Source organism: Engystomops pustulosus, chromosome 3 (genome assembly GCF_040894005.1).
Source record: "Engystomops pustulosus chromosome 3, aEngPut4.maternal, whole genome shotgun sequence".
NCBI classification, from domain to species: domain Eukaryota; kingdom Metazoa; phylum Chordata; class Amphibia; order Anura; family Leptodactylidae; genus Engystomops; species Engystomops pustulosus.
This window is the reverse complement of record NC_092413.1, coordinates 184,479,197-184,531,010: the sequence shown is the minus strand read 5'-3', so window position 1 is coordinate 184,531,010 and position 51,814 is coordinate 184,479,197. Positions and strand designations below refer to the sequence as shown.

Here is a 51,814-nt window from a genome sequence, read left to right as displayed (position 1 = left end):
TGCCCATAGAAACTAATCAGAGCTCAGCTTTCATTTTATAAACAGCTGTGGGTGCCATAGGCAACTAGAACAGTTCTGCTCTAAGAGACTTATGATAAATCTCCCTCCAGTATGTCTGTCTGTATAAGGGAAAGCACCACACTGATTCTCTGGACATTTCCGCCTCCGTTCCTACTTAGCTTGAGGTTTTCCATATCCCATCCTGGAAAACGTATTTGCATACTTAGCCTGAAGTGTTTTATCAGAAGTGGGTTACTTTATTTAAACATAGGGCAAAACATAACAAGACTTCTAAGAGACGACTGTGATCAAAGCAGGAGACGAGGGTCTGTCCAACTATGTCAATGGACGGGTCATATTCTGGAACGCCCACTGTAAGAAGCAATCAAATGAGCTCTGTCAGAGAAGAGAAATGGCACAGTCATAAAAGCTACAGACCGCACTATATGTACATCTATCTATCTATCTATATACATCTACATCCTTATCTACAAGCCGCACCATATCTATATCTATCTATCTATCTATCTATCTATCTATCTATCTATATACATCTACATCCTTATCTACAAGCCGCACCATATCTATATCTATCTATCTATATACATCTACATCCTTATCTACAAGCCAGACCATATATATATCTATCTATCTATCTATCTATATACATCTACATCCTTATCTACAAGCCGCACCATATCTTTATCTATCTACATCTACATCCTTATCTACAAGCCGCACCATATCTATATCTATCTATCTATCTATCTATATACATCTACATCCTTATCTACAAGCCACACCATATCTATATCTATCTATCTGCATCTATATCCGTATCTACAAGCCACACCATATCTATATCTATCTATGTATATACATCTATATACTCATCTACAAACCGCACCAAATCTATATCTATCAATATACATCTATATCCTTATCTACAAGCCGCACCATATCTACATCTATCTGCATCTATATATCTATATCAATATCTACAAGCCGCACCTGAGGTCCCTAACACTCTCTGCATAGGTATGTACGTGAAGTTATGTATATACCCATGTTGAGCACAGTGGTGTCTGTCTTATAACGGGCACGGCATGGCATCATTTCTGATGTTTTACACCCTGTGATGGAACAGAAAAGCTGAGCTGTCATATGGAACAACAAGCAAAGCGAAATGCATGTTGGTGTCGGCCATTCTGAGCTGAAGGACAGGTCAGTTTCTACTAAGTTTCTGACAGCCTTAATTGTTTTGAGCATATAGAAATAGAATTGCTAAGTAGGTCCACCCACTGGACTCTTAAGAAGAAAATGAGGTTTAAATGAAAAGGCCTCCTGCTTTATGAATTCAACATAGTTTATTAGTATCAATGTATAAACGAATATGACACCATAGTATTTACCTCGGTAATGAGGCATTCCAGCTCATGCCGACTCAATGTCAAGTTGCTGCCAAAAGTATCGGTCACATTCTGAAGACAAATGAACAATCATTAAAAGGATTACATACTATACAGATATTCATGAACTGAAACATGATAAAACATAGGAGAAGATATATCAGAGAATTCTGGAGTCATTTGCACCTGAAATGCGCCACATTTATTGAAGGTTTTAGACCACTTTTACTGGGAAATATGCAAATAATTTTTCCAGAATAGGATAAGGAAAAAATTGCCTAGAAGGCAGCTCTCTTAATTAGCAAACACTTACTTCCTGACCCTAGTCAAAAGCCTCTAACTCCGCTAAATCAGTTCATTACACTTTACTGATGAGGTACAAAGACAGTGAAACAGTGGTGTCTACAGTTGAAAATCTGTTCTTTCTGGAATAGATATACTGGTTTGGTTTTAAACCCATATCATATCATCCTAAAAGACATTCTTGATGTTAAGGGGGTTGCATCTAATCATGTAAAATGTATTAGCATATTTCTTAGACCACTTTTAAACAGTTTTTGGGCTTGTTCAAAAATGGGGATTGGTCTCGGCACAAAGGTGGCAAGATGTTACAGGAATTAGCCCTTGATCTAGAAAATTCAGTCTTTGTGCCAGAAATTTCAATATTGTGATGCAGCAAACTAGACCAACTAATAAGAGGTGCAAAGTAGGACTCCCCAGTCTTATACTGCACCAGATTAATCCTCCAGCATCAGACACAGGGATTCATCTGGTGCAGCAGCGAAGGGTAAATTCTACTCTGCACTGGTCTAATGACCGACACATTAATACATCTCCCCCATTGACCTGAAGCAGTGTTACTCATCATGTGTAGACTGTACTACTGAGTTATTCAAAGTTTGTTGAAGGGTATAATACCAGTCCCTGGACTTGTCATCTGTTATGCTGTAAGTCACTACTGCTCCCATAGGCTTCCAGTAGTCACACATGGAGGCAGGGACTTACAGCATCATAGTGACTATGATTCTGTGAGTCCATACTCTAGGGCAGTGTTCAGTCCTCGATAATGGATGAAATATGGTCTGTATTTCTCAGACCATATTTGTTTGTTCTTAAGTTGAATTTGTATGTAAGTCGAAACTGTATATTTCATAATTGTAGATCCAGACAAAATTATTTTTTGCCCCTGTGACAATTGGAGTTTCAAAATTTTTTGCTGTAATGGGACTAAGGATTATCATGTTGATCATTACAACCTGAGGCTTCACCAGAAGTCACAGTGGGCAGAGGGGTCCGTCTTTAACTAGGGGTCGTCTGTAAGTCGAGAATTCTTAAGTAGGGGACCACCTGTATTCTGTCTAGCTGTTTGCACACCAGATTGACTTTTTACAATGTTAAAATGTACCAAATTTAAACATAACAAAACTATATTAATGTGTTAAGTCAGCATCAATATGCTGCCACCTTATGGTAACAAGGAATCTAAGATTTATTATAGAGTCCTGACATAATGCCACTTTTTGAGACAACGTTCTGTGCTTTATAAAATGAATGAAGAGTATTTTGAACTTACTTTTTATATATGGTGGAAAAGGTACATATACACTCTGATATCCTGTGTTTAATGTTCTCTCTACATTGTGATAATAGTACTGCCCTTTTGTGGTTTTCACACATCTGCCAATCTGACGTTTAGTGTGCAATCTAAGATTCACTTCAAACGCCTTCTGTGGTTTTTTAGTAGCTGAACATTTTTACCATTTGCAATGACACTTCAATTCATCTGCATCAGCACAGTCTTCACTTAAAACATGTATAAATATCATGTATATGTTGCATGAACGCATTGTACATTGTGGGCATGTAAGTAAAGGCTTTGGAAGAATTTCGGTGTCATGACTGTGGGTGGGTACCACTATAGTCAGGGGGGTAACTGTCCACTAGTGGCTGATAAGAACAACTGATCAATGTGGGTACCAAGTATGGGACCCCCATGGTCATTACATGTGAACCAGGGCTGAAGATACAGTCAAGGCCACACATAGTTACCGTAGGTGCTGCAATGCAGTGCCACTGCCCCTTCATCCTGCTGATGAACAGTGTGTTTTAGGTTCAACACCAACCAAGGATACCCTGTCATAAAGACCCCTGAAAATCCCTTTAAAGGGAACCTACCACCCCGATTCTACCTATAAAGGTAGAAGGGGTGGTAGGTGGATGAATGGGACGTGAGGATAGCCCTTTTTGGGCTAATCCTCACGTCCCGGCTATCTTTTAAAAAAGTTTATTGCGGGCATATGGAAATTTATTTATGCGGCTACTGGGGCGTGGAGTAGCCGGACATGAGGCTACTAGTCGCGGCTACTCCACGCCCCAGTAGCCACATTACTCCGCCTACCATTTAATCTTCAGCGCGCAGCTCCTCATAGCTGCGCGCCCTCTTCCGAGTCCCACGGCTACTGCGCATGCGCAGAACCCAGGCCTTTGGCTGCGCAGCCGCGGCTCCGGGGTCAGAGCTACTGCGCATGCGCAGTAGGCCGCAGATGCCGGGGGACTCGGACGAGGGCGCGCAGCTACGAGGAGCTGCGCGCCGAAGATTAAATGGTAGGCGGAGTAATGTGGCTACTGGGGCGTGGAGTAGCCGCGACTAGTAGCCTCATGTCCGGCTACTCCACGCCCCAGTAGCCGCATAAATAAATTTGCATGTGCCCGCAAAAAGGGCTATCCTCACGTCCCATTCATCCACCTACCACCCCTTCTACCTTTATAGGTAGAATCGGGGTGGTAGGTTCCCTTTAAATAGTAGCTTTCAATGACCCCCTATGGTCTAGCTTATTCTGAACTTTAGAAACCAAGTACATTTGTAAGATGTTTCCCAGATGCATCTCAAGAACCATACATTATTATTTAAACATTATTTTTTAATTTCTTTATGTAGCTCTATGTGGGCTTGTTTTATGTGGAACAAGTTATACAGGTGGTCCCAGACTTAAGGACACCCGAAATGCACCAAAAAAAAACACAATGGGGGTCATTTACTAAGGGCCCGATTCGTGTTTTCCCGACGTGTTACCCAAATATTTCCAGGGGGAAATATAAATCGGGGGGCGTGGCCATACGAAAACCCGACGGTTTCAGAGAAACCGCCACATTAAAAAATGGACGTCGGAGTGGACATCATTGCAACTGCCTTAGTGAATCGCAGGAAGACCCGAATCCACCGCAGAGAACGCGCCACTGGATCGCGAATGGACCGGGTAAGTAAATCTGCCCCAATATAACTCAAATGACACTCTAGAAAGCACTACTGTATAATACTGCATTTGTATAATAACAAAGAGACCACAGAGCAGACTACTATACAGTGCTCAAACCAGACAATAATAGTGATGATGGAAATTGTCCCAAGCAGATAATGGAAATGGAGTCCCCCCTAGAGCAGGCTATAATACTGGAGAACCCCCCTCACAGAGCAGACATTTATAATACTGGAGAGACACTAGAGCAGACATATAATAATGGAGACCCCAGAGCAGACTACTATACAGTGCTCAAACCAGACAATAATAGTGATGATGGAAATTGTCCCAAGCAGATAATGGAAATGGAGACCCCCTCCCCCTGAGCAGGCTATAATGCTGGAGAACCCCCCTCACAGAGCAGACATTTATAATACTGGAGAGACACTAGAGCAGACATATAATAATGGAAACCCCCTCACAGAGCAGACTAATATACAGTGCTCAAACCAGACAATAATAATGATGATGGAAATTGTCCTAAGCAGATAATGGGGAAATGGAGACCCCCCTAGAGCAGGCTATAAAGCTGGAGAACCCCCCTCACAGAGCAGGCATTTATAATACTGGAGAGACACTAGAGCAGACATATAATAATGGAGATCCCAGAGCAGACTAATATACAGTGCTCAAACCAGACAATAATAATGATGATGGAAATTGTCCCAAGCAGATAATGGAAATGGAGACCCCCTAGAGCAGGCTATAAAGCTGTAAAACCCCTTCCCCCACAGCAGGCATTTATAATACTGGAGACCCCAGAGCAAACATATAATAATGAAGACCCACAGAGCAGAATAGAATGCTGGAGACACCAGAGCTGGCTACCTTACACCCTAGGTCAGTGATGGCGAACCTATGGCACGGGTGCCAGAGGTGGCACTCGGAGCCCTTTCTGTGGGCACCTGCGCCATCACCCGAACGCAGAGTTCGCCAGACAGGACTCAAGGCCTCATGCAGTCCAAGGCAGCCCAGAACCCTAGAAGGAAGCTACAATGATAATCCGAACGTCTACTCCTTATTTCTACTGTATTGGTGTCCTCAGGTGCCTATACAATTTAAACATGTAACAGAGCAGGGAGTCATAAGTTACTGTTTAAATTGTCGAATCGGCACTTTGCAAAATATATTTGGGTTTCGGTCGTAGTTTGGGCACTCGGCATCTAAAAGGTTTGCCACCTCTGCCCTAGGTTGTGCACCCCTTCCTTAAAGGTACGTATCACTTATTGCCTAGCTTTTATTTGTGAGAGAAATGCACAAAACATCAATTCTTTTGCCAATTTTCTGTATCCCCTGTGCCTCTAAAGCGGTTGTTGGTATTGATATAATATTGTGTGTGTAACATAAAGTTATACAATATTCATATATACCTTCTTATTGATTTCCACACGGTTTTCTAGATCTCTGCTTGCTGTCATTCTACAGTATAGCAAGCTTCATTTTTTACTTCCTGTGGATATAAAGCGGTCCCTGGTCATGTGATGTTACACAGGTGCATGACTCGCTATAGCACACACCTGTCTGTGATTTAACGAGACGTGCACCTGTCTGACATTACATGACCAGGGACCGGTGTTTATCCACTGGAAATAAGCAATGATACTTCCTAGTGACAGCAAGCAGAGATCTAGAGAATCGTGAGGAATATCTACAGAACGTATACTGAAAAATTGTATAACTTTTCATTACAGAAACAATATGAATTATTTGATGAAAGTGGACAACTCCTTTAAAATAATTGAATAAGTTAGTTTTTTTTTCACAGTTCCTGATTCCTGGTTATTTTTGATGGTACATTGTGCTTTGGTATTCTGAACTTTCCACCCACCACATAACATGGCACAAGTTCATGTAATTGTGCTGCTAGAGACTTCATTCATGAAACTGCATCCACAACAGACCAGAATTTTTGGCCAGAGGTACTCACCTTAGCCTCGGTCACTTCTGTCTGTATTATTCCACAACCTGGCACCGCATCTCCTCGAACTGGCACAAATGGAGGACAAGGTTCTGTTCTAGGTTCTAAGGGAGGAGGCCTCTCGGACTGATGAGCACCACCAACCCCAGGACTGGTTTCTTGTAGGAGGCTACCCTCAGCCAGGTGGGACTGAACATTGTTTGGAAGAGGAATCTGAGGCATAACTGCATTGTAGCTTGGAATATGGGATGGATGTGTGAGAACTTTTTGGGAGTTCCTCACTTGATGCCCTATAGGTAGCTGGGCACACATCTGTTGCATAGGAGTCTGAGAAGGGTATGGGTGTGATAGTAATTGGGGACCATTCTGGGGTTTGGGCAATGGTTTATGGGAACTCTGGGCTTGTAGCTGAGAGAAGGTTTGCGGTGTGGGGCATATCCGAGGTTGAGGGATTGGCTGACTGTATATGTGGTGCTGATCACAGGAGAGCTGTGCGTCCTGTATTACACTGCAGAAGAAAAAGACATCATGGTCAGACGACGGGCAGGAATAGGAACTGTCCTATCTTTTATGGTGTAGGTTGCCAGTTCGTTGAGGCAATTTGTTCAACTACCTCAAGACCAAAGCATATGATTGTGTACATGAGGCCAAAGTCATATGACAATAAGCAGAGAATATTCATATTTTAGAGATTGCAGGTCTAATGTCACTCCTATGTCATCTTTCAGTTCACATCAAGCTTGATGTCATAGGCATGGACGTCTGAAGAGACACAATCCCTGCAGCCTCTAAACTTGTCTACTCATCTTAAGTAAAATTTGACTCTTCACGACATTAAATGGTGAGATTTCACATAAAAGAGGGGATTTTAGAAATGACATTTCTTATCCTATCTGATGGGGCTAGTAAATTCTGGTGACAGGTTCCCTTTAAGGTTTCTTTTATTACAGTACTTTCATGCGTTTCCTAATTATTACCTGTATGAACCAAAAGTTTCCGGGAGGACATGACTGTCTGTACTGCTTTCCGTAGCTCTCGTTTCTGTCGGCTCCTGAAAAGATAGAACCAGAATTATACATTTACTTAAGGACACCCGACTTACAGACGACCCCTAGTTACAGACGGACCCCTCTGCCCACTGTGACCTCTGGTGAAGCTCTCTGGACGTTACTATAGTCCCAGACTGTAATGATCAGCTGTAAGGTGTCTATAAAGAAGTTTTATTGCTAATTCTTGGTCCCATTACAGCAAAAAATTTTGAAACTCCAATTGTCATGGGCAAAAATATTTGTGCCTGAAGCTACATTTATAAATTATACAGTTCCAACTTATATACAAATTCAACTTAAGAACAACCCTATGGAACCTATCTTTTACAGTACAGGGACTGCCTGTACTGTAAAAGGCAACATGGATATTCGCTTATAGGAAAGTTATAGAGTCACGTGTCACTTACTGCCACCACTGTAGCATCCTTATCAGTCTGATCCTTTCGTTCATCTGTCAGTGATCCACCTTTCCTGCAGGAGTCACATCTCCATGTCCCACTAAAGAGACAGCAGAAAATAAGAAGATATGTTTGGGGAAATTCTAAGCTACTCATATGAAATGTTTTACAACCTACACATTACATTTCCTAAGGACAGCAAAATCACAAAAATTGCTGCAGTGTTATATAATTTTAGTTGTACTTCTAACCTTGTGGTTAAAATTGCATCAAACATCACATAGATCTGTTGCAGTTTTGCTCATATTTTCATGTGTATAAATGGGCATAAGAACCACTTCAGAAATTAGTTCTTTCCTTCCACAACTTTACTGTCTAAAAACACCTTGAAAGGAACCTTCAGAAACCTTATGTGAGTTAATCATATCTAAATTATATGTGTGTATATACCCCAAGGCTAAAAGTAGACAAACAGGTTTCACGGACTGACTGACTGCGCAGTGGACAGGACTCTGCGCATCATAATTATATCTGATACAAGAAGTCCCTTTTTTCCCCTTTTGAATCAGCAGCGCAGGGCTGTGCTCCTGTTTACAGCAGGGAAGAAGGGACTCCCTAAATCATATATCACTATGATGTTCAGAGTCCCATTCCCAACAGTCATCTGTTTAAGCCCTAAGACACAGAATCACATACCGTGGTATATAATTGAGTGGAGGCACAAGACATGTTAGGTGAAAAGACCGAGGACATCCATCACAGCATAATAACTCGCCACCATCTCGACACACCGTGCACTCATCATCATTACTCTGGAAGATGCAACAGCAGAGATCAGTAGTAATAGAAGTACATATTTACAGGCGGTCCCCTACTTAAGAACACCCGACTTACAGACGACCCCTAGTTACAAATGGACCACTTGATGTTGGTAATTTACTGTACTTTAGCCCTAGGCTACAATAAACAGCTGTAACAGTTATCACAGGTGTCTGTAATGAAGCTTTATTGGTAATCCTGGTTCTTATGACAACCCAACATTTTTAAAAAACCAATAGTCACAGAGACAAAAAAAATTTGTCTGGGTTACAATGATAAAGTATACAGTTCCGACTTGCATACAAATTCAACTTAAGAACAAACGTCCAGAACCTATCTTTTACGTAACCCGGGGACTGCCTGTATATATATATATACACCATACTACAAAGCAGGTCAGTAACCGGCACTACTGGAAGTGTCCAATCTGAATTTTCTCATATGACTCAAGCATGATAAAAGTTACACAGACCTGATGATGTGACGGCTCTGAAGTAGGAGCATTAATGCCAGTCTGAAAAAATGTTAAGAAGTAAGAGGATTAATTTTCAATTGTTTTCTGTTTATAATGATCTCAATCAATACAATAAAGTCCAGTTTTTGACAAATACTAGACAAAAGGAAAACTGGAATTTTGTAGAAGAATTGAAATTATACTGCATTTTTAATGATAGGCTATTATGTAAAGTGTGTGCGTAAGAATTTTTTTAAACTGTACTATATAGTGAATTTTCTGTTAAGAAGTCCAGACACAATCCTTACTGTATAACTCCATGGTTACGCTGCAGTTACAATATCATTTCTTTGCAGTTCTGCCATGAAATTTCAGGAATCTTGTAAAAACTGCAACAGCAAAGACTTCAACATGAAAACACAGCCTAATGTGTGTATTACACCTGCAAACGTGATCCCTTGTTTGCGACCTGTTGTGGCCAGGTGGACAATGGCAGGTGGGCATTGCTTTCCCCACTTATGTCTACAGGAAAGCATTGACCATGCTACAATCAGGGAAGGAATAAGACCTATGTACAATAGAAGTCAATGGGGAAAGTGAATTAGCTGGCGTTTTTGCAGTTGGCTCTCGGGCCCCATTGCCATGTGTATGTATGTGGCCCTTGAGTGAGTTTGGTGGAAAATCGGGCCAAATATCAGGGCAAAATCCGCCAATTCCTTTAGGGTAAGGACAAATGTTTAGATTATTTTAAATAAATCTACCACTTATAAAAAGTAAAAAACACATACTCACCTACTCTCCTCTTCATCCTGATCCCAGCGCTTGTCTTGGCTAATCTTGACACAACAGGCTCCTTGCACTTCGGGCTGCTAATTATTCACGCCTCCTGTGTGATAGATGCCTCCTTCTCCCATGTTGGAGAGGGAGGTGACTTCACGCTGGAGGTGTGAATAATTAGCAGCACGGAGCACTGGACATCAACTTGACTCTGTGCTGATTTTTATAAGTCTCTTTTTTAGGTGATCCCAGATTGTCAAGATTAGTGAAGACAAGCACTGGGATGGAGTGTAGGTTACTATGGGTAGGTGTTTTTTTTTAACTTTTTTTAAGTGGTAGCTTTCCTTTCAAATTTTGAAAGCTGAAACTACAGTAAGCGTGCAAAACCCCAAGTATGAAACTCAGGTTTACTTGACCTTAAAAATCATAAGATATGTGCACATCATTGTGGGGGTCATATCGTTGCTTTTACTTTTTTCTTTGCTCTTATAGTTGCGACTTTTCCAATTGTCTAGCCACGTTAGCAACGGCAGAATTTTTCAGTGTTGCACCTGATATACCTATAAAGTCCAGACGTGGACTTATATAAAAAAAAGGATGCAATTTTGGCACCAATCGCGGTAAAATGGCACATTTATATCACAAATAAACTCCAGTCCCGAGTATTGGGGAATAATTAGCAACTTTTGTGTAATTTTAAAACAATAAATAAGGTACAGAATACAACAGACATGATATATCTAAAATAAATAAAACCCAGTCCAAAAACCCAGCAAAAAAAAAGACACACATAAATGTCCTGACTAAATGACCCCTACGTGTACTTACATGACTGATTGATAACTTTGGACGTATAGTCAATTTTAGGGGTTGGTTTTGATTGCATTCTGTGCTTTCCATCTCTTTATCCTTCTGTTTAGACTTGTCTGTAAAATGAATTTACTAGAAAATATATATAACACCGGCACTACACACACATTTTTATAGTTCTTCAATAAGATGCAGATCACTTCTTATATAGGCAGGGCCACTGTGCACTGCCTATATACTTGCCTATATCTGTAGTACCATGCACTGTCTCTATATAATGCTACAGAAGTAATATAAGTGTCTTTACTGTATATAAGGCTATAGAATTAGTACAGCACAGTGTCTATGTACAGGGATATATAAACACACAGCAGTGAGCACCTGCATGCTGTACACAAACAGTGTGTATCGGAAAGAGGTGAGTATATGCTGTTTGTTATTTTCAGACCTCCCCGGGAACATAGTAAAAAACCCTGGACAAAATAATTATCATAACATATTAATAGGAGACAGGATAGATTTTATTTCTCGAAAGATCCCTTTAATATTTTCAACAACCTTGGCCGCCAGTGTTGCTCACTTTACATTAACCTCTTTATTGCCCTAGACACTTAAAAATATTGAAATTTATAATATATATTTATAATTTTACTTCCCTAGATCACAAGGGAGCCCAAATTGCGACAAACAACCCAACATGAAAAACGGGGTATACCAGGAATATACACTCACCGGCCACTTTATTAGGTACACCTGTCCTACTGCTCGTTAACACTTAATTTCTAATCAGCCAATCACATGGTGGCAACTCAGTGCATTTAGGCATGTAGACATGGTCAAGACAATCTCCTGCAGTTCAAACCGAGCATCAGTATGGGGAAGAAAGGTGATTTGAGCGCCTTTGAACGTGGCATGGTTGTTGGTGCCAGAAGGGCTGGTCTGAGTATTTCAGAAACTGCTGATCTACTGGGATTTTCACGCACAACCATCTCTAGGGTTTACAGAGAATGGGTCGAAAAAGAAAAAACATCCAGTGAGCGGCAGTTCTGTGGGCGGAAATGCCTTGTTGATGCCAGAGGTCAGAGGAGAATGGGCAGACTGGTTCGAGCTGATAGAAAGGCAACAGTGACTCAAATCACCACCCGTTACAACCAAGGTAGGCAGAAGAGCATCTCTGAACGCACAGTACGTCAAACTTTGAGGCAGATGGGCTACAGCAGCAGAAGACCACACCGGGTGCCACTCTTTTCAGCTAAGAACAGGAAACTGAGGCTACAATTTTCACAAGCTCATCGAAATTGGACAGTAGAAGATTGGAAAAACGTTGCCTGGTTTGATGAGTCTCGATTTCTGCTGCGACATTCGGATGGTAGGGTCAGAATTTGGCGTCAACAACATGAAAGCATGGATCCATCCTGCCTTGTATCAACGGTTCAGGCTGGTGGTGGTGGTGGTGTCATGGTATGGGGAATATTTTCTTGGCACTCTTTGGGCCCCTTGGTACCAATTGAGCATCGTTGCAACGCCACAGCCTACCTGAGTATTGTTGCTGACAATCCCTTTATGACCACAATGTACCCAACATCTGATGGCTACTTTCAGCAGGATAATGCGCCATGTCATAAAGCTGGAATCATCTCAGACTGGTTTCTTGAACATGACAATGAGTTCACTGTACTCAAATGGCCTCCACAGTCACCAGATCTCAATCCAATAGAGCATCTTTGGGATGTGGTGGAACGGGAGATTCGCATCATGGATGTGCAGCCGACAAATCTGCGGCAACTGTGTGATGCCATCATGTCAATATGGACCAAAATCTCTGAGGAATGCTTTCAGCACCTTGTTGAATCTATGCCACAAAGAATTGAGGCAGTTCTGAAGGCATGGTGTACCTAATAAAGTGGCCGGTGAGTGTAAACTTCTGATACAAAAACCCATAATGCTGTAAATAAATGGATGCAACAAAACTCAATGCCATTAATTATAAAATGCTTAAATAGTTTGCTTTGATGATTCACAAAATTTTATGAGCTTTCTAAAGTGGGCAGAGTTATCTGCAAGGTGGCCATCATCTATAACTACAACTCCCATGATCTTGCAGCTCTCAGCAACAGATCCTCCCTCTCAGGCTCTGCCCCCAATCATGATGTACCAGACTGTCCTGCTCTGTTACCATAGTAATGATGTGTAACTGCCATCACTGCACATCACCTCACTGAGATGATGTCATACCACAACACTGGACATACTGGATGCACTGCAACCAACCGACTGCAGCCAAACGTAGAGGTGATCACATGACCTGCCCAGGCAGGTGCAGGACATGTGATGTGGACATGTGACCAGCGGCCATCTTCTGTCCTGTGTCTCCTCTACAAAGCCCCAGGACTGATGAAAGGGCCAGTAGCAATTTAATTCTCCATCCTTCTGTATGTCCACAACATTTTGCTGCTAAGGGGAGCAAAATATTAAATAATAACTAATTACATATTCACTTATATTTTATTGACCCATTTGAATATAAATTATGCTTATTCCCGGAATACCCCTTTCACACTTTCCCCTTCCCTAGGCCATGATTTGATGTGGTTCAGTATTGTCTATTTTTGACAGTAAAAAGTTCATACTATCTACATAGGCTGAGAGGGAACATTGCTAGGAATTCAGCTGAATGTGTTGGAAGGGCCAATTTTGGGATCTCCACATGGATGAATAATCAAAAAAATGTATTTTATTTATATATATTTTTTCCATTCATTTCATCCTTTCTTAGAAATCCACAGAAGAGCAAAATAAATTAGACGCTGTAGAAAATTTCCTGTCCTACCCGGGTTGGTCTTCTTATCTGTTGTCACTGGTTTGCTTACGGTGAAGACAGAGACTTTCCCCTCAGCGTCACTCACAGAGGTCGGAAGTTTTTGTGGAGCTTGGAATAAAATAGAACAAAGTCAAATGTATAGTAACAGTATGTACAATATATCGCTGCCATAAAAGTGGCTTATTAGAGCAACCCCCTCACCTGACAGCCAGCAACAGGGGTACATGTCCTGTTTTTAACCCTATCTAGATAAGTCGCTGCCTTGGGGAGCACATCATTGGGATTCATAGAATAACAAAAATAGAAACTTAGCTGGATTGCCCTACATCAGGAAATCCACAATGGATTAGTTGTGCCCCAACTTTTCCAACTTCATAGTACATGGCACAGAATATGAAATTGTGCCACTAGAACGTATAATTTGTCACACAGATAACAAGCTCCTACACAGCTCTGTATATGGAAATATAAAAAAGAAATGGCTTGTGGAAGGAGGGGAGTGAAAAACCGAAACAAGAAATCCTAAAAAAAAACTTGGGCTTCAATGGGTCAAATAAAGAAAAAGGAAAGGGGAAAAAGAAGAACATGGGAACATCTCCACAAAGTTTACTATTTTCATCTGCACTATTCATTTATACAGTTAAGGGTACATTCACACAGTAGTATGCCCCCGCCCGCTGTGCGCTGGAGAGGAGGTGACCTCCTCCATAGAGAAAAGTGGGGCACAGCCGCACACACACGGAACGATAGAGCATGCGCTATCTTTTCCCCATGTACTGCACAGAACAGTACCGCCGCTGGGCTGCCATTGCCGTCTATGGGGACTTATTGGGGCAGATTTACTTACCCGATCCGTTCGCGATCCAGCGGCGCGTTCTTTGCGGTGGATTCGGGTCCGGCCTGGATTCACTAAGGTAGTTCCTCCGCCGTCCACCAGGTGGTGCTGCTGCGCTGCAGTTCCCCGGAGGCGCGCTGGAATGCCCTGAAATTCACCAGCCTATACCTGGTGAAGGTAAGTGTAATTTTCGCAACACATTTTTTGTCTTAAATGCGGCGGTTTTTCCGAATCCGTCGGGTTTTCGTTCGGCCACGCCCCCCGATTTCCGTCGCGTGCATGCCAGCGCCGATGCGCCACAATCCGATCGCGTGCGCCAAAATCCCGGGGCAATTCAGGTACAATCGGCACAAATCGGAAATATTCGGGTAACACGTCGGGAAAACGCGAATCGGGTCCTTAGTAAATGACCCCCATTGTGTCCAATTGTTGGATTCACAATTTTGGACATGTTGCTAAAACAAACAAGCCCTAATCCTCCTGTAACAAATTTCTTTTTACCCCATTTGAGTTTCTATTTTTTTTGCTGTATTGGACCAAGGATTATCTATAAACTTCATTACAGACACTTTACATCTGATCATTGCAGCCTGGGACTATAGTAACATCCAGAGAACTGCACCAGAGGTCACAGGGGGTAGAGAAGTCCGACTATAACTAGGGGACGTCTGTAAGTCGGGTGTCCTTAAGTAAGGGACCGCCTGTAATACTTTCTGAATTCACCCAAGTATCATGGGAAACAATCATACTTGCAAATTCATCTCCTAAACTCTGTCTTGCTTCCATTATGTGTTAAGAGGAACTACTATACATATAGAGACTATAAATCCTTTAAGCCATCAGCCAACATGACGTCATGATTCTGTAAAATAGTTTTGACTGTAACTTCCCTATAAAGGTTTTGGTCTAAAAATGCAGAAGCTAGGAAAAAATAGCATCCAAGAACTTTCCCGTTACACCAGATATTTTGCCAACAAAGTGAAAAAATGTACATAAATACAATTTTTTTTGCACAATGTCCCACATTTATTAAAGCCCCAGCGCCAGTTTTTTGTCTGACTTTACACATTCTTTTTAGTGCAAACTGCTTACACATGTATTTATAAAGTGTATGCGACGCAATTGTGTCCTGGCTTGACTATATCCGAAGCGACACAGAATTCTGCACTGAAAGCAGCGTTCTGGTGGACAGTTGGACTGTGCAGCACATTTATCATGCAGTGTCAAACAGAATTGTGTCGCACGCTTTGCGTTAAAGGTGCACCAAGTTGGTGCCCTCTGTCAGAGCAGTTCAGAGGGTGCCAGATTCATAGTGGTGATCACATGACCTGCTTAGTAAGGTGCAGGACATGTGATGTGGACATGTGACTGGCAGCCATCTTCTGTCCTGTGTCTCAACCACAGGGACAAAGTCACAGGACTGATTAAAGAGCCAGTAGCAATTTAATTCTCCACCTTTGTCTATGTCCACAACATTTCTCTGCTGAGGGGAGCAACATTTTAAATAACAACTAATTACATATTAGCTTATATTTTACTATTTTAATGACCCATTTGAATATGAATTATGATTATTTCCGGAATACCCCTTTAACCCCTTAGCGCTCCGCGCCGTAGCTGTACTGCGCAGCTTCCGACGATTAGCGCTCAGCGCAGTACAGCTACGGCGCAGAGCCGATGCTGGTTCAGCGCTGCATAGCAGCCGAACCGGCATCGTTAGCCGGGGGGTTTCAGCGGTAATTTAACATGCCTTCTGGGGGTCTTTGCCCCACGATCGCCCCCCCCGCACCGTTTTCGGGGGGGGCGATCGCTGTTTTGGCTCCTCTGGGGTCTGATCGGGACCCCAGAGAAGCCTGGAGGGTTTACCTTTAAGATGGCGTCTGTGACGTCATCTTAAAGGCAAAGTGTCAGCCTATGCATCTGCATAGGCTGGCACTCATAATACCCTGCAATACATTAGTATTGCAGAGTATTATCAAGAACAAGCAATCAGATGATTGCTTGTTCATATCCCATGGTGGATCATGTAAAAAATGTACAAAATAATGTTTTTCAATAAAAAATACTTTATAAATCACTAAAAATGCCCATAAGCCCCAAAACATATAAAGAGACATATAACGCTCAAAAAAGTCTAAATCATAACACAAACCCCACATATATAGTATCATCGCGTCCGTAACAATCCATAGAATAAAACTAAATAACTATTGAACCCATATGATGAACGCCGTAAAAAAAAACGTCAAAAACCCACCAAAAATGATTTTTACCTATTATATCCCACTAAAAATGCAATAAAAAGTGATCAACAAAACATATGTACTCCAGAATGATATTGTTGCAAAGAAAAACATGTCCTGCAAAAAACAAGCCATCAACCAGCTCTGTAGCCAAAAACGTAACAATGTTATGCCACTTGGAAGACAGCGATGCAAAAATGATAGATTTTTCCCCACATTAGGGTTTTATTTGGCAAATTTAGTAAAACATAAGAAAAAATATTCATGTCTGGTATCCCCGTAATCGTATCGACCCATAGAAGAAAGATAACAGGATTATTAGGCTATACGGTGAACACGAAAAAAAAAAAAAGTAAAAAATCCAGTACAGAATTGATGCTTTTCTACTCATGACCTCAAAAAAAAGTTCCAAAATTTTCAACAATAGGTGATACCAACCCCAAAATGGTAACACTGGAAAAAGCATCTCGTCCCGCAAAAAAAATGGCCCAAATAACGGAAAAGCGAACATTTTATAGCCTTCAAAAGGGGGCAACCAGAAAACTAAAATCCTGGCAGCTGCAGGGCGCTCCTTCCCTTCTGCGCCTCGCTGTGCCCCCATAACACAAGTAATGTCCACATGTGGGGGGTCGCTGCACTCAGGGGAAATTGTAGAACAAATTTTATGGTGAGTTTTCTCTTTTTATCTTTTGGAAATGTGTAAATTTTAGGGCTAAATGAACGTATAACCGACAAAATTTGACCATTCTAAATTTCACCGCCATTTTGATTCAATTACTATGAAGATCTCAAGGGGTTAACAATCTTTGTAAATGCTGTTTCTGATAGTTTGAGGGGTGCAGATTTAAAAATGGGTTGGTTATATAGGGGGTTTTGTTGCTAAATATGTAAAATTTGATTTCAAACAGTATTTATCCCCAAAATAGTCAATTCCGAAAATACGGAAAATCGCTATTCGATTTGTAAGCCGCGTGACGTCAAAATAAATTATCCAAACATTTCAAAAATTATGAAAATGAAAAGTAGACAAATGGGAAATGTTATTCTGCAAGTTATTTAGGTGGTAAATCTATCTGCCTGAAAACGCGGTGATTTTGAATTTCGAAAATGGCAAATTTTTCTAAAAATTCATCATTTTTTTCTTTTTTTTGTAAATAAACGCAAAACTTATCAGCCAAAATTTACCACTAAAATGAAGTACAACATGTGGGGAAAAAACAATCTCAGAATCGCTTTGATAAGTAAAAGTGTTCAAAAGTTATTACCACAGGAAGAGACACTGGTCAAATTTTAAAAAAAAGTTGCGAGCCTTAACCTGCAAACCGGCTGCGTCCTTAAGGGGTTAACTGGCCTAAGTGGTGTACATATTGGAGAAAGGATAACATGCTCCATAAGGTATGAACACTGCGTTAATGGGGTAATTTGTGATGGCAAGTTCCCTTTAACACGCTTTAACAGCTTTTGTTTCATACCATCACTGCCTTTAACCTACTTTTTGATGGTCTCGGGTGACACCAATGGCACTTTAAAATAAACAACAAAAATGATCTTATAGTTCCCATTGACATACAGTTAACTTGTAGAACTTGTGAAGGATGTTTTTCCATTTTCTCTGTTTTACGAGGCGGCTTTGTTTTAAGTGGTGGACCTGTTGGAGCAAAATATTACAAAGACAAAGAATTAATAACAGTAATGATAATGTATGTAAGACACAATGCAGGATGGGTTAAGAGTACATCCACCTTGTATTTGTATTTGAGGTATGTGTTGGGAAGGCTCTCTACATATAAGTCATGTATCCACTGACAACCGAGAGCTGTTATGGTTATCAGTTGTGGTGTGAATGCACCCATAGGTGCTACTAGACAGTGTGATTAAAACATCATCAAAAATTGAATTAAAAAATTATTAAATATATTTAGTTAACACATATGACCTGTATAAAAAAAGGTTACAAATTAGCATTTTTTTCTGATGCATTTGATTACATATGCTTTTTTATAGCTTTTTTATGAACACCAATCCAATCAGATTTGTGTAAACAATGATACTCTTTGCGAGTCCTGGCATAGTAGCAAAAATAGTTGTCAAAAATGTGTGATAGACTTTCTAGTCATCTTACCAGTGCCAAAAAGTTGTTCTGTGTCTCCTGATGGGTCCTTCTGCCCTCCAGCTTTTCGCTTCTTCTGCAACTTTTTATGGTCTGAGTGTTTGGCGGCAGAAGTTGAGTGTCGGGCTTTGTGATGAGAAAAGTTTATTGATGCTAAAAAAAAAAAAAATAAATAGCTTCATCCATCTTGCTATTTGTTGTAATAATCATCTCGTTTTTATAGAGCTGGTGGAACTCCCAATTTCCATTGTTTTGGGTGATACATGACTCAGCATTGTTGATGGTGATCTAGGCATAAGAGCCCAAATCCTTATCTTTCCAAGTCAGTGTATTACAGTATGACCATCAGGATAAGAACAGGACATGGGCTGCATGATTTACCTACATGATAGTTACGCCTCTGTAAGGGGCTGAGTAGAGGGGATTTGCCTAATTACATCCCTATCAACATTGAGTTTACAAAATGCATGTTTTAAGTGATGTTAAAAGACCCAATAGGGGTCATTTACTAAGGCGGGTTACCCAAATTTTTCCGTTTTGCACCGATTTTCAATGTATTGCCCCGGGATTTCGGCGCACGCGATCGGATTGTGGCGCATCAGCGCCGGCATGCACGCGACGGAAATCGGGGGGCATGTCCGTGAAAAAACCCGACGGATTCGGAAAAAACACCGCATTTAAAAAAAAAAAGTTTCGCTCGACACGCGCTTACCTTCATCCAGGATGGCTTGGTGAACTCCAGTGCGTTCCGATGCTCTTCAGCACAGCAGCGACACCTGGTGGACGTCGGAGGAACTGCCTTAGTGGATCCCGTCCGGACCCGAATCCACCGCAGAGAACGCGCCGCTGGATTGCAAATGGACCGGGTAAGTAAATCTGCCCCAATGTTAACGCATGCATTGACATCGTGTTAATGCTTGCGTTTTATAAACACAATGTTGACAGTGATGTAATTAGGCAAATCTCCTCTTCTCAGCTGTTGTGATGCACCCTGGGAGTCTCTGCTGGGCATTTTCAAACTACAAAGTGTCATGTCCTGTCCTGAATCTTTAATTAGTCCCACCCCTGGTTATTTGACTGATGGGCTGCAAAGGACCCTTATGAAGCATTGGCACACACCCAGTGCTTTTTTCTCTTTTTGTTCTGCAAATGTGCTAGTCCTGAGCGGACTTCTTTGTCATCCGCTTCCCCCATTCATTTGATTCCAATACGTAGGACAAAAAAGTATTGCATTTACCAGTCTGAAGAGCTTTGTGAATTCCTGATAACCGGGGGTAACTCTTTAAAATATATTCTGTGGATAGGAGAGACCAGAAACCATGGACATAGTGCATATCACGTGTGAGAAGCCAAGTGAGAAGAGCATGAGACGCTTTCTGGGCTCCTATTCCTTCTCCAGTACGTTGAGTCTCCTGTGGAAAAATGAAGCCCATTATGTACAGTACTCAGTAGCGGCCCCATACACAAGGGGGCTCATGAACCAAATCAAACACCAAGTTTGGAATGGCAATTTACCATTGTTACTGCTAATTAATCATTATGCCCAAGGACCATCATCCCATTAGAATCATTGTAAAACTATGGTTCTTACGGTCCACTCCATGGGTCAACCATCTATTTATATAGAACATATACACTCACCGGTCACTTTATTAGGTACACCTGTCCAACTGCTCGTTAACACTTAATTTCTAATCAGCCAATCACATGGCGGCAACTCAGTGCATTTAGGCATGTAGACATGGTCAAGACAATCTCCTGCAGTTCAAACCGAGCATCAGTATGGGGAAGAGAGGTGATTTGAGGCCTTTGAACGTGGCATGGTTGTTGGTGCCAGAAGGGCTGGTCTGAGTATTTCAGAAACTGCTGATCTACTGGGATTTTCACGCACAACCATCTCTAGGGTTTACACAGAATGGTCCGAAAAAGAAAAAACATCCAGTGAGCGGCAGTTCTGTGGGCGGAAATGCCTTGTTGATGCCAGAGGTCAGAGGAGAATGGGCAGACTGGTTTGAGCTGATAGAAAGGCAACAGTGACTCAAATCGCCACCCGTTACAACCAAGGTAGGCAGAAGAGCATTCGGAAGAAAAAAAGCGGTTTCCCAGCTCACCTCCCTGGTCACGTTGGAGTCGGCACGAAACCCGCCTGGCTTGCACAGGCAATGTACTGAGGAAAAACAAATTTGATGGTCCAGCCGACAGCGGTGATCTTTTAGACTTTTATTTCGTCAAATTTTAAATATCCACAGTGTTAGTCCATAATTCCTACGCGTTTCAAGCGAACGAGTCGCTCTTAGTCATGGAATGACTAAGAGCGACTCGTTCGCTTGAAACGCGTAGGAATTATGGACTAACACTGTGGATATTTAAAATTTGACGAAATAAAAGTCTAAAAGATCACCGCTGTCGGCTGGACCATCAAATTTGTTTTTCCTAGGCAGAAGAGCATCTCTGAACGCACAGTACATCGAACTTTGAGGCAGATGGGCTACAGCAGCAGAAGACCACACCGGGTGCCACTCCTTTCAGCTAAGAACAGGAAACTGAGGCTACAATTTACACAAGCTCGAAATTGGACAGTAGAAGATTGGAAAAACGTTGCCTGGTCTGATGAGTCTCGATTTCTGCTGCGACATTCGGATGGTAGGGTCAGAATTTGGCGTCAACAACATGAAAGCATGGATCCATCCTGCCTTGTATCAACGGTTCAGGCTGGTGGTGGTGGTGTCATGGTGTGGGGAATATTTTCTTGGCACTCTTTGGGCCCCTTGGTACCAATTGAGCATCGTTGCAACGCCACAGCCTACCTGAGTATTGTTGCTGACCATGTCCATCCCTTTATGACCACAATGTACCCAACATCTGATGGCTACTTTCAGCAGGATAATGCGCCATGTCATAAAGCTGGAATCATCTCAGACTGGTTTCTTGAACATGACAATGAGGTCACTGTACTCAAATGGCCTCCACAGTCACCAGATCTCAATCCAATAGAGCATCTTTGGGATGTGGTGGAACGGGAGATTCGCATCATGGATGTGCAGCCGACAAATCTGCGGCAACTGTGTGATGCCATCATGTCAATATGGACCAAAATCTCTGAGGAGCTTCCAGCACCTTGTTGAATCTATGCCACGAAGAATTGAGGCAGTTCTGAAGGCAAAAGGGGGTCCAACCCGTTACTAGCATGGTGTACCTAATAAAGTGGCCGGTGAGTGTACGTAACACTTACAATCACTAATATCTTAAAGGTTATTTATGAATCAACCTACTATACCCTGACAATTAAGGGTTGAAAAACGTTCTCTTATGCATCATAGGGGGAATTTGGGACCACTGACCACATTGTCAGCCAAACCAATCCCATATCTGTGCTGCCCATTGTGTAACGCGAATGACTCGCCTCTTTGTGCCGGCTTGTTCACAAACGACCCATCACTAGTGTGCAGTGACTTACTCTAAAACCTACAGGCAAGATAAGCAGACTTGACTGTGTATTTAATTGATCAAGTGAGGGCGCAGAGCTGACTGTGTGTTTTATTGATTAGTTGAGGGTGCAGAGCTAAGAGAGTCACTTTGTTTTATATCCATCTCATGGATCTCATGTCTCATCTCTGATCGGTCTCCCTGATAATCTAAGCACATTGTTAGCACACAGAATCTCATAGCACAAAGGAATCATGAAGTGTCTGCTTAGAGAGTCCCCGCCCACACTGACTTACTGATTCTTACACTGACCTCTCTAGGGAGTGACAGGACCAAAAACAGCAATAAACGTGACTACAATTGCAAAGTTAGGGGTTAAAATGATCTTTATTGTGTAAACATCACTAGGGGATTAAAATTTTAGAACGTTCCTTCATAGGAAATACCTAAACCAGGGGTCGGGAACTTTTTTGGCTGAGAGAGCCATGATCACCACATATTTTAAAATGTAATTCTGTGAGAGCCATATAATATGCACATGCCCCCCCGTAGATAGGTAGTCACAGCACTTCCCCTCTAGTAGATAGGTAGCCACAGCACATGTCCCCTAGCAGATAGGTAGCCCCGGTACATCAGTAGCCACAGCACATGCCCCCCAATACATATGTAGCCCAAGCACATTCCCCCAGTAGATAGGTAGCCCCAGTACATGCCCCCAGTAGAAAGGTAGCCCCAGCACATGCCCCCCAGTAAATAGGCAGCTGCAGCACATTCCCCCAGTAGATAGGTAGTCCAAGCACATGCCCCTAGTAAATAGGTAGCTACAGCACATGCCCCCCAGTAAATAGGTAGCTACAGCACATGCCCCCCAGTAAATAGGTAGCCCCAGTACATTCCCCCAGATCATATTCTGTCACATTGGGTATTTACTTCAGTATTTCCAATTCATTTGGATTATAGGCAAATAAAACACAAAAAAAAAAAAAAATTAATTTATGGGTATATTATATTAAAAAAACAGCTCTGTATATAAGACTCCTAAAAAAGGCATGTAGTTCCATGCATGGATTTCTGTCCTAGGCAGGGTCTATTGACTCTTCTATAGGATCTGTTGTGTTCATGAGTTCTTACAATCATGGCAATAGCACTAGTACAGGGCTTAAAGGAAATCTACCACTTGAAGTGGCAGGTTTCAGATGGAAATACCGAGCACCAGCTCAGGGTGAGCTGGTGCCGGAGCTTATTTTTGTTAGTGTTTTAAACCGCTATATCGCTGTATCGCGCTCGGCGCTTACCATGCGCGCGGCTCTCCTTCACTTCCTATGTAGCCGCGCGCACGGTAAGTGCCGAGCGCGTACCTCCCTGCGCCGGCTATAAAGTTTAAAAAGTGTTTTAAACCGCGATATAGCAGTTTAAAACACTAACAAAAATAAGCTCCGGCACCAGCTCACCCTGAGCTGGTGCTCGGTATTTCCATCTGAAACCTGCCACTTCAAGTGGTAGGTTTCCTTTAATGGGAACCTGTCATCAGGAGCACTTTTTCTGGCTTCCCCCGTGTCCCCATAGAGAATAGTGTAGACATTGCCAAAGATTTTTTTATGGTAAAAAGGTATTTTTCTGAAATTACGATAAGTTATATCAAAATGTATGCAGAACTGGGACCCTAGCCCCATGTGAGGGGCCGGTGTGGAGTGGTCCCCCCCCCCCCAACCCTCGGGAAGCTGTTCCATCATGCTTCGGTCATGCCCCGGTCGCTTGCCACCTCAGGACATCATACATGTCTGCCCCGCTCCTCACTGGCCACTCCCATGGGACTAGGGACACGGCTCCTCATACAGAAAGGTAAACTTTTATCTGACTTTTGTTTTTTGTTTTTTTAAAGCCACTTTTACTATAAAAACCCTTTGGCAGTGTGTACACTATTCTCTATTGGTGGACATGGGGGAGCCAGAAAAAGGGCTCTGGTGATAGGTTCCCTTTAATAGAGCATGCTTACCTGAAATCTGTCTTCAGATACAAGGTCTCTGTCCATCATACCATGTAGCAGAGGGAAGAGGTCAGTGATGGCCACTGCTATTTCTGTGCGGTGCCATTTGAGGAGAGATTTCAGATCTTTACCACTCGCAGGGGATTCCTGCTGAGGCATCCTGTTGGAAAAAAAAGAAAATTAATCAACTCTCCTTTAATATATCTTATATCTGAACTACCGGTACTTCCAAATAGTTTCTGCTCTGGAACACCCAACTTGTTGTTACTTGTGAATTAAAGGGGTTGATGGAGATATTGATGTTCTAACCTTTAAAGGGGTATTCCCATCTGGGCATTCCCATTTGTTTTAATTAATTTTCCATATGTAAACATTTCTTTAATTGGAAGTTATTAAATAAATGTTCCTGTGTGAAGATAATTTCTCATAAATGTAGCCATGTTGTCCCTTAGAAACGAGACAGCTTCCTCGGATACGGCCACCTCACATTTTGCCAGTGGTGGCCAGACTTGCGCTATAGAGTCCTGCCTGACCACCTGAATTCAGCAATCATTACCACAGGACGGCTGTGGGATATGCAGTAACTCCCAGACATTTCTTTGTGCAGAGGTGGCCGTATCCAAGAACACAGTTTCTAAGGGGCCATATCACTACATTTATGAGAAATTAAAACATTTTTAATAACATCTAATTGAAGAAATGTTTATATATGGCAGATGAATGAAACTGAATCTTAATGCCCAGACGAGAATACCCCCTTAAGATAGGACATCAATATTAGAAGTCCATAGCTGCAGGTATTTAGCTCCATACACTGTAATCTTTAATATTAACTCCCCTTCGGAATTGGGAGATAATATTCCGCTGTTTCAGCTGCACCAAATAAATGCCCCTCACCACTTGTTCTTACCTGGCGTCTGATTTTCGGGCTCTTCTCATTTGTGCTCAGAAACTTCTTATATTCTTTCTTTAAACAAACTTAAAGGTAATCACGGAGCCAATAACAAACAAAGACTCAGTGGTCCCCTCCTATTTTACAGAATGTCATCTGGTATGATATGGTTCATTGCCAAGACGCTTAAACCAAACAAGGGGGAATTGATAATGTGACATCAGTCATTACTGCTAATGTCTAAATGTAAAACTACCAGAAGAATTGTGTAATATAAACCAGCATCACTCACATGCTCGTGTTAGCCCCCGTTCTGCATCTGCTCTTCACTTTCTTTTTATAGTCTTCTTTGCCTAAAAAAATAATTTTTTAAATATGCTAATAAGCCTGAAGGGCTCTGGTGGGTATTGTCATAGCCCCTCCAGGCTTCCTCATCTTACAATTCTTTACGACCCCATCAGCCCTTCCTACTCCAAAGCAGCCAGAGAGACATGTCATCACCCGGCTCTCAGCAATTCCTGGCTATACGTAGCCGGCTGCTCACTGAAGAGACGACCATGTGTGTGATGACGCTTGGAGAGGTGCGCACAGGCGCGAAGTGCTGCACCTTAAAGGCGCCAATGTAATTGTTATTGAATTGCCAACCTCATGCCAGATACGGTCCTGCTGTTGTGATATTACATCAAGCAGAAGGAGCAGAAAGTGCTGATGGAGCAGGAGGGAGGGGGAGACAGTATAACACTGCAACACTGAGGGGCTCTGGAACACCCTCCAGAGACCTTTTAGGCTCATTAGCATAAATTTAAAAGTTGATTTTAAAAGGAAGGAGGCCATGGATGACAAGTATAAGAAGATTACCACAGTCACGGTGCCTGGATCTATAAGTAAGTGTCCCTGGTTTATCATGATGGATTTTGATGGCAGATTTCCTTTAAATTAGGTGCAAACCATAGAAACCATTGAAAATTGTGAAAAAAACAACAAATTCTTTGCACAATTCACTTCCTACGTGCCCAACCCAATATGATGGGCTTTCAATAGCTGCATGTGTTGATGTACTAAAGCTAGTATTAGTAAGCGGGCTAGTGAATGATGTTAATGTACTATGTCCATAGCGAAATCAGACTATAATTGTTTCCATCTGTAAGATGAGCTGTTAATTCTTGATTGTCGTTACCGCACTTGATGTAACCATATCTGTTCTTTACCTCCCTGTGTAAAACCATGGACTTTCCAGAAGCCGCAGTGTACACCACATGCCTAATGAATGCGGAATGTGATAGACATGTATAAAGAATTATATAAAGTAAATTTAGCATTTTTTTTACCAATCAGTTTATTGGACTCAAAGCTATTTGCACCCTATGCAATCACACACAGTGCTGTTCTGGAGTGGGTGACCGCCATGGGCACACACACTGCCCCATGTGCCTCTGAGCTGTTCCTAATTCTTTGAATGCATTGTAGTTGAGCCAGCAACATGATCTCTCTGATGCAGGTGACATGGTAAGGTCGTACTGCTAGGTCTGGTCACAAATCAACTGTACTAGTGACCCTGGAAGGTGAATATTTCAAAATCAGCTAGCAGAGCCTTGTTTATTCAGGGCAGAAAAAACTAAAACCATTTAATTAAGGGTCATTATACAGGCAGTCCCCAGGTTACGTACAAGATAGGGTCCAGAGGTTTGTTCTTAAGTTGAATTTGGATGTAAGTCGAAACTGTATATTTTAAAATTGTAGTTCCAGACAAAAATTTTTTTGTCCCAGTGACAATTGGAGTTTAAACATTTGCTGTAATGGGACCAAGGATTATCAACAAAGCTTCATTACACACACCTTACAGCTCATCATTGCAGTCTGGGACTATAGTAAAGCATTCAGAAAGCTTCAACAGAGGTCAGAGGGGTCTGTCTGTAACTATCGGTTGTCTGTAAGTCGGGTGTCCTTAAGTAGGGGACCGCCTGTACACTGTTTTTCTTATGACAGGTTAGGAGAATAAAAGGGCACAAGAGCCTGAGTATATCCCAGACTGTAGAAAATAATAATACAATAATGTTAGTACACATCCCCAGTGCACAATCCAGAAATATAAATCCATGTTTCACAGTCCAGCTGCTACTTACACAGAGACATGATGCACCTTCATACAATGCAAGCTGTATAAGTACGGCATGCAGATCCTTAAGGTTGCGTTTACACGCAGTTTTTCTATTCCAAGCCAGGAGTGGAGGGACAAAAAGAGGAGAAGTAGCACCTTTGTGTTCTCATCCATTGTGAACCACACCTACTTTTGGCTTCAAAAACCAAATTCAAAAAACACAACGTGTGAACGCGGCCTAAAGGAGTCTACTATCGCCAGGATGCTTTTCCAACCATTTATGCAACCCAACAAAACGTCAGAGGGAGATTTATCACCTTTTTGGCGTCCAGAATGCGCAAAGAAGTTGCAACACAGTTTCAAACTTTTTGCAGTCAAAAGTTGCATGGGGCATTTTGTGCCACTTAAAGGAAAACTCCAGCCACAGCCGATTCATTGAATTATACCTTGTGCAGGGCCTGCCCTTGCACCTTGAATTATTAAATTAATTTGCTTTAACTGAATTTTTCCTTTAAACATAACAGCACATTTGTTGCAATGTCCAAGGTCAGATGTAAGAAGTGAAAAATTTTAAAAAGTTGCAAAAAAAGGTCACATTGCTACTCCAGCCCCCCCCTTCCCCGTGTATATGTAGGGATAAAAAACTTCATGCACTCAAAAATGCTTTTTTTTTTTTTTAAGTCACACACCTTAAAAAATATGACATATTGTCAGGATCAGTGGTAGTAGACCCTATGCACCACGATGAAGCCGGCACCTGGGAGCGGAGTCTAAGTGGTAGCCGGTTTTCACCAGAGCCCACCGCAAAGCAGGTTGGACTTGTTGTGGCGTGGTATCACCAGGTCCCTCCACAGGAGCGACTTTGTCCACGGTGGCAGCCAAGGCGAGGTGCAGAATCGTGAGGCAAAGACGGAGTCGGGGACAGGCAGGAGGTCAGGACAGGCGACACGGAATTAGAATCGGGGAAGTAGCAGCAGAGCATAAAGGAAGAGGCTGACCATCTATAGACCGCCAGGTGGCCAGCGCCAATTAGCAGTGCACTGGCCCTTTGAATCTCGGAGGGACGGCGCCGTAGGAGGCGGGGACGTGTGCGCTAGAGCGAAGAGACCATCGCTGAAGCACGAGGTAAGTGCAGAAGATCTGCTCTTGCAAATATAAAATTTTTTAATCTGTACGCAAATCAGATTTGCCCCCGAAGCATTGCAATCGGTGCCCGAGCACCTTCATGCTGTTACATCAGTGGACCTTAGATTCATTTGCTTCATGACGCTCTATCTGCCTGTGCTTACGCAATCTGGCCCTTCTTCTTCCTGGCAGACCACCTCTTCTGTGCACAATTTCACTGGTTCAGAAGTTGGTGAGGAAGATGAACCTAACTAGGCAAAGTGAAAGCTCATAGAAAACCATGCTTGCATGAGATTTGAATCCAATAGTTATAATGTTTATCTATGTGAGTAACAGCGGGATACGCCCATCCAAATAGGAAGGGTGCCCCTGGACTGGTGGCTGCATGGCTTATGCCATTAAGGGGTTAATGTTATGCTAAGTGGTGGCTTTGCACTTTAGGACAGTGGGGCAGGATTAAATGGGTACTTCCCATCAGATGTCACGTCTGCACGTGTCACTGCCTAGTTACAGCATGTTAAAGGGAACCTACCACCACAAATCTACCTATAAAGGTAGATTGGGTGGTAGGTGGATCAATGGGACGTGAGGATAGCCCTTTTAAGGGCTAATCCTCACGTCCCTGCACTTTTTTAATAACTTTAATGTGGTATTTATTCAAATTTACTTATGCGGCTACCGGGGCGTGGAGTAGCCGCATATGAGATTACATGAGGCGGCTACTCCACGCCCCGGTAGCCATTTTACCCCTCCTACTCACCCATCTTCGGCGCGCAGCTCCGCGTAGCTGCGCGCCCTCGTCCGGCGATCCTGCCGTCTGCGCATGCGCAGAAGAGCAGGCCCGCGCCTGTTTCGGAGTTGTGACCGCGCAGGCGCGGGCCTGCTCTTCTGCGCATGCGCAGACGGCAGGATCGCCGGACGAGGGCGCGCAGCTGCGCGCCGAAGATGGGTGAGTAGGAGGGGTAAAATGGCTACCGGGGCGTGGAGTAGCCGCCTCATGTAATCTCATATGCGGCTACTCCACGCCCCGGTAGCCGCATAAGTAAATTTGAATAAATACCACATTAAAGTTATTAAAAAAGTGCAGGGACGTGAGGATTAGCCCTTAAAAGGGCTATCCTCACGTCCCATTGATCCACCTACCACCCAATCTACCTTTATAGGTAGATTTGTGGTGGTAGGTGCCCTTTAAGGGTTTATAAAGGGCCATTTTTGGTGTACTCCAACAGTTACCATGGCATTCGTAAGCAGTCCCGTCCTCCCTCCCCATTTTTTCTTGTAATTATGTTTTATATTTTATATTGTTATTTCTTTATTTTTTATCAAGTCGCAGCTGGCGGAAGGAGAGGATTGTAGTGTGGATGCTCAGCTGGCCGACTTTCCAGTTGGGAGTCTAGCTGGCCTACAGCGGCTGAGCAATATATTTATGATGCACTCTTTTAAGTGCCTTTTTGTTATATTGATTGGGATTTTTTTTGCAATAAATAAAGCAAGAGTTTTGTTGTATTTTGTTTATTGTTAAGAAGGTTATGTATACATGTGCTGCTAAAGGGCCCCTAACGGGGTTAGTACGCCTCCAGTCCTCCAAATCTAGAAATAAAGTAACATATTTGTAGCTTTGTACACTTTATCATTATAGAAAACTCAATGGCTCAGTTGTAAGAAACAAAGAATACTGTGAGAACAATATAGCCTTATCTGCATACAGCATCTGCAGCTGGTGGCCCAAAGTATTGCTGAAAGTTTTAGAAATAAAACAAATTACAACTGTGAAACAGTATCAGAAATGTCCTTCTGTGAGAACCTATATTGAAAGTGTGAGGCTGCCTCACCATAGATGCAGACCCTGTCACAAACCAATGCAAGAAAACTTATTTTCTGCAGATGAAAGTTCGTATGGCATTCAGCTAAAGAAACCTTATATAAATATTTTTTTTAGATAAGTTCTAAACGCCGTATCCAGGCATCAGGTAACACCCGAACCTGTCATGATATGCTCCGAGTATAACCATAACAGGAACAGGGGTTTTCCAACTCAATTACATGTATCTGACCTTTCAACAATTTCTGCAAAAATCTGTGGCGTACATTTACCAAGAACAGTGCAGTGTGTACTAGGTCCAGTTTGACTGTGTAGTGTGCATGGTGCACCACTTTTTTTTAATGCACGATTAACATGGGGCGTACGACACAATTCTGTCGGACTTTGCACGTCCGACTGAGCACCGGAAAACCCCCTTCAGTGCAGAAATTTGTGTTGCATGAAGAAAAGTGCAGCCGTGACAAAAAAAACGGTCAGGTGCGACACAAATGTGGCGCGGACACTTCTTACATACCTGCAAAAGCACTTTGTACCTAAAAGAATGTGCAAAGTCCAACTGAAAAAACTGGCACAAGCACCTTAGTAAATGTGGGCCAGTGTGTATGTATGAGAAGTGACACTGTTCTGGTCATTATGTGGATCCTCTGCTGTTTCTGTCTGTAATATTGCTGAAAATTACGATGGGTCAGAGTGCAATGCAAGTTCTGTGCATCGAAAGCAAGCGCAGAACACACACGGGAAAAACGCAAGTGTGAAAGGGGCCTAAATGGAGTGGTACCATTGATCTTCCACTTCACTCATTAGTGAGAAAGGGATCCCTGATTTCTGGAGAGCTGGTGGCCTCATGATCTGATTGGATTTAGCCCACCGAGCAGCTAGTATTCCCATATCCTATATACTCGTTATATACTCCTTAAAGGGAATCCGTCATGCAAAATAACCCCCCTAAACTAAATATATTTTCATAGACTGCCATTAGAGAGCATTGCCTCTATCCCTTCATTGTCCCTCTACATGCCTGTAAACCTAAGCAATGAGGTCCTAGCTGTATGCAAATGACCTGTGAAATGTCCAATGAAGCATTAGCATATTCAAGCTGTCCACTCTATTCATGAGTGGGAGGCACAGCCACACCCCCAGTGCATGACTGACAGCCTGTATAATGATGTGAGGCTGTATAATGATGAGCTTCCTGGTGCTGGTGGCCACGCCCCCTGCAGCCTGTGTGTGCATGTGTGTGTGCATAGGAGAGATACAGCAGCTCCAGGAAGCCATGTTACAGCAGAACATGTCAGATTCATGTGTAGCTGATGTCTGTGTCTCTCACCTGTATATTAGGAGGATGCAGCATGTCAGAAGATGCAGCACACACACTAGCCATGCTTTACTATACATTACACACAGACATGAGCAGGGGGAGGAGAGGGGAGGGGTAACAGGGGTGACATCACTGCCTCTGACCATGTGACCAGCCTCATTTACATAATAAAGAATAGATGATTTTACAATGATTAATGTATAAAATAACTAGATAAAGGCTGGGATGGGATCCTTGTGAGCTGCTCCAACAGGTAGTAGTGACAGGACAAGTGACACAGACCTGATGACAGGTGTCCTTTAAAACCAAATTTATAAAAGCAACAACTACAGTAAATAAATATGGTATTATGTTGACCATAGTGGCCCAAAGAATAAAATGGATGTGTCATATGGACACAAAGGGGGTATATGTCATATGCTAGCGCATCATGCGTCAGTGTATGATGTAAGCCCCACTCCGCCATGCTAATTACATCAGGAGGCTACAGCTGCTGGCTGCGCTGGTGTACAATTCAAGGCTGAATGGTTTCAAGCCCACCCACATTAATACCCACTTGGTGTGGAAGTGGTGTAAAGGGGAAAATATCCCCTGTAGTATGGCAGTATATGGTAGGATCAATCAGACAACCGAGGGTTAAAGTACCCCAGGGGGTCTGAAAAATAGTAAAAATATTTTTTTTTAATAAATCCTAAAATCACTCCCCCTTGTCCTAGAACTGATATAAAAATAAATAAACAAGTAAAATCCTAAACATGTAAGGTATCAACGCTTCCCAAAATGTCCAAGCTATCAAAATATAAAAACAGTTATTCCCAGCGTTGAACGGATAAAAAAGCACCCAAATATCCCAAACGGCTAATTTACTAAACAGTGATCAAAAAGTTTTGCAGTCCTCAAATTTTTTTTTACATGTATTAAAACACAATAAAACCTATGAACAGTAAATATAGCGCCCCAGTGATCATACTGGACCAAAGAATAAAAGTAGACTTGTTATTTGGGGCGCACTGTGAAAGTCTGAAACCGAAGCCACAACAAAATGGAATTTTTTCCCACTTCCCAGTACACAGCATGGAATAATAAATACAGTCAGTATGAAGTCCAATTTGTAACACATAAAATAAGCCCTCACGCAGCTCTGTACATGGAGAAATGTAAAGAATTACAGATTTTTGTAGATAGGGAGCAAAAAAATGAATGAAAAAAGGCTATGAAGGGGTTAAACAGGGGGAAAAAGTTGTGGCTTTTTTTTTTTTTTTTAAAGTGGAGAGTAAAACAGAAAAGGGTGATTAACTTTTATGTTAAATAGATGAAAGTTGAGGGTCCTCAGTTGTTGATACATTTTATTGGCTAACGTAAAGGGAACCTGTCACCAGGGACCTCATTTTTCACTAAAGACAGATTGTAAAAGTCCATGACACCTGCAGTGCACATCTGCCTCTCTGCCTTTTATAAGCATCAGCATTACAGTATAATTGTGTGTTATAACTGAGGTAGTCACAGGGGCTGGACTTTGGTTTGGATACATTTCAAAAAACAACATGTGACCTGTTTGAGCTGCAGGCTGCCTCCATCTTTGTGCTCCTGTACTGCTTGTCCCTCCCCCACTGATGTCATCTCACCAGGCTGTGACCTCTGAGAAGAAGCATTAGGTGGAGCTAGACAGGAGCACAAACGTGGGGGCCAAGCTCTGAGGAGTGAGTAACACAGACAAGCCACATGTTGTTTTTTGTGATTTTGTCAGGGAGCAAGGTAAAATATAACACACAATTACACTCACAGGCCACTTTATTAGGTACACCATGCTAGTAAAGGGTTGGACCTCCTTTTGCCTTCAGAACTGCCTCAATTCTTCGTGGCATAGATTCAACAAGGTGCTGGAAGCATTCCTCTGAGATTTTGGTCCATATTGACATGATGGCATCACACAGTTGCCGCAGATTTGTCGGCTGCACATCCATGATGCGAATCTCCCGTTCCACCACATCCCAAAGATGCTCTATTGGATTGAGATCTGGTGACTGTGGAGGCCATTTGAGTACAGTGACCTCATTGTCATGTTCAAGAAACCAGTCTGAGATGATTCCAGCTTTATGACATGGCGCATTATCCTGCTGAAAGTAGCCATCAGATGTTGGGTACATTGTGGTCATAAGGGGATGGACATGGTCAGCAACAATACTCAGGTAGGCTGTGACGTTGCAACGATGCTCAATTGGTACCAAGGGGCCCAAAGAGTGCCAAGAAAATATTCCCCACACCATGACACCACCACCACCAGCCTGAACCGTTCATACAAGGCAGGATGGATCCATGCTTTAATGTTGTTGACGCCAAATTCTGACCCTACCATCCGAATGTCGCAGCAGAAATCGAGACTCATCAGACCAGGCAAGGTTTTTCCAATCTTCTACTGTCCAATTTCGATGAGCTTGTGCAAATTGTAGCCTCAGTTTCCTGTTCTTAGCTGAAAGGAGTGGCACCCGGTGTGGTCTTCTGCTGCTGTAGCCCATCTGCCTCAAAGTTCGACATACTGTGCGTTCAGAGATGCTCTTCTGCCTACCTTGGTTGTAACGGGTGGTGATTTGAGTCACTGTTGCCTTTCTATCAGCTCGAACCAGTCTGCCCATTCTCCTCTGACCTCTGGCATCAACAAGGCATTACCGCCCACAGAACTGCCGCTCACTGGATGTTTTTTCTTTTTCGGACCATTCTCTGTAAACCCTAGAGATGGTTGTGCGTGAAAATCCCAGTAGATCAGCAGTTTCTGAAATACTCAGACCAGCCCTTCTGGCACCAACAACCATGCCACGTTCAAAGGCACTCAAATCACCTTTCTTCCCCATACTGATGCTCGGTTTGAACTGCACGAGATTGTCTTGAACATCTCTACATGCCTAAATGCACTGAGTTGCCGCCATGTGATTGGCTGATTAGAAATTAAGTGTTAACGAGCAGTTTGACAGGTGTACTTAGTAAAGTGGCCAGTGAGTGTATATTGTAATGCAAATGCTTAGAAAAGGCAGAAAGACATATTTGCACTGCTGGTGTCATGGGCTTTTACAATCTGTCTTTAGTGAAAAATGAGGTCCCTGGTGACAGGTTCCCTTTAAAGGAAACCTACCACTTGAAGTGGCAGGTTTCTGATGGAAATACCGGGCACCAGCTCAGGGTGAGCTGGTGCCGAAGCTTATTTATGTTAGTGTTTTAAACCGCGGTTTAAAACACTTTTTAAACTTTATAGCCGGCGCAGGGAGGTACGCGCTCGGCACTTACCATGCGCGCGGCTCTCCTTCACTACCTATGTGGTCGCGCGCATGGTAAGCGCCGAGCGCGTACCTCCCTGCGCCGGCTATAAAGTTTAAAAAGTGTTTTAAACCGCGATACCGCGGTTTAAAACACTAAGGCCGGCGCCACACGTGGCGCTTTTGTCTGCGCTTGCAAACGCAGACAAAGTCGCGCCCACCGGGGCGGGCCTCGCGTTAAATTAACGCAAAACACCGGCGGCTCGTTCCCGATCGCAGGCGTTTCCATAGAAACGCCGATGCGATCGAGCCGAGGCCCGCCCCGGTGGGCGCGACTTTGTCTGCGTTTGCAAGCGCAGACAAAGCGCCCTGTGTGGCGCCGGCCTAACAAAAATAAGCTCCGGCACCAGCTCACCCTGAGCTGGTGCCCGGTATTTCCATCAGAAACCTGCCACTACAAGTGGTAGGTTTCCTTTAAAAGGATGATGTTAGTTACAAGCTTTTGAGACTACAAGCAGTCCCCAGGTTACGTACAAGATAGGTGTTTCAAGTTTGTTCTGAAGTTGAATTTGTATGTAAGTCGGAACTGTATATTTTATCATTGAGACTCTAAACAAATTTTTTTTTGTCCCTGTGACTATTGGATTTTCATGGGAGCAAGGATTATTAATAAAACATTAGACACCTTACATCTGATCATTGCAGTGTGGGAATAAAGTAACATCCAGAGAGCTTCACCAGAGGTCACAGTGAGTAGAGAGGTCCGTTTGTAACTAGGGGTCGTCTGTAAGTCGGGTGTCAATAAGTCAGGGGCTGCCTGCACTTAGGGCGTGTTCAGACAATGCATTGTCACATTTTTTATGCATTCCAAAGGCATTAGCCTGGATCACATGCTGAGGTTTTATCACGTTTTCACTGCATCTGCTAAAACGCAATGTAACCTCATCATGTAATCAAGGCTGAAGCCTTTGGAATGCATCAAAAACGCGACGCAACACATCATGTGAACGCGTCCTTAGGCTGACATTACAGCGACACAGCTGCCCCTTAGCACAAACTATAAAACAACTTGGGGCTCCATCTCACCACTCAATGTTCACACAGCGCTGCCTATTGCCCTTGTCTTATCATAATTTTGCTCGTGACTCCATTAATAAAATCTGTGACACTCTGTACTGCCACAGCCTGCACTTCTACTGTGCACCACTAGGGGCCGCTGTGACCCTGCACATGATCAGTTACCAGACATAGGAGCAGGAGTGAAGAATCTGTGTAATGTACGACACATACAGAGTATAACATGACTACAGAACGTGAGGGCTCCACAAACATCAACCCCCTCACCCTAAGCCCTCCAGCCCGCCCTATACTTCCGGTGACAGGAGCCGCTCTAGCAGCTGTACTCTATGGTCAGCTGCCGCTCTGTGGCGTCGCTTCGCTCTCTATGGTGTTCTCTCCTCCGGAGCCCCTGTGCCGGATCCGTCCTGTGAGTAGCAGTGTGTGACAGAGGCTGCTGGGGGCGCTATCTGCTTAGTGGAGATATCCAATGATACATTGGGGCTTAGTTGATCAGTATGTGAGGTGCAGGACCTTCTAGACCGGTCATGGTGCTGGTCCAGATGATCCTAGTACACAAAACAAGGCACTTTCTATACGGATCCATATGGTTCCATTTTTATTTTGTATGTTATCAGGTTTTATCCAAAACGTATTTACAGCCTTTGCTCTACGACGGATCTGTGAAAAACAGACAGATGACAAATGGCGTCTGTATGCTTCCTACTGATTGGCTGGAATGGACCGGTCCAGGATGGAAAAACAAATAATAGTGACACATTTCTGGCCAGTATCATTGTATACTGGACCGATCTGGATTTCTTCCCACAATCCATTGCTGAACCTAAAGGCTTACGTGCTGTATACAGCAGCTCAGCCTGTATATAATAGTACAGTCCACATTTGGTGGGGCAGGTTATCCCTCTAAGGCCAGCTGCACACGAACATACTCGGTCCATGGAAACAGACCCATGTGCTGCTCCGAGCCCACAGACTGAGCACAGTGCGCTGGACAGGAGTCCTTGCATCATAGTGATATAAGGACTCCCTTTTTCTCTGCTTTGATCATAATTTTACAGGCCCTACTTTTACAGCTTGGTGGTTGTCAGACTAATTAGACTCAAGCATAGGTTATTGACCCTTCCCCAACTGACCAAATGTCAGCTGACACGAGTCCAGAGTTGATCTCAGGAGTAGGACCAGGTCTCCTGCTACAACACACAGCAAGAAACCTTTGGGAGAAGGTAGAAGCAGTCTATTACCACTTCTGCCTTTTCCTTTCCTGAAGTAGTGCTATGCAGTGAATAGCAGACCAAGCGGTCCTGTGATCGACGGATCTGTGAGAGTTAAGAAGAGCTGATGTACCCAGTACCACTCTGCCCCAAACATTTGCCCATACAGGGGGTTGTTTTCCCCTGTAAAAGGGGCTCTTATGGATGCTCCTGTTACAGTGGAAAACTTGTAAGAGAAAAAACTGTGAAAATGTTCCTAGAGGTCTTTCTTTACCTCATGGGGGACATATAAAGTTAAAAAAAAAAAAAAATAATAAATATGAATTTATTATTTATAAATAAACAATAATATGTCCCAGGAAATAAAGAAAAAATCCCTCCCCGCTACGCTATTCAAAACAAGCCCCCAGACTGTACATATTATATATCAAAACAACCATCACACGCTAAGGAATTAATTTGAAAATTTTAAAAATATAAATTATATACCGTATTACAAAAAATTTTCCCTTGTTTTGTAATTTTAACCCCCACAAAAAACAATCTGGAAATAAAAAAAAAAGGGTCCTATAACATTTTTAAAGGGGTTATCCAGGTTTAAGAAATAACGAACTTTTAAGTGTGTGTACTGCTTCTCTATATATTGACTCATTGACAATGCCTTGAATATTGTTATACGTTGATTTCAATAAAGTTTATTGAACAGAAGAAATAACTTAGGGTCAGGCTGGGACCGGCTACAGGCAGTCCCTGGGTTACATACAAGATAGGGTCTGTAGGTTTGTTCTTAAAGGGGTTATCCGGGTTTAAAAAATTTTTTATGGCCGGGCTGGGGAGGGCTAGTTAAACATAATAAACATGGACTTACCTCCTCCAGCGCCGCCGATTTCCCGTGCCGCGGTCACTTCGATCCGTGCCCCTGTAAACAAACAGGGGTACATAAGCCGCGCACAGGGAGCTTCTGGTCCGCGTTGTGGACGGCTCCTCCCATCCGTCCCTATCTCTCAGCGTTGTAAGCGCTGGGAGATGGTGCGCATGGGAGCATCCGGCCGGCCGGAAGCTCCCTGTGCGCCCTTGTACTGAAACCGGCGCACGGAGAAGACGGGCCGCGGCGCGGGACATCGGCAGCACCGGAGGAGGTAAGTACATGTTTATTATGTTTAAATAGCCCTCCCCAGCCCGGACATAAAAATTTTTTTAAACCCGGATAACCCCTTTAAGTTGAGTTTGTATGTAAGTCGGAACTGTATATTTTATCATTGTAATCCCAGACAGAACTTTTTTGGTCTCTGTGACAATTGGATTTTAAAAATGTTGGATTGTCATAAGAATCAGGATTAACACTAAATCTTCATTACAGACACCTGTGATAACTGTTATAGCTGATTATTGTAGCCTAGGACCAAAGTACAATAAATTACCAAAATCCAGAGGTCCGTTTGTAACTAGGGGTCGTATGTAAGTCGAGTGTTCTTAAGTAGGGGACCGCCTGTATTTAAAAATAATAAACGTGTACTTGCCTCCACCGGCGGCGCGGGGGTCGGCCACGCCCATCCGTCCCAATCTCTCAGCATTGTAGGGCGCTGGGAGATGGTGTCGGATGGGAGCCTCTGGCTGGTCGAAAACTCCCTGTGCGCCCCTGTAAACAAACCGGCACACAGACCAGACGGACTGCGGCGCGGGACATCAGCAGCGCCGAAGGAGGTTAGTAGACATTTTTTTTTTTTTTAATAGCCCGCCCAAGCCTGGCCCTAAATTATTTCTTAAACTCGAATAACCCCTTTAACTATCCCTATGTGTCACAGGGAAAAAAAGCCACAAATATTTTGAAGGCAGTGCACAAAAAAGAGAAATTTTGGCCCTTACACACAAATATTCCATAAAAATGCCCTGGTCTTTAAAAGCCTTGTCAGTGAGGGGTTAATAATGTCTTTAATAACCATAGTTCATTAACCAGATGTTATTGAGATCTTATTGTATATAGATACATTGGAATACATTCCAGATCATATCTACAGGAGGGACACAGACTTGAGAAGCTTTATGTATACCAGTCATTTTGTATCCATTTTTTAAATTTATTATTTCATCCTTTTCCCTTATCTCTTTGTTACAGTTTGTCAACAGTTAGGCCCTATTACAAAAACTTACAAAAAATTGTACCGTTTGGTACGGGTAGCATACAGCCACATGCATTTCAATGGGCAATACCTCCATCCATATGAATGGACGTATTGTCAACCTTTGCAGTCTCTCTGCATCTGGTTTTGGTAGAGAATAACACTTTGTTCTGCATCTTTAATCTTTCTCTTTTTTTTAGACTTCTTCTCATGGCGACAAATGAGGATCAAAGGCCAGAAAAGACAGAAATCCCAGATAAATGGTGAGCCACATGCAGCACCTTCAATCTTCTATTTTTCAAGCTTTGTCTCATTATTATTCTATTTTAATTTTTATGAAATGTTTTCCTTCCTTTTTCTCTTTATTAACAATTAACACCTTCTGTCCCGATGCTTACACAGGAAGGTCTACTTAGACTATAATGCAACGACTCCTCCTGCAGAGGAAGTAGTGGAGGTTGTAACATTGGCCCTACAAGAAGCTTGGGGGAATCCCAGTAGCAGTTACAGCGCAGGTGAGATTTTTACTTCGCTGCTCATGAATACAGCTGGACCCACACTATGAGACCATCTCGTTAGGATTCTAATCTTGTAGCCCTTATACAGGGGGGAATGTACAACTGAGAAATGCTCGTTAAAATGTATTATATAGGATGTCCTTTTATGGATAGGAGCATTCACTTGGCATCATATGTTTGTTTCATGGTTCACATTTTAGATTAGTTCGTCTTTCAATTACATTAAAGAGAGAAAAGCAGAGTTATAGATGGAAACTAAATAAAATAAAGCAGAAAATCATTAATATAGATGAAGTAAGCATTCTGTAGGGCTAATGCATTGTTAATGTAGGCCATAGGCCTTGTGTTTGAGACCTATCACATTAACATGGATCGTCATCTACAGTAACATTTGCTACATGTGTAGTCCACCAAGTGGAAGTGTTTAATGTTTAAAAAGTAATCCTGCTAAAGCAGTCAGCGCTTGTCTGTAGCCGTGTTACTAATGTACGGCCTTGTAAATGCTTAGGACTCGCTGTCGGCTTCCGCTAGTTCTTGCTGCATGGTGAACTAACAAATATCTCTTGTACTAATTTTGGGGCCTCCATGGAGTCATCATGGGTGGAGGATACCGGGGTAGTCAAGCTGAGATTGTTTGCATGCTCAATGTATGCATTTATGTTATTTATTTCCTTTGCAGGATGCAAGGCCAAACAACTTATAGACACAGCACGGGAACACATAGCCAGGATGGTGAAAGGAAAGCCAGAAGATATCATCTTCACCTCTGGAGGGACAGAAGTGAGTGGACTGTTAGAATATACAGTACAGTCAGTCCCTGAGTTAAGTACAAGCAGGGCCAGTTTTAGACAAAGTGTGGCCCTTGGAAAAAACTAAAAGCGGTCCGTAAGAGGCTCCTTTATCCCTGCACAATAATAACACTTACACCCTGTATTATGGTAAGGCAATATCTAATATGGGACTGTAGGAGAATTTAATAGGAGATCGACAGATGATGGGTAGATTGATGATAGAAGATACATTTGAAAGATTATATAGATATATAGACAAATGATAGATTTATAGATGTGTGTGTGTATATATATATATATATATATATATATATATATATATATATATATATATATATGATACAAATAACTTCGACACTATGCAGAAAAACAAAAAAGAATGAAAAAATACCTTTGTAGATGTATTCCATGTGTATGAGCTCATACACATGGAATAAATCTACAGAGGTATTTTTTCTTTTAAAGTGGTCTGCTGTTTGCTTTTCATTTTTGATGTAGAGATAGATTATAGATAGATACAGTAGAAAAGAGATAAAAGATGGATAGATAATAGATAGGAGGTAGATGGGTATATATAGAAGATAGATAGATAGATAGCTTTTTGTCTATCTATCTATCTAGATAAACAGTTAGACATATTTATAGATAGGAAAAGTCCACATGCAGGGGCTCTGTGTAAATGCCCAGTTTGCTGATATGTTCTATAGGTTTTATTCTTAAGTTGAATTTGTATGTAAGTTAGCTCCAGAAAAAGTATTTTTTTCATTTTTGTCCATGTGACAATAGGATTTTCATAATAGGGAATATGGATCAACAATAAAACTTAAATGCTGAGACCTTTGATAACTCTTAGGTTGACCATTGCACCATGGAGCTAAAGCTCAGTAAATGGCCATTTGTTTCTTTTGGTTCCTGTGTTGACCCCATAAGCACCCCAACAACACAGGCAGCGATCAACGATTGCGTGGTCAAGGGGTTCCCTCCCCTCCCAAAAAAAAGGAATGTATTTGTCCCAAAAAAAATTAAAACTACAACATTTCCAAGAAAACAAATCATGATGTTCTTTGAATACAGTGAAAACAGATCACTGTTACTGTTAGGGTTAAAACGGGCCAGTTTAAAATTAATGAATCGAAAACTGCAATGTGTGAACCTGGCCCTAGATAAATTGAAACCGCTGCTTTTTCAGGCCAACAACATGGTGTTGTGTTCAGCTGTGGAATACTTCAACACAAGCACCAGGAAAGAACAAAGCCGCTCTCTAGAAAACGCATTGCCACATATCATTACCTCAAATGTGGAGCATGACTCTATAGCACTGCCGCTGAAACACTTACAGGGGGCTAGTAAAGCTGGTAAGTATTATCCTATCAAAACTTTCAAAATGACTGGAATTGTGATTTCATCTGCAGAAAATGAATTCTGCTGACACTCCCATTAAAACTACATGAGTTTTAATTTACTGGAAATACTTTGTTACAGTAATCAGAGTATTGTTTATACTATAATTATTGTATGATTGAATATTCATCCATTTTATACCATCAACATCAAGCATAATAAACCGGGGACACTTACACATAGATCCAGGCACTGTGACTGCGGTAATCTTCTTATACTTGTTATCCTTCCTTCTAAAATCAACTTTTAATTATTATAATTATGCAAATGAGCCAGATGGGCTCTGGGAGGCATTATCAGAGCTCCTCTCAGGGGCTACAGCTTCATAAGGAGGACTTCCCCCTCCCTCTGCCTGCTGTAATCCTACACCGTGGGAGTGGGAAGTTTTTCTGCACAGTGTTGCAGTCTGTGAAGCTACAGAAGGGCTGTGATAACACCCCCAGTAGCTCAGACTCTTTATCATAATTATAAAGGTTGATTTTAGAAAGAAGGCAGCCATGGATAACAAACATAAGAAGATTATCACAGTCACGGTGCCTGGATCTATGAGTAATGTCCCTGGTTTATCATGATGGATTTTGATGTTAGATTTCCTTTATCTCCATATTGTAGAAATTATTTATTTCACTTTTTCTTAGAGGTAACCTTTGTGCCAGTTTCTACCACGTCGGGGCGTGTGGAGGTTGAAGATGTCGTCGCAGCTCTTCGTCCAAACACATGCCTTGTTTCAATAATGTTGGCAAATAATGAGACTGGGGTCATCATGGTAAGTGAGTACATGCCTGACTACATGCACAAAATACAAATAGTATAAGCTGCGTCATTTTGACCAAACCTATTGTCCCAATTTTTAACACATCTGCCTGTTTTACTTTGCTTTGATGCAAATTACTGATTGTTTAAGGATGTTTGGTGCATGTGCATTTTTACCTATTCAGAAAAGTCAACAAAATTATGGAATACAGGTGGTCCCCAGGTTACATACGGGATAGGTTCTGTAGGTTTGTTCTTAAGTTGAATTTGTATGTAAGTCAGAACTGTATATTTTATATTTGTAACCCCAGTCAAATTTATTTTGGTGTCTGTGACAAATGGATTTTAAAAATGTTGGATTGTCATAAGAACCAGGATTAACAATAAAGCTTCAATGCAGACACCTGTGATAACTGTTATAGCTGTTTATTGTAGTCTGGGACTAAAGTACAGTAAATTCCCAACATCAGAGGTCCGTTTGTAACTAGGGGTCATCTGTATGTCGGGTGTTCTTAAGTTGGGGACCGTCTGTAGTTCAATATATATGGAAATATGTATGATGCCAACTCAATTCAATGCTCACAGCACAGATGAGCTTTAAATGTTAAAGGACCTTTGATGATGTCAGGATTGGGGATGGGCGAGTCTCCTGCTCTTTCTCTTTTGTAAGGAGGAGAACAAGTTTTGGAAACATAGAAGACAGAACATGACAGTACATACCCAAAGTCATTTGTTTATTCATTGATTATTATTATTTGTTGTTATTATGAATAGTGCATTTACTATAATATACATGTATTTACCTGTGTTTTGCTTGTATTAACTCTTTACTGCAGCCAGTTGCTGAATTAGCACAACACTTGGGACACATTTCTGAAGAACGAAAGGCTCGGGGTCTTCCCCCAATTCTCTTACACACAGACGCTGCACAAGCACTGGGGAAGATCGGTGTTGATGTTCAGGAGTTGGGAGTCGATTATTTGACCATTGTCGGACACAAGGTAGTTGGATCTTGCCATTTCCATCAATGAATATTAGATGTTTATCTTACTTCTGGTAATAGGGGTCCTGGCTGTGAAATGCATACTATGAGGATTATTTAAATAGCTGTTTTTGACACTTTTATTGTCTGTGTCATTAAATGCCCATATTTATTTAAAGGGTTGTATCAAGATGCATTTCTATCTCCTATTCACAGGATCAACAATCTGATCAGTTGTGATTCAGCTGCTGGGATCCCCACCGTTCTCGAGAATGTTCTCACTAATTGAATGAAGCGACAGTAATATGGTAGCGCCAGAAATTGCTTAGCACAGCGCTTAGCTCTTTCAAGGTCATTGAATAGGAGCGCTGGAGATATCTGAACGATGTGCTCTGCCAATTCCGAAACCCGTTCTAATGATCAATGAGAGGGGTCTTAGCAGTCATATCCACACCAATCAGATTGGTAATCCAACTTGGTACAACCCTTTAAATAGGTGCTGAGGTGCTGCCATCCTTAATTATCCTAATAATAGATAACAGGCCCATCGATATCCTGGTTTGGAAATGTACAACTGCTATAAGCTAGAGCAATTTAATGTTTAAGAGAATAATATATAAATTTGGGGTTTATTTCTACTTTTCTATACAAATGTTCAGAACTAAATGAGCTCCGTTATTGCACAATGTTAACCGTTGCAGCTGTAGTCTGCACACTGTACTGTCCTGCATGCTATATACTGATGTCAGCTATGTTTCAATACAATTGTTGTTATCCTTTAATATAAGTAGTTGCTTTAATTCTTATATATTTTTCAGTTTTATGGGCCTCGTATTGGGGCTCTGTATGTGCATGAAATTGGAAAGGAAACTCCTCTACTACCCATGTTATATGGAGGAGGACAGGAGCGGAATTACCGACCAGGGTAAGCTGTCTCAAACACCCTATTAACTATAAGCGTTTAGAAATGGTTGTTGTAGATCCTGCCTATCTAAGGATTAGCTGATAGATTTCAATTTTGGAAGCAAACAGAACAGTTATGAGCTGAGCCTAAATACATTAGGTGAGAGTACATCATATCTTGCAACACATAATTCTGCTCATTCTATAAATAAGTGCCATAGGTGTTGCCCTTTAGGCACTGTTCCTTGCTGGGTGTCTGCGCTGGGATTGTGTCGCATGTGATTAGATTTTGGCACAGCGGTGGCTTCCATGAGATAAATCTGGGGGGCGTGCTGTCGTGTGTTCCGACTGATTTGGATTGAGCGTGGGATTTAACATTTCAAATTGGGTCGCAAGACAATGCACTTACATGAAACATGAAGAAGAAGGTGAACCTGAGCGGGGAAGCGACACATTCAGGATATCGGGTGCACTATCTTAGTGAATCGCGGCAGAGAGCATTATCGCCGGACAGTGCACTTTCAGTGAACTTTGTTGGACAGGTAAGTAAATGTGCCCCAATGTAATCAGTCTAGAGGGCAAAAAATAGAAGGTGATTCTTCCGAATACAAATTCAACATTAATTGAAATAGAGTTTGCCATTTCTTGATATTTCTTAGCATTGTTTTGGAAATGTTGTATAACTAATGTGTAGTTAGATGATACAATGTGGCTGATTTGTTAAGTCTGTATGTTTATTTCCAGAACAGAGAATACCCCTATGATTGCAGGACTTGGAAAGGTAATTTTGAGCCCCTTTTTATAAATCTTTCCATATTTATTGAAAGGATTCTTCAGTAAAGTTAGCTGTATTTCAAAGGGAATCTGCCCCCTCTCTGGCAACATAAAACGAGGACCAGCACCGCGCATTTGTGCGCAGCCTTCGAAAAACGATGAGGCAGGAAAGAGACTCCCTGCATCACACTCTCACTCAGCTGGGGTTGACACTACTGTAAAACCGGACTGTATCTGTCACTGACCTGAAATAGGGAACATCACAAAGAATGTGTAAAAATCAAGTCAAATTTCAAGCTCTTTGGGGGATATTTATTGTATGTTGGCACACTCTGGCCTCCTGATGTATCTAGCAGCGCCTGCACCAATCATAAAATCCTAGAATTGTGTATTGATCGAAATTGGCACAGGCTATAGCTAGTGCAGGGCATTCATGCCACTAGGTGCCCCTCATCCACGCAAACTTGGCATGGAGGTGGCATAATTGGGGAAATGATCACCCAATTCCTGTCTGAGGTTGGTGGGGATGCAGAAACCACAGCTGCACGTCAGCTAGAGCAGTAGTTTAGGCCTTAAAAGAGTGTGGCTCTTTGCAGCTGACCAGGAGTGCGGAGAGAAGGAGAGAAATAAGTTTATTATTTTTACAGCCCCTCCCCAGCCATATACACTCACCGTCCACTTTATTAGGTACACCATGCTAGTAACGGGTTGGACCCCCTTTTGCCTTCAGAACTGCCTCAATTCTTCGTGGCATAGATTCAACAAGGTGCTGGAAGCATTCCTCAGAGATGTTGGTCCATATTGACATGATGGCATCACACAGTTGCCGCAGATTTGTCGGCTGCACATCCATGATGCGAATCTCCCGTTCCACCACATCCCAAAGATGCTCTATTGGATTGAGATCTGGTGACTGTGGAGGCCATTTGAGTACAGTGACCTCATTGTCATGTTCAAGAAACCAGTCTGAGATGATTCCAGCTTTATGACATGGCGCATTATCCTGCTGAAAGTAGCCATCAGATGTTGGGTACATTGTGGTCATAAAGGGATGGACATGGTCAGCAACAATACTCAGGTAGGCTGTGGCGTTGCAATGATGCTCAATTGGTACCAAGGGGCCCAAAGAGTGCCAAGAAAATATTCCCCACACCATGACACCACCACCACCAGCCTGAACCGTTGATACAAGGCAGGATGGATCCATGCTTTCATGTTGTTGACGCCAAATTCTGACCCTACCATCCGAATGTCGCAGCAGAAATCGAGACTCATCAGACCAGGCAACGTTTTTCCAATCTTCTACTGTCCAATTTCGATGAGCTTGTGCAAATTGTAGCCTCAGTTTCCTGTTCTTAGCTGAAAGGAATGGCACCCGGTGTGGTCTTCTGCTGCTGTAGCCCATCTGCCTCAAAGTTCGACGTTCTGTGCGTTCAGAGATGCTCTTCTGCCTACCTTGGTTGTAACGGGTGGCGATTTGAGTCACTGTTGCCTTTCTATCAGCTGGAACCAGTCTGCCCATTCTCCTCTGACCTCTGGCCTCAACAAGGCATTTCCGCCCACAGAACTGCCGCTCACTGGATGTTTTTTCTTTTTCGGACCATTCTTTGTAAACCCTAGAGATGGTTGTGCGTGAAAACCCCAGTAGATCAGCAGTTTCTGAAATACTCAGACCAGCCCTTCTGGCACCAACAACCATGCCACGTTCAAAGGCACTCAAATCACCTTTCTTCCCCATACTGATGCTCGGTTTGAACTGCAGGAGATTGTCTTGACCATGTCTACATGCCTAAATGCACTGAGTTGCCGCCATGTGATTGGCTGATTAGAAATTAAGTGTTAACGAGCAGTTGGACAGGTGTACCTAATAAAGTGGCCGGTGAGTGTATATATTTATATGTATTACCAGAAAACTCCTTTTAATAAACTCTCATATTTTTACAATAAAGTATGTGTAAATCCATAATAATTAATGTACAATTGACAAGAAAAGTATGAGCGGGTGCACTACACCTTTAAACAGTGACTCGTTTTCCTTGCAGGCTGCAGAGTTGGTGAGTTTACACTGTGCTATGTATGAGGATCAGATGAGAAGTGTTCGGGATTATTTGGAACAAAGGTTACAGGTGAGAAAGTTATCAAGTACAAATATTACATTTTCAGCATCTTATATGGCAGTGATGGCGAACCTTTTGGAGACAGAGTACCCAAGCTACAACCAAAACCCACTTCTCTGTCGCAAAGTGCCAACATGACAAATTAAGCAGTAACTTTTTGATCCCTGCACTATCAAAAGTTTTAATCGTATTGGCGTCCTGAGTTCACCAATACAATAGAAAGAGGATGGAGAAATTTGGATTGTAGCTTCCCTCCAGGGTCCCCTGAAGAGGAAGAATCAGGGGACCCAAAACAGGAGCTCAAATGACAATGCATCTCTGTCCACACATTCTTGCTCATCCTGTAGTCATGGCAGCCAAGGATGTCGCTTTAAAATAGCGCTGAGCGTGGCACGTCCTGGGCTGTCTTGGATCACAGAAGAAAGCCTTGAGTCCTAGCTGCCAATTCCTTGTTGAGGTGAAGTCCTGGGTGCCCACAGAAAGGGCTCTGAGTGCCACCTCTGGCACCCGTGCCATAGGTTCGCCACCACTGTTATATGGTTTAGGCTATGTGCACTGCTTTCCTTTTTGAAAGACTGTATTGCAGCACAACTATGTTCAGTGCATCATATTTTTATATTCTACCATATTACAGGCTGTCTTTGGCAATAAGATCCGCTTTAACTCTCAATTCCCTGGAACAGATTGTCTTCCTAACACCTGTAACGTTTCATTGCTTACACCTGCAGTCCTTGGTGAGTAGTTTATGAATACCGGTCATTTTGTATCCATTTTTAATTTGTTATTTCATCCCCTTCCCAAATCTCTGTTACAGTTTGTCAATAGTTAGGCCCTTTTCACACAAATATTTTTTTTCTGTTGTATCCTACTGGTACCGTTTTGGTACGGGTAGCATACAGTCACATGCATTTCAATGGGAAATACCTCCATCTATATTAACGGACTTATTGTCAAACTTTACCATATTGTACACAGGAAAAAGATAGAGCTTGCATTATCTTTTTTTGTATGTACGGCTATGCCACCTCTCTATGGTGAGGGGATGGTTTAGTGCTGCTCTCTCCAGTCTGCGGCTGTATGTCTCAGGCAAGCATACATCTGTGTGAACAGGGGTTTATGCTCGTAAAATACTTATCTGCTATGCAGAATACGTTATATATATATGTGTGTATGTATATATAATATATGTATATATAATCAGTTTACTTTAATCCTTTTTCATTACAGGCCGTGAGTGGCTGTCACATTGTGATTATCTATTGGCTAGTGTTGGAGCAGCCTGCCATTCAGACAGAGGAGACAGGTATGATAATTTACTCAGATACCAAAATCTTTTTTTGTATTGCGCTTTATGTTTCTATTTTGTGGACAGCATTCTTTATATTCTGTATAATTTACACATTCGCCTGCATTTATCAAAAACAGTGCCAACTGCACCAGGTGCAGTGTGCAGAGGGCACCAGATTCATTAAATTGTTGCCACATCATCCAGAACTGTTAATTTTTGTGAATATACATATCCGGAGAGTTTTCTGCTTGTATGTAATCATATCTTTATCCTACAGCGCATCCCATGTGCTGCTGAATAGCGGAGTGCCCCCTGATGCCGCACGTGGCGCCATTCGCTTAAGTGTTGGCCGAGACACATCTAGAGAAGACGTGGATTTGATTGTTAAAGATCTCAAAAAAGCTGCAAAGAGACTGGAAAAGAAAGAACAGAAAAGCTGACGCTCCTTTTTGTTTACCAAGAGACTATAGGGAAGATTCTACAATGTAGTGTAAAATTACTGAATAATTTCACCTGGTAAGATTGTATTACACTTTCCACAGGAGAGGCGAATAATGTCTGATCCGTGGGGGGTCTGAATTCTGGGACACCTTGCAATCGGCAGAGCAGGTCCTCCTGACCTGTCCTGTAATAAACAGGACTTACGGGATTGGCCATCTGCTGATCCCAGGTTACTGTTAATACTGAGTTTACTGGTGAATCCTCAGTAGAGCATCTCTGATCTGTGTTTAACAGATGAAGGAGGAAACTGCACTCAACCATAAAGGGGTGATCTGTTACATATTTGGCCATGGAAATTGCTTTGAGTTGGCCCTTGCAAAATCGGCACTAGCCATCCCATCTATAACTAATGATGCAGATTAAAGAGCAGAGAAAACGCGTCTGCCACAAAACAAAAGTTTTGTGTTGCGGCTGCACTGTGTCCGACAAGACAGAAAAATGTGCGCCTAAAGGGGCTGTTACTGCATAGTCGGAAACCCGAAAAGAAAACTGCAGTTTGCTCTGCTTTTGATAAATCTGGCCCATTGTGTAATTGTCCCTTGTATTATGAATTTCTATATTGTTATTGTTAGAAGGATTCTGGTGATCCAAGCATAGATCTTAGCCCAATGATTTTAATGTGAGCTGTTCTGTTGATCCAACAGAGAGCACACAGAGAAATGTATTTCTATGGGCTCATACCCACGGCCACGCGTTTTAGCCAACTAGGGCAGTCTTTATTGTTGCCATGCAGGCCACAAACAGGGACCACGGATCCATTGTTATCAGCCCGTAAAATGTACATGTTTGTGTGTACATAACCTTACTTTGTTATTACAAATGAATGCACTAAAAGTATAGAATTAAAGGAAAGTCAGGTTTGAAGAATGTGAGTGATATTTTTTTCTATTCAAGTAACCAAATATGAATGCTAAAACTAAAATTATGCTGGCCTCATTCAGACAAAAAAGATAATCTCACAAAGCTGTGCCTTGGGAATTCGCCCTTAAACCGAACCTGTCACAAGGAATGTCATTCTTAGCTGGTGAGAGGTTTGAATAGACTATACTACGCTGATTTTAAGAATAGCTTTGTCAGCATTCTGATTCATTTCAATAGTTAAAGTGGTTTTCCCATTTCAGCAAATAAATGTTACTGTTTGTATAATGAAAAGTTCTACAAATTTCTAATATTCTTTTTGTATTGGGTCCTCACGGTTGTCTAGATCTCTGCTTGCTGTTCCACTATAGAAAGCTTCCTTGTTTATTTCCAGTGGACAGAAATCTGACCATGGTCACACAGGTGCACGGCTCGTTATATCACACGGCTCTGATTACTCTCTGTGATACTAATGAGCCATTCACCTGTGTGACCATGGTCAGATTCTTGTCCACTGGAAGTAAACACTGAAGCTTCCGAAAAAATTACAGCAAGCAGAAAACGGTGCAGAATTGATACAGGAAGTATATTGGAAAATTGTATAACTTTTTATTACAGAATAATACATTTAATTTGCTGAAATGGGAATACTCCTTTAATGTAAATTAAACTTCTATAACTTATATAACCCTTCGATGCCTGACAGGTTGGGGAGGGGGGAGGGAGCTGGGTCAGTGTGTTGGAGAGGAGACTGACACAGTCTGCAGCTACCCCATCCCCAGGACTCACCACACGCTGCTGGTAGGAAGCTAGGCAATGTGAATTAGGCTTATAAAAACTACTGAAATGATTCACAATGCATTTTAAATCCTGAATAGGAAAGCCTATTGCAATATGTCAACAGCTAAAAATCACATTTCTGGTGACAGGTTCATTGTAAGTTTGCTTGAAAATTTCCTGCATTTGTTCCCAATCATTATAACATATACACACATTGAGCATCAAAATGACAATTGTTGAATCAGTTTTATTAACAGAAAACAGGGAATACAATAAAAATATACAGCATATAACAAAAAAATTGCCATCCAAAGAAAAACAATTGCACAGTACACAGGACCACCATACAGTGAAAAATATTTCAGATTCCAGAATATAGAGGAAGCTTACTGCAGCCCAAAAGGCAGCTTAATAGTTAACCCAGAACATGTAGCATTCTCAGCCTCACATAATGTAAAATATAATATACATTGGAAACAGCTTGCAGGCATGCCTACATGACACCATTGGTTGAATAGGAGAAACAATCTAGGTCTCACGACCTGGGTCAGCTGTGGGGACAGCCTAACATATAAATGCACACTGGATACACACAAGAGGTAAGTAAAGGAAAGAAATTATACCAGGCAAGAGGGTTAATAGCATTATAGTATGATTAAAAAAATGGGGAAAATTAGTTATATTAGTTACAGGTCAGTTGGCCTAATAATAGAACTCTAAGAGCCCATAAACCACAGCCCCGGTTCCCATAGCCATAAGAATCTCTCATGGGTGTCCAGCATCAATGGAGACAGTTCCTCCATACGATAAAGGAGAGACATCTCCTGGGCCTATTCCGACAATGACGGGCAGACATCAGAACGGCAGTAATGTGGAATCACA

At 42.2% G+C, this 51,814-nt stretch overlaps 2 protein-coding genes across 4 annotated transcripts; one reads left to right on the top strand and one right to left on the bottom strand.

Moving 5' to 3' along the window:
• Positions 1 to 254: 254 nt before the first annotated feature.
• On the bottom strand, positions 255 to 36,304 carry LOC140122421 (autoimmune regulator-like). 3 transcript variants are annotated; one of them, XM_072143256.1, is made up of 15 exons: positions 36,203 to 36,304; positions 25,540 to 25,600; positions 24,365 to 24,515; positions 20,180 to 20,354; positions 18,955 to 19,095; positions 18,403 to 18,480; positions 13,764 to 13,862; positions 10,952 to 11,049; positions 9,365 to 9,406; positions 8,770 to 8,885; positions 8,083 to 8,173; positions 7,604 to 7,677; positions 6,636 to 7,134; positions 1,413 to 1,481; positions 255 to 372 (listed from the first exon to the last, which is right to left on the bottom strand). In XM_072143256.1, coding segments are annotated over exons 2-15 (1,671 nt in total). In that variant the 5' UTR covers positions 25,542 to 25,600; positions 36,203 to 36,304; the 3' UTR covers positions 255 to 336. The 3 variants fall into 3 exon arrangements, with proteins under 3 accessions (XP_071999357.1, XP_071999359.1, XP_071999360.1); XM_072143258.1 differs by lacking the exon at positions 36,203 to 36,304 and adding an exon at positions 35,945 to 36,185; XM_072143259.1 differs by lacking the exon at positions 255 to 372 and adding an exon at positions 1,070 to 1,133.
• SCLY (selenocysteine lyase) lies at positions 36,166 to 50,161 on the top strand. Its single transcript, XM_072143260.1, has 13 exons — positions 36,166 to 36,344; positions 39,467 to 39,529; positions 39,669 to 39,781; positions 40,464 to 40,564; positions 41,765 to 41,930; positions 42,615 to 42,742; positions 43,566 to 43,730; positions 44,530 to 44,636; positions 45,359 to 45,395; positions 47,431 to 47,514; positions 48,140 to 48,239; positions 48,733 to 48,808; positions 49,071 to 50,161. The coding sequence occupies exons 1-13, from the start codon at positions 36,265 to 36,267 to the stop codon at positions 49,231 to 49,233; spliced, it is 1,383 nt and encodes a 460-aa protein (XP_071999361.1). The 5' UTR covers positions 36,166 to 36,264; the 3' UTR covers positions 49,234 to 50,161.
• The last annotated feature ends 1,653 nt before the right edge of the window (positions 50,162 to 51,814 follow it).

What these genes read in the sequence shown, in the direction of transcription:
- SCLY (XM_072143260.1), top strand. Translation starts at nt 36,265, where the DNA reads ATGGTCAGCTGCCGCTCTGTGGCGTCGCTTCGCTCTCTATGGTGTTCT. An exon ending in CCCTGTGCCGGATCCGTCCT is followed by an intron (nt 36,345 to 39,466) that starts GTGAGTAGCAGT and finishes TCTTTTTTTTAG; the next exon opens with ACTTCTTCTCATGGCGACAA. An exon ending in ATTTGGAACAAAGGTTACAG is followed by an intron (nt 47,515 to 48,139) that starts GTGAGAAAGTTA and finishes ACCATATTACAG; the next exon opens with GCTGTCTTTGGCAATAAGAT.
- LOC140122421 (XM_072143256.1), bottom strand. An exon ending in ACAAGTTCTACAAGTTAACT is followed by an intron (nt 13,863 to 18,402) that starts GTATGTCAATGG and finishes TTTTATTCCAAG; the next exon opens with CTCCACAAAAACTTCCGACC. An exon ending in TGGAATGCCTCATTACCGAG is followed by an intron (nt 373 to 1,412) that starts GTAAATACTATG and finishes TGCTTCTTACAG; the next exon opens with TGGGCGTTCCAGAATATGAC.